Source organism: Neolamprologus brichardi, chromosome 12 (assembly GCF_056152115.1).
Source record: "Neolamprologus brichardi isolate AB-2024 chromosome 12, ASM5615211v1, whole genome shotgun sequence".
NCBI lineage: Eukaryota > Metazoa > Chordata > Actinopteri > Cichliformes > Cichlidae > Neolamprologus > Neolamprologus brichardi.
In genome coordinates, this window is record NC_142115.1 from 2,521,764 (window position 1) to 2,593,852 (window position 72,089).

The 72,089-nt window shown below is 41.6% G+C and overlaps 2 protein-coding genes and 1 long non-coding RNA gene across 3 annotated transcripts; 1 reads left to right on the forward strand and 2 right to left on the reverse strand.

Annotated features, from left to right (window-relative positions):
• Positions 1 to 1,748: 1,748 nt before the first annotated feature.
• LOC148100127 (uncharacterized) lies at positions 1,749 to 4,687 on the reverse strand. Its single transcript, XR_015719827.1, has 3 exons — positions 4,077 to 4,687; positions 3,750 to 3,826; positions 1,749 to 2,767 (listed from the first exon to the last, which is right to left on the reverse strand). It is a non-coding gene; the product is annotated as an uncharacterized LOC148100127 (long non-coding RNA).
• A 6,806-nt stretch (positions 4,688 to 11,493) lies between these two features.
• LOC102794126 (glutathione hydrolase 5 proenzyme-like) lies at positions 11,494 to 37,871 on the forward strand. The gene is made up of 12 exons (XM_087848876.1): positions 11,494 to 11,935; positions 16,659 to 16,786; positions 16,861 to 16,968; positions 29,675 to 29,852; positions 29,941 to 30,101; positions 30,329 to 30,475; positions 30,608 to 30,738; positions 31,638 to 31,813; positions 31,980 to 32,071; positions 36,226 to 36,332; positions 36,504 to 36,614; positions 36,696 to 37,871. Exons 1-12 carry the CDS (start codon positions 11,574 to 11,576, stop codon positions 36,831 to 36,833), a joined length of 1,839 nt encoding a protein of 612 aa, XP_087705002.1. The 5' UTR covers positions 11,494 to 11,573; the 3' UTR covers positions 36,834 to 37,871.
• Positions 37,872 to 51,704: 13,833 nt separating this feature from the next.
• On the reverse strand, positions 51,705 to 58,498 carry LOC148100128 (uncharacterized). Its single transcript, XM_087848877.1, has 2 exons — positions 51,952 to 58,498; positions 51,705 to 51,869 (listed from the first exon to the last, which is right to left on the reverse strand). The coding sequence occupies exon 1, from the start codon at positions 55,524 to 55,526 to the stop codon at positions 54,504 to 54,506; it is 1,023 nt and encodes a 340-aa protein (XP_087705003.1). The 5' UTR covers positions 55,527 to 58,498; the 3' UTR covers positions 51,705 to 51,869; positions 51,952 to 54,503.
• Positions 58,499 to 72,089: the final 13,591 nt, after the last annotated feature.

Here is a 72,089-nt window from a genome sequence, read left to right on the forward strand (position 1 = left end):
CAGCAGGGAACTGGATTCTATCAGTGCGCACGATGATCCTCCTTCCCTCCTAAAAGAAGACCCAACTCAACAACGGTTGTAGTCACTTAGCAACAGAATAGTTAGAGTTTATAGTGTGATAAATAGGGTAAATCGTTATAACACATCCTTGGGACCTACTGTCCAGGTCACTAAATTTTACTCAGCAAGTGCCATAGATCATTAGAGGAGAGCTGCCGTTAATAAGTGTGGCTGACAAATATGTTTCATTAAGGTTGCCAATGAGAGCATAGAGTCAGAGGGACCTTCAAGGACCTGCAGTTCAAAAAAGCTCCCTTCCGGCAGCCAAACCCATCTGTTCTCTGATTGGATTGTTACATTTGTGATTCACATGACATTGACCAATCAAATGAAAGGAAGAAAAATAGGGTCAAAATTCGTACTTGTAACTTGCACAGATTCACGCGTTTGTTTTGGCTAAGTCCACACACAAATCTTTTTATATATACAAATCCTGCTTTACAAGTACAACCACATTTTGAGCCCATAGACTACCAAATTTCCCAGAGGAACCCACCCGAGGGATTAATAAAGTTTTATCTTATCTCTAGACGAAGGCAGTTAGAGGCTGAGCGAGTCTCCTCGCCGCCGGCTTAAACTAGTCTCAACTTCACCTATCAGGGTAATACCCGTAGGGATTAAGGGACTCTGACCCGACAAATGGAGAGCCGGTCCAGACCACCTGTACAGGGGTAACTGGGAACTAACAGCTGTTTTTCTGGCTGCACTCTATTCTGAGCTCACCACTGGTGATGGTACACACAACATCTTCCCTATCGTCTGTGTAACAGACAACCATTCCCTTCTTGATGCTGTCAAGTCCACAAAATCTGTAACTGAGAAGAGGCTGTGGCTCAACATCAGTAGCAACAAAGAACTTATGCACATAGGGACTGTTCAGCACATCATATGGACATCTACCAAAGAGCAGCTTGCTAACTGCCTGACAAAAGTGCACCGTAAAATATAACTTGTTGTTTCAACTTAAAAATATCAGGTAAAGGGCTGCCTTAAAATTTTAAGTTAAGTCAAGAAATATATATAAATAAATTGTTCTTGTAACACAACCAATTGTTATCTTAATGAAAAATCACATTGTCTAAACTTTCGTCTTAGTTTAGTTGACTGAGATTTGTTAGTCAGTTCAACTCCTTTAATTGTAATTTTTACTTGGGAAAACCCTTTCAGATAAATTAAAATAATCTATTGTTTAAACTCTTGTCCTAGTTCAATTGACTTGGGTTTTTTAGTTAATGCAAATACTTTAGTACTTCTTTTAACTTAGGAATCTATTTTAGCTTAACTAACATAATCTGTTAGCTAAGTTGATTTAAGTTTATTAATTAACTGAGCTCCTTAAGGTAGCTGAGTGAGCTCGTAAATCAGTTTCATTTTAATTATCAGAGTTGATTGACTGGATGTAAAGAAAAATGTGTATTGAACATCTTACGTTTTTTTTTTGTTTTTGTTTTGTTTGTTTGTTTAGCTTTCTAACATCCATTTCAGCAAAACTACCTGTTAGGCTTATCTTAGATCTCAGGTTTAAATATCTACATTCCTTTAAATTAATTTTCTGTTGTTTACAGAAAGAAATAAAAACCCACAGATTCCATTAAAGTGTATCTGATCATTTCAGGCAGAAAGTTTGTTTTAAGAACATGAAAAGACAATTACTCATGAGCACCCAACATTCAACATTTATTGTGCCATCTTAGTTATCTGAGAAACAGAAAAATCAGTGACGTAGCTCATCAGGCTCACAATCCATCAAAACTCAAAAGTTGCTCGCTGTGAAACAATAAATTTGAACTTGGTCTTGAGCCCAGTTTGGGTGAAGATTAAATTCTGACCAATACTCTAGGAGCAGTAGTGATTCTTGTGAAGCAACAACATAAAGTCTGCATTAATGTAATGTATCAACGGGACACTTGCTATTTTAGAAAAGTTATTCTTTACATTTGCAAAATTTTTAAACTTCATTGTGCTCAGTCACACCTGTTAGCATAAAACTTGAAATATTAAAATAGTACAAAGCCTTTGATAAGAGACAGTAAAGATCAGTTTATAACAACTAAGACATCAAACTCTTGTATTTGTCTTCGTTTACAATTGCAACAAATTCCACAGAACCAACATCTCTGAAAATGAGTACATGCTTCTGAAACATTTGATAAGATGAATATTTCAGAAACATTAGTTTGAGTCTGCTCAATTGCAAAACAAAGGAAAAACTACTGACTTGCATGAGATAAGCATCTGCAGAGTCCACCATTATATTGTTGTTCACATAAGTTTCTTAAACAATGAACAAATGAGCAATTGTCTAATCTGGAATGTAAAGTGTAGTCATTTAGTGACATACAAAAGTGAGAATGAGAACTTGCAAGAATAAAAAACAAACAAACAGTAAAATAAAAACTGTCCTTAACACTAAGGCAATTGTATGCTGTGAGCAAGAGTCTGTTTCTTAGACCCTGCACTAGTGAGATGCACTGCCTTCCACCAATGTTCATTAGGACGTTCTGAATGACTTCAAAGATATCCTTAAGTTCCTTTGGATAGTCTATGTTGAGGGCAAAAAGAAGACCCATCAGCATGGAAATGGCACTTGAGACATCCCTCAGATTAGACAGGATTACTGCTGCCTCAAGGACAACCAACACATCGATGATGTCTTCTTCTTTCACCATCACAATGCCAACTTTCATCCTCTTAGAAAACGTGGTACCTGTCGGTTATAAAAGGGTTCAAAGACAAAAAAATATATAAAATTACACAATTACAATTACACAATATCCCTCGTGCTTAAGAATTCATGTCTTTCCAAAGAAGAGCCATACTGATGCCTTGGATGATGCTGATTGGCTTTGGGTAACACTTATTAGTTGTTAAAGCTTTTTCAGAATGAGATATGCACCCCCATGTTACAAATCCATTTCTTGCTTTAAACAAAGACCATGTTCATAAATAACTGAGCATGTCTACAATGTAGCTTGCCATCACCAGTGTGTGTGAATTTAAATTTACTTGTGCTAAATATTGGCTGTGCTCTAAACCAAATCTGGCTGAGAATACATGAAATGTACAAACTGCAGCTACACTACAGGATCAGATTGTGGCTCCATAGACAATGCTCCTTTAATCAGTTTATTGATTAAAGTTTATCTCCCCCCCCCCCATATTAACAGCATGAAAAAAGAGCATATAGACATGGCTGAACAGGTTGCATAATTGGCACTGAATATCAACATCCACCTTTACCCAGCTGCCCAATGACTCTGGGTCAGTGACCTTTAATTGCTTACCCAGTCTCTTTTCCAGGGTCCAGGACATTTCACCAAAGTATTGCCCCCCACAGCTGTAGCAGCCACTGCAGGCCCTTAAATATCCTAATATCTCTGCCATTACAATATACAATGTGAGAAATCAAACGAAAAGCTGAAGTGAACAGTACAGCAGCGAAATGTCAAAGACCCTGGTGAAGACATGAATAAACACAAGACACTAATAATATCAATGCTAGCTTGCCAGTTAGTTTCTCTGAAACCCAGACCATCTCCAGTGTTAAAGATCTTGTAATAATACATTTGGTGAGGAAGAAGTACACATGTTATCATGTGGCATCTACTGTTTCATAGATGCCACATGTTTAATTTAAAATCCACTGTGGTGCTGTCATTATTAAATTTACTAAAAGAAACAATGCTAACCTTCGCAGTCTTGAGAGTGTGTGAGGGATCTTCCTTTAGAAAATGAGGCCCTCTGTCCTCTTCCTTTGTGTAGGGCTCTGGTCAAAGAAGTCAAAAAGAAAACAAAAACACTTTTTAAACAGTGTTTATGAAGCATGTAGACAGCTCCAAATTCACAGCTTTTTGATACATAATTCCATCAATATGTGATTATCATTGGAGATTTTGAATCAGGCTTATCAGGACATTCAAGTAGAATATGATATCCAACCTACCACCAATATACACAGATTCTGTAAAAGTTACCACACTAAATGTCCAGTTGTAAAATATGATGACAGACTTTACTTATCAGCTTTCTTTCAATGAGTTCATCAGTTGAACTGGATAACCTAAAACTTAAACAAAGGATTAGATTTCGCAGTTGAACACTTACATCATCATCGAAGCATTTTATGAGCCTAGTTAGCCCTCCTATGCCGCTCTTGATTTTGTACAGCTCCACGAACCTCTCCATAATGGTCAAGCACAGCAAAAAGGAACCCTTTCAGGTCAACAGATGTAAGGCGGGCAAATTCTGCTTCAACCTGAGCAATAGAAGAAGAGGGGTGGGGAGTACAGGCAAAATAAAAAAAATATTCTTTGAGACCCAAATTTAAGCAAACCGTCATCTGAGGACCATTAGAGAAAGCACAAACACACAAAAGCAAACAAACAAAAAGATGCACTTTACCTGCCGTTCAGCGAACAAGGAAGTTCAGAGAACAATAAGCTCTGTCTTGATATCTTTTAAAGTAGAATGATTGTGAAAATGACTTATGTGATGTAAAACTTTAGTAAACGTGCGATTAAAAGAACACTGAGTAAAAGGACAAGTAACAGTTTCCTTATTCCTCAGATGTTTACCTTGATGAGCAACATATTGCTTTAGTCCAACTGCCTCATTAAAGTTACACAACAGGCTTTTTACATTAAAGCCAGCAAGTCCATTACATACTCCCTGTTTATATCTGAAATAATGTGCACATTCTGTGTATATGTAGTGGACAGCAATTTACCCAAAAGAGTGCAAAGTTTGCTATTAAGCTATTAAGTTACAATATAATCTGTGGTGTTTCCAGTATGGCAAAATGCACAAATTGTAACTTACCATTTGACTCCACTGACAAAAATAAATCCCCAGCATCAAGTTTGGCTTCACAGACCTAAAATAAGTAAAATAAAAATATATGTTATAATTATTTTGTTTTCGCCATTTATTCATGTTTGCTAATTTTTTGACATATAAACAATGTTAGTTTTCTTACAATACAGGGAATGCAGTTAAATTAAAAGGTAAATTATGCAAAAAAAAAACCCAAAACAAAACAAACAAACATCTGCAGTATATCATGCTAAATCTCAGTGTCTCTTATGCCAATTATTTTATCACTACAGCTCTTTTAGTATGGAAACTCACACAATCTAGTCATACTGATCTCAAGAGTTCAAAAATAAGTCAAAATAGAGCTGTTGTTAAGCATAAAGCATTTCAGGGTAACAAATAACTGCACAATATAATTAAAGCAAAAAAAATAAACACACTGAAGGACTATCTGATAAAAACTAATATAATGCTGGTTTGTAGACCATATTTTGTCTCAATCCTCAGTGCACTCTTGCAGCTTAGCATGCAGCAGTTAATAACAACTTAAGTGATTACATAGGGGTAAACAAATGACAACAAGCATAGCAGTCCTGCCAAAAAGTTATTTTTGAACCCAGTCAGTTATTGGAAATATTGCCAAAATGAACTTCCACCAAAATACAACCTGTGAACTTGAAAGAAATTTACAAGTACAGAGACAATATGAAATAAGCTTTATTAATTAGCTGAGTTAGCTTGCTAATATCACAACAGTGGTTGAGTGTACAACCTTAAAGCTAGCGGCACAATACTTGTGATTTGGTCAGTGCCACATTAAACCCATAAAAAAGGCCATATGTCATTTTATTAGGTCAAGTTTGGTCATGACACACAAGCTGGACCTTGTCGGCTAAAGTTACATTAGCTAAAGCAAACATTTCGGCAAAAGAGAAAACCCACGTCATGCCATAAATTCAAAACATGTTCCAACTTTTGTAGCTCTCTTTCCTTATAGTTATAACCAATGTTACTCACCTTGAAAGCATATTCCAAAGAAGACAATTAGAAAACGTCCAAGTAAAGTGAGCATGTCGTTAACCGCCAATTCCCCATGCACCTCGATAGCAGTCACGTGGGACAGTTTTGAATCCTGCTGTGCTCAACTTACCCACATTGTCAAGTTCACATAAGTTGCTGATTTAGCTGGACATGAGTTTTCAAGTTAGCTTTTTTTGGTGTAATTGGGACGTTTTTAACAACTTCAGTCATCTATCGTCAAACTGATATAGAATAATATGTTGAAATAACAAACATCTAGAATTACATTTTACAGTGTGGGAACATCAGCACTTGGACTGCTAAGAGCCCTGAGAGAAGTGCAATGGCAACTGAAAGACTGAAAGGACTAATGACTAAAAAAACAAAAATAACACACATAAAAAAATGATTTTTTGAAACGCTAGTGTAGAGTCTTATATTATGTTAAGCTGTTATATTGTTCAAAAAGGAAAAAAATATTGTACTAATCTGTTTTCTTTTCCTGGGAGAACGAAATGGAGAGATTGTTAAGATGTAAGTGTCCTACTGCACAAGTGTCCTGTGGGGAGGCGTGGCTACCCGCAGGCGAGAAAGGGGACGTAGAAGTTTGGAGGGTCAGTTTTTTCTGTAGTTGTATGAAAGAAGGCGATCATTAAAGTTGGAGTTACTATGCCGGTTGTGTGATTATTGTGCTGCGGCATGGTCGTAGCCCCCAAAAAGGACAAAGAGAAAGTCCGCATCTGTGTGGACATGATCATTAAATGAGTCAGTGTGTCATGAAAGATATATCCTCCCCTCTGCAGACCAAACACTAGGAATGCTCACAGGTGCACAATATTTTTCCAAGCTCGATGCTAACATTTTGGCAAATACCGCCGTCCAAAGAATCTGCTCTCCTCACCACATTCATTACGCCATTTGGTAGATACCATTTCAATCATTTGCCGTTTGGCATTTCCAGTGCATCAGAGCATTTCCAAAACATGATGGTGATGGAAGTGACAGCCTCGCGGGAGTCGTGTGCCACATGGACGACATCCTGGTCTGGGGATCCACAAAAGAGGAGCACAAAATGAGACTCCACGCTGTCTGATGTGTCATCAGAAGGTGTGAGTCCTGACCCTGACAAAACCAACGCAGTGCAGAATATGAAAGAGCCAAGCACCATGAGCGAGCTTAGGAGCTTCCTTGGAATGGTGAACTAGCTTGGGAGACTCATCCCAAACCTTTCCGAAAAAGACAAGCCACTGAGAGACTTGCTTTCAACTAAAAACGTGTGGTACTGGCGGCCTGAGCAAATAAAGCATTTAACAGTTTAAAATGACAAGTGTAATCCGTTCCGGTACTGCAGCTTTACAACCCAAACAAGCCCCAAAGGATCTCAGCAGACGCCTCTTCTCACGGGTTGGGGGCGGTTTTGCTACAGAAAGACAATGACGTGTGGTCACCAGTCGCTTATGCCTCACGATCATTGACGCCCACAGAGCAGCGCTATGCTCAGCTGGAAAAAGAAGCGCTGGCACTCACTTGGGCCTGTGAAAGATTCAATGACTTCATTCTGGGGCTACACTTTGAGCTTGAGACTGACCACAAGCCACTCGTGAGTCTACTCGGAGGGCAAGCCTTGGATTTGCTTCTACTGCGGATACAGAGATTTCGCATGCGCAAGCCTCACCACAGCCGACACGCTCTCGCGTTTACCGCTGACAAACAGTGTGATGCCCAGAGACAATGATCTTATAGAGGACACTGATATTTACGTTGACACAGTGCTGGAGGGCCTTCCTACAAGCAGCAAGTATCTTGCAGATCTCCGTGAGCAGCTACAGTCTGACAGTGTCTGTTCCCAGGTCATGAAGTTCTGTGCTGAGGGCTGGCCGGACAGGAACCAGCTGCAGGGAGTAATAAAACACTACTGGTCAGAAAGAGCAGTTTTGAGTGTACACAAAATTCTTACCTGCAAACATGCAAAATGCAGTTTTGGACCAAATACACCAGGGTCACCAAAGTGTAGTTAAGTGTCGAGAACGTGCCTGACAAGCAGTGTGGTGGCCAGGCTTAAGTAATCAGATCAGTGAACTTGTCCTTAAGTGCAGGCTGTGCATACAGGGAAGAGTCAATGTGAGGGAACCTCTTATGCCCACATGTTTCTCTGAGAGGCCATGGCAGAAGTTGGGAGTGGATTGGTTCACACTAAAGGACAAAAACTATTTGTTGGTAGTGGATTATTTCTTGAGGTATGGTGAGATTGCTCATCTTAGCCCAACTTGTTCATCCTGATGTGATTGTGCATTTAAAGTCAATATTTGCACGTCATGGAATACCTGAAACACTGATTATGGATAATGGCCCACAATTTGCATGTCAAGCCATGGAAGACTTTGCAAAGGACTACTGTTTTAAGCATGAGAGTAACAAGTAGTCCCAGATACCCTCAGAGCAACGGCGAGGCGGAGAGAGGCGTCCAGACCATCAAGAATCTCCTCAAAAAGGCCAGCGATCCATACAAAGCATCGCTGGCTTACAGAAAACAGCACTGGCGAATGGCTACAGCCCACCTCAACTTCTCATGGGGCACAGACTTCGTACTACTTTGCCAATGCTTCCTGAAACTTTAGAGCCATGTCTGCCTGATTTTCAGCAGATTTGTCATTCTGAGAGAGAGAACAGGATGAGACAAACCAAGTGTTTTAACAAAAGACATAGAACAAAGGACCTGGATAAATTGTTACCGGGGCAACCAGTCTGGATCATGGATGCAAAAGCACAAGGCACAGTGACATCAGTCCACCCAACTCCACGATCGTACATCATCAGCAGACCTCAAGGGACAATCAGAAGGAACCGCAGTCATCTCGTGCTGATCCCACAAACAGAGGCTCAAACCAAAGCAAAGCAGATCCAGTCCACTCCTACAGAGACTGTTCCTGAGCAAAGCACACCCCATACACCAGGTGTAGTTTGAACCAGGTCTGGTAGGGAAGTGATTAAACCAAAAAGACTTGATCTGTAAAGCTAATTGTTGGAAATAAAAAACAGTTCATAGTTTGAAAAGCTAAGTTTTGTTTGTGAGCATTGCATGTTTAAAAAAAAGGAAAAAAAGGAGTTTAACATGGGTTAAGTTCTAGTTCTAGGAACAGTGAAAATGCTGCGCAGGACCCTCAAGCTCTCAGGACTATAGTACAGGACGTGTTCTTGAAGGACAAAAGACCACCCACAGGGCGAGTTGGGAATATTTATATATGACATTGAAAAAAAAGATTACTTATATCCTTGTAAGTATCACTTGTCAAGAATAATTTAGCGTTGTGAAAACTACTTGAACAAAGAAAAGTTGTAAAGTCCTGCTTATTCGAGACCTGTTGAAATATGATGCTGATAAATAGTTATTTAGCCCAAATGTTTTTCCATTTTAGATAATCACACGTCCCTGATGCTATCCATTCTTTAAGTAAATTTGAGCAAACCAGTTGTCCTTTTATCAGATACATGTATATTTGTGAACAATATACATTGTATATTTTTATTCATTTGATTTATCTATACTAATATATATATATATATATGTGTGTGTGTATATATATATATGAGAGACGTCTGTCTCGCCCTAGCAGCACCTGTCCCTGTCCTCCTCTTCAGTTCGCCTCAACATACACTCGTCATATTCTGTGATATGATTTACTTTGAGGTGTTTAACAAGGTTAGTGATGTTGCCACAACCATACATGCCAACCCTCCCAATTTTTCCGGGAGAATACCGAATTTCAGTGCCCCTCCCGAAAATCTCCCGGAGCCAACATTCTCCCGAATTTCTCCCGATTTTCCAGGACAACAAAATTGAAAAACCATATCCCAGAAATCATAGCGCGGCCCAGCCAATTCCAGTTTCCAACAATGGTGGCAGCGACATAGTTTTTTTTTTGTGTCCTGTCTGGCACTGTAGCAATCAGAATTATTGTCTGAAGGCCAAGAAAAATGCCCAACAGATTTTACTTTTTTTCTATACTGGTCCACTTGATTGTCCTAGTTTATTTGATCTTTATTAGTTATTTTTATTCTAAGTTATTGTAATCAGGCCAGACTGGACTCGGGGACGGGAAAGAAAAACAAGAAGAAACGTTCAGAAGAAAGTTAACAGAAGGAGAGGGAAAGAAAAAGGAGAAAAGAGATACAGAGAAAAGACAATGAAAATCTGTTTCATCACCTTTGTCTTTTTTTTCTCTTTTCCTGGATCACCTGTTGAGAAAAAAAGAAAACAAGCAGAAGAAGACTAGAGCAATAGAATAAACAACATCATGATGATCTATGGGAATATAACAGTAAATACTAAATGTTAAACATTATTGTGCAGCAATAGTAATAATAATAATAGTAATAATAATCGACAGCGCACAGTGTGCTTTAAGGTAGGAGCCAAAAAGGGTGTAGTTTGTGTGTGTGAGCACCCGTGTGTACACCTGTGAGCATGAACGCGCGTGTTTTTAAAAGGTTCCTACATGTAATGATCTGTTAGAGGGTGTGGGGGGGCCACAGCCCCGTCCACCAGGGCATGAAGCAGGTATGGAGGAGATCAAAACTCCAGACATCTGGAGGCCCTCAGAACACAAGAGACCAACAGAGGGGCAGCTGCGCCACTATCCCAGAAAGACCTGAGGAGAGTCCCATGAGGGGTCACTCGCTGCGACTTAGTTTTAATATTACTCTGATTTCTCTTTCTGGGTCGCAAAAAAACTTTAAACATATTTTCAGGTGAGAATGTAGCTGTGTAAACTTCAAATATCTGAGCCGACCGACACATTGTCTTCAAACCCCCGCGGTCTTTCGCTACTCGGGTTAAACATGAGATATAAGTCACTTTGATAACTTAAAAATGTTATTGTTTGGCTTTTTCAGTGTTTTATTTGTTCGTGAGAAAATCGGCTTGGCTGAGATTAAAGTTATTAGATTAAATTAAATGTAACTTTATTAATCCCTCGGGAGGGTTCCTCTGGGCTTTTCACACAGCTGAATAAACATCAAACAGAAAATGATTAAACAGAAGTGTGAGACGGTCGAGTGTTTACATCAGCGCCCGGTTATATTTTAGATAGCAAGGAGCAGACGGCAGAGTTTCACTCCACCACTCCACTCCACTAAATAAACCCTGTAAAATGTATTTACCCCCCAACAGCCCTTTTTAATGTCTCCCTAGTATGGCCACAACACCTCACTCTTGGAGCACTTTTTTGCCACATGTATCGCAAAGCAGGTCTCAGCTGTTCGTGGAGGTAAAATAAGTCCGCACATGACTTCAATTACGCTCATTCATTGTTGTGAGTGCGCAAGCCAAGGGGCTGCGAGACATTGTTATAGTTTCTTTCCACTGTGTTCCTGTTAATGATAAACTACAAATTTACTCTAAATTACTAAAATATCAATATTTTAATGTGAGAATCGACTCTAGAACATAAATGATTGGTATCAGAGGAATTGATATTTCAGGATCGATCCGCACATCAGTAGTAGCAGCTACCTCTGCTTACCAATGAACAAACACACGTCTCCGCCACGCTGCGCCTATTAGTACCCACACAGAGCAGATCTGTGTGCGCAATACGTAGCTGTGCTATCTGGGGAATCAACAAGCGGTAAACTTTCAGAGGAAGTGAACTACCGACCGTTACGCAGAGAAGAAAACAGCGATGCCTGAGTCAAACGAGGACGTTGAGGCGGCAAATACTCCCGATAGCCCCCTCAACGAGAGCGCTGAGAAGTCAAGTGCGACTCCTAGTTCTTCCCCCAACGAGAAAGTTGGCTGGGCAAAGACGACTCTCAATTGCTCCACTTGTTCTCCTTGTTGCTCCAAAGTTTGGATCGTGTGGTGGTTTTGCCTTTGTGCTGTCGTAGGTATTATCGTAGGTGGTCTGGGGGCAGGTTTGGGGGCAGGGTTCGGGGTAAAGTTCTGGCTATTTCAGGTTGCCCCGTCGGACGACGAGGACCCTAATTGCACTTTCTCAAAAGCTGCAGTGGCCGCAGACTCCGAGAAGTGTTCAAAGATTGGACTGTGAGTAACATTTTAAACTTCTACGACATTTTTTCCACATTACATATACGATTATGCACTGATCCAAATGCAAACGCTAAAAGATCTCTGAGAACTGCGTAACCCGCGTCTCATCGTGTAAGTGTGCGATTATGTTTGTATTTTTTCTCTACATCTATTTACAAGATGACTACTCGTAACTAAATTCTATTTTCCCTTCTTTAGGAAACCAATATGCCATTTCATAAAATTCAGTGTGATCTGCATAATACAGCTTAATGCAAAATCTTCATGCCAAGGGCGTAGATTTGGTTTTGACATTGGTGGGGACGGATGATTCAACCACCGAGCCCTGCCCCGTTTCTTTTTCTTCCCCTTTTTGTCTTTGCTTCTTGATAAAAGGAGAAATATACTTGCCTACATATGCTATTCTACATGCTTTTAAACCATTTAAAATTACAATTCATAGTTTTATATGTTAAATTACTATTAAACAAATGACTGACTAAGTATTTTAGGCTTTAGTTTACTTCAGCCATAATCCATATAAATCAGGTATCATACAAAAATAAAAAATAGCTTCAAATACAGTCGTGACAATAAAAGAATATGACTTTAAGGACTTAACATCATTACTTCAGTTATAGTACACAAACATCTCCTACACATTAGCACTAAGGGAACAACCTGGTGGTTTTTGTCCATAAAACTACTCGTCTAAGATTACCACAGAGTAAAAGATCTCTCAGCATCATTATGCAACATTTTAGGCACTATTGCCCCAATCAGATCAGTGAGCTGGGATGTTTTATTCTCAACATGAACTACTGTTACAGCAACAGACATGGACTACTGGTGTCCCACACAACAACTCAATGTCCACTGTGTGAAGGAGCCAAACACATGCCTGCTCCCTGCAAAATCATGACTACCTCATGACATTTTGTCTCAAAAATTAACCCTATGAATACGTCAGTGCCATTAGGATGAAATTATTGTGTCACCAACATTTTAACGTTAGACATATAACTTTAACAGCCTCTGTAAACTAATATCCTGGCTGCTCGAGGCATCTGTTTTCTGACAGTTTCAATCAAAATTAGAAATGCTGCTCTGAGACTGAGAGAACTAATAGTGCTGCATGTTGTGCAGTTAGTTTCCAAAACACGTTATTCATGGTTACATACAATTTTAGACTGATGTGGGCCAAAGCCTGGCATAGCCTGTAACGTTATTATGACACATTTTATGAGTGAGCTTGACTTTAAGTGACTTACAGGTTTCTTTGAAAAATACTTTCTTATATCCAGGTTCTTCCTTTTTGCTGCCGTCCTCCTCTCCTCCTCGCAGCCAGTGTTGCCAACTCCTCAGTAAGGAAAATCGCTATTGGTTGTCCTAAAAGTCGCTAGAAGTCGCTAAATGACGTCATCGCCTAATTTGCATAATTGGTCATGCTAATGTAATTGTAATCTATGTTGTTGGAGAGAGAAATAACATAGTGGAAGAGACATAAAGTGAGTAAAAAACGTCCTAAATGCATTTAGAATTTATTTAGAACTACAAATTAAATTTATTTTTAGCAATTATTGTTTTTTTAATGTCACAATTCCAACCCTGCTTCTTTACCCGGGCTTGGACCGGCAAAAGTGACCCGAAATAGGCACTCTGGTGGAGTTACTTTGTGTGTGTGTGTTTATAAGTAGTTATAAACCTTGTGATCCACAAAACAGCATAAGAGTAAAAGAAGAAGCACCCACTGCTTGTTGAGAGTAAAAGCGATGTGTGCTTTCACGTCTTTTTGCTAGGGGGTCTGAAAACTCGCTAAATATAGCGACAAAGTCGCTAAGTTGGCAACACTGCTCGCAGCGCAGGTTTGCCGCTGCTAAAACTAAACAGAGCTCCCTGAAAGGCTCAGCCAATCACATTGGCCATATTTGTCACATGAGGTAGGACTCCAGTAGAGAAATTTAACTCTTTCTGCACCGCTGGGTGAATGAGACGCTGACAGATCGTTTTTTTTCTTCTTTCTATCGGGTTTGTTTTTCTTTACTTAAAGAGATCAAATTATTGGTGGGAACAATTCAATAATCGCTGAATATTGGTGGGGACATGTCCCTTCCGTCCATGCCAAATCTACGCCCTTGCTTCATGCTGTCGTCTAACCCTAACCGTCTTGTCTCATTTACATAGAATCACATAAAAAGTGTGAACTACATTTTTAAGCCTATGATACAGAGGATAATACATTATTATCTCCGCCAATGTTTGTGCTTCTAGCTTTAGGATGAGTGCAGCCTGCGATCATTTTGTTTGCAAACACAACAGCTCAAAAAGTTGTAATGAATTCTGTGTTGTAAGGGTGCACAGTGGAGTCATATTAATAAATAATTAATTAATCTATTAAAAATTTCCTTCATCCACCAAGGTCGACTAAATGATTTATTGGTTAAAAATGTAGAAAAAAAACCTTATAACTTAGAAACTATGATTCTTACAGGTGTGATGTGTATTGTCAACGTATAGGGTATAAATATATACCCTATATCATCATCCTACATTTGTCCTCTGACCTCTTCTTTGAGGTTAATATATTGATCTGAAGGTCACAATGATAGTAATGCCGGCTTATTTGGCTCCCAAGCGGGTCATCAAATTTTTCAGTTTCTGAAAAAGTGTGCGTGCGTGCGTGTGTGTGTGTGTGTGTATTCCATTGTTCACTTCAAAGATCTGGACATAAGACCTGTTTTGTTCCCGACTGACAAATCTGTCACGGGCTGGGTCTGTGACCCAGCATTTTGAGGTTATTATATTTGTGTTCTTAGGGATATCGTAGGGAGGTGTATGTCTTGTATTATCAGGTTGCTTTGAGTTATAGGTTTAGTTTAGGTTACTCTATGCATTCTGAGTTATGTATGTGTTCCTGTTCACTACATGTTCTCGTCCTCAGTGTCCTACTCTCAGTTATGACTGTGGTAGGTTTCCCTTGTTGTTTAGTGTGTCTACCTGTCATGTTTCATGTCTGTCGTGTGTTTTCTTGTTGTCAAGCTCATGTCATGTCTGCGTCTTACCATGGCTCTTGTTTTATTTTGAAAGAGTCTGGTGTTCTTTGCTCATTGTATTTAGTTTTACTGCCCCTAGTCTGCTGTGTCCTCATGTGTCTCCACTTCCCCTAATCACCTCACCTCATGTGTGTATTTAAGTCCTCAGTCTAATTGTGTCCAGCTTCACGTTGTCTGCACACGTACCCCCATGTTTTCCTCGTCAAGGTCATAGTTTAGTTCATAGTCAAGTCTTGTTTGTCGTTTTGTTTGTTTATTCGTTCCTTCAGCCAAATAAAGGCTCGCTTTATTTTTGAAACTTAGTTTTGGCTCCACCATGTCTGGTTCTGGGTGCACCTCATCTTCACACTGGCGCACCCCGCCGTGAAAAAAATCACTATTTTTACTGACAACGTCTGTAATGACAACATAGAGGCATATAGGGAGTAATATCCCAGTATCACGCTAAAGCATGTAATAGACATGCTGCTTTGCCTCTCCTAACCTTTAAATTTAAATGCATACTTAAGTTGCAGTAAGCTGCAGTACCAGCAGTGATATTTTATTTCAAGTCAACAAGAAAACAAATGTTTAAAGAGACATTACTAAAACATTTACATCTAAATGCATATCAGCTACCTCGCACAACCCTACCTGGAGCCTGGAATGTAATTCATACCTTCCTTGGCAGCGACTTGTTTAGGTCACAATTATAGTATCAAGTCTTTCCAGTCATGTTTCTGATTCTGTCATTTCTTTTTAAATTACTCAGCTTTTTCTCATGCAGGATTTAATTCAGTTAATTTTAACCTTGTAATCTTCTGTCTTATTTTACCTCTTTTTGCTACAACTTTCAATGTTTTTCTCAGTTTATTTGTTTGAAACAGTATGTAACCATTTTACTTCCATTTTTTTAATCTGCCAACACAATGCTGCTGTCTTTTCTGCTTCTTTGGATACAAACTTTCCTGCTGATGTACAAAAATTTGGATCAAAATAAAGTTGTTCCTCCTTGTTCGCCTAATTTCAGAGCAGGTTTAATGCAGTTACCAAAACCTAACACAGGATTAACTCCACAGAGCACTGCTTTCACTTTTAAATGGTTGTTTAAATTGCTTTTCTACTGAAACTGAGCACTCAAAGTGCTTAGGTCCATCAGAGAGCTTTGTGATCAGTTTCACAATCTCTCCAGTTATATCAAACCCTATGCAAAAAATCTTGGTGTGATTTTTGACATATTTAACTTAGTGGTTAAAAACAGCTCCATCTCTGCTCCATATTGAATCGAGGCCTTTTCTTTCTGTAAAAGATGGTGAAATTGTAATTCATGCTCTCATTTCTTCCCACTTGGATGATTGCAACTGACTTACAGTGGTCTCAGTCAGTCCTCTCTGCCCTGTCCACAGTCGTTATGCTAGGCTCCTCACAGACACCCAAAAAAGTGGATTTATTCATTTCAAGATCCTCCTGTTTCGTCTGCAAATGAGGTTAATTTCATTGTGGGATGTGATTGAGATTAAAATTCAATGAACTGTGCATCCCTAGCACATGCAATAACAAAAAGCCCAACACATCGTTGTGTTATTCAGTCATGACAATTTAATTGTGGGACATTAAAATTTTGATGAAGATTAAAATTACATTAATTGTGCACCCCTAACACACGATAACAATAACACTAAAGTGTTAACGATGAACTCTTTCAGGGACATTCTTCAGAAAGGCGGCTCTGCAGTAGATGCTGCCATTGCTGCGCTGCTGTGCACCTCCATCATCAACCCACAGTGCGCGGGGATCGGAGGCGGGGTCATATTCACTGTGATGGACAGCTCCGGTAACAAGACACCCTCGCTACTCTTAGCTCAACCCCGCTGGGGAATAACATAATAATATGTAATGTTTTCAAAGGTAAAGTGAAAATCATCAACTCCAGAGAGACTGTCCCCAGAAATGTGAACTCTGACCTGCTTAAGTCGTGTAGTAAAACCACAGAGTGGACCGTGGAGTGGAAGGAAGGTGGGCTGTTTTTCTGCCATAATGCTAATATTTATAATGTTTTAGGCTAATCTGCTGTTGGACTCACCTTTATGCCACACCTAATTTATTCTGTACAGGTGACTGCTAATGCACACTGTGAGTCATGTCATGAAACACATGCTCCTTAGTTTCAGAAAATGGAAGCGAGTTTGAAGCGAGTTTCACTGACACTCACACTCACACTCTCTCTCTCTCTCTCTCACACACACACACACACACACACACACACACACACACACACAATTGAACTAGGACAAAAGAACAAAACACTAAAACACTAAAGACAGGACACAAAGAAAATATCATCAAACTCAAAAGCAGAAGAAAATAATTTACTCAGGAAGAAAAACCTAAATGATCTTATACCTCTTCAAACAAATATATAACAAGTCAAGAGAAATTCAAATACTGGGTCAAAAAACCCACATTTTTGTTTGCTGTAGGATTCTAGCTGCTCCACAGTCCTGGGTCCTTTTTGTCATATCTTTCGTTTCATGATGCACCCGATGTGTTTTTTCTTGGTCAAAGGTTTGAACTGCAGGCAGGCCATTTTAACACCCAGGTACTTCTTCTGTGAAGAGATGCTATTGTAATAGATGCAGTATGCGGTTTAGCGTGGTCTTGCTGAAATAGATGTCAACTCGATGGGAGCATAAGCTGCTCTAAGACCTGTGTACACCTTTCAGCACTGATGGTGCATTGCCAGATGTGCAAGCAGCCAATTCCATAGGCAGTAATATAATCACCTTCAAAGGTTTTGAATTGAGTGGTGATAACAAGCTGCAAAAACAGCAGCACTTGTTAAAGCCCTTTACTGTTTATCCCAGAGGATGCAGGATCCACATTTTCTAACAAACAAACAAACAAAAAGATTTGTCTGACATTAGAACAGTTGTCCACTTTGCCTCAGTCCTTTTTAAGTGAGCTTTGGCCCACAGAAGACAGCTGATCATGTTCATGTATGACTTTCTTTTTTGCATGATAGAGAATTTAAATTTGTGGATGGCACACTGAAGCATGAAAAACTAAGTACATGCTTACTGTTGTAGAGAGGTGGTCCGCTCCCGCGGACGGCAATCACTTTCTGCCCGACGATAACTTTTTGGCACAACACCTGGAGCTAAGGGAGCAAAACAATCACATGAGTGCTGCTATTTGACCGAGGAAGAATAAAGTAGTCATGGTAAGCCAATCACATGACCACTTCAAGATGACAAAGCAACAAGGTGATATATACCAGTTTTTAAATTGTGCTGATAGGCCACATAGAACCAGAGTCACGATAAACAATATATGCGCGTTTTTTCCTGAATAATTTCCTTACGTTTACTGTCTAAGGACAACGCTAGCAAGCACTCTCTGCTTATGACCAAAAAACAAAACAAAAAACAGCTCGTTTGTGTTGGTGGAGTGTCGACCAGTCAAAAAATGATATGGCAACATGACATTTGGTTGTTCAGGAAGAGAGGGAAGTTTTAGGAGTGATGGCGAGAGAGAGAGAGAAAGAAAGACAGCAGAAAAAGAGAGAGAGCGAGTTTTGAGATGTGAGAGATTTGTGATGTTTAGCGTGTTTGGAGTGTGTAGTTAATGTGTTGTCTTGTGTAGTTAGTGTGTAGTGTTGTGGATAGTTTTGTGTTGTGTGTCAGAACAATGAGGCGATTGCTAAATGAAAACAAGAGGAGTGATGCTGTCAGACCTGCAGGTATCAGGCTGTGATGTTCTCCTTTATAGTGGACAGAAATTATTTTTTTGGAGCGGCACAAATAATTTGTGTGGCATCTTATTTAATGCAGAACAGCTGATTGTTATGTAAACAGTTTGAAATGGTTATAAAAAAGGGTAAAATGTAAATGGCTGTAAATAACTTTGTTGATTGCAAAACTTGTGCATATATATGATTTTAAAATTGACAATTTATATTTGCATTTAAAGTTATAAAATATGATGCAATAAATATGTTTGTGGTTGTTACAGTAAAAAATATAACTTTTTCTACTCAGATTTTATGGGGTTTTTTTGACTGATTTTAGATCAATTGTGTTAATACAGTCTGTCAAAATGAAAACATAACTGTAAATTCAGACTCGTGAGGTTTTGCTGAAAAGAATGATACCAAACAAAGCAAAGTAATTAGTTTTTAAAGGTGAAATGTAAAGGTCAAATCAAAAGTAGTTAAAAATGGTCAATTATACACTGGACCCCATGGTTAAACATTTTTTTAAAGTAACTCAATAGTTACTTAGTTAGTTAGTTAAGTAATTTTTACTTTTAGACTCTTGTAACTCAGTTACTAACTCAGTTACTTTTTTGAAGAAGTAACTAGTAACTATAATTTATTTATTTTTCAACGTAACTTGCCCAACACTGTACACTAGGCAAATTGGTTCCAGTATTAAAATGCCTTTATTAAATACATTTTTTAAAAGACAGAAAAGGAATAACAAGCAATTGCAGCCCAGAGGACAATGAAAGTTGACTGTGGCACAGCCTCAGTAGTGTCCTAAAGTGTCCTATTATATATATTTCCACCAAATTATGTGTGTTTTAACAGCAACAGAATTATAATATTAATGATTTCTAAATAACCCGTAACCACACGGCTTTTTACATACTTTAGAATTTAGTCTGTGCAATACTACGAATTTTGGGATTGCTCCAATTGCTCCAAAAGAAAGGATGGATCCAACTGTGTTAGGATCGATCTGATACTGATATCAGTGATGGTATCGATACTATCAATATTTGGATCAATCTGTCCATCTCTGCAGACAATGTCCACACATAAAGTCTTCATACAGTATTAGTCCTTTATTTTATCCAGGTAAAAAATCTCATTGAGATTAAAAATCTCATTTCCAAGAGAGACCTGGCATCATGGCAACAAAAGTCAAAATAGACGTACCACATTAATATATAACATTTAAAAAAATACAATATCCCGTACAAACATGTGAGAAATATACAATAACAGATCTAATTAAGAGCGACATTAAAAACAATCACACTGAGTAAAAGAGTTATTCTCTCGTTCCTTTAAGACAGACTTAAACTCCCCCAAGGTAACCAATTCTGATCATTTCAGTTCCTTCTGCAGATTATTCCAGGAAGCAGGGGCAGCATAATTAAAAGCCTTTTTCTCCAATTCTGTTCTGATTTTAGGGCCAATCAATTGTATGATATTGTGCGAACGAAGGCTGTATTGGTTGTGGTTTTTACACATATAAACACATAAATAAGATGGAACCAGCCCAAGGAGAGATTTATAGATAAACATCAACCAATGGGAGAGTCTACGAATATGCAAAGATGGACATTTAGCAGCAGCATACAAAGAACAATGATGTACACGATTTCCATAACCAGTAATAAAACATAAAGCACAATGGTACACAGTATCCAACCTCTTTAGGTAGTGAGCAGGTGCATTAAAAAAATCACCAAAATCCATTAAAGGTAAAAAAGTTGCATAAATCAAGTGTTTTCTCACTTGGAGGGAGAAACAGGATTGATTTCTAAAAATGTAACTTAATTTTAGTTTTAACTTTGACACAAGCCTTCGAATTTGAGTTTTAAATGACAAATTCTGATATATAATGATCCCTAGATACTTGTAAGATGTGATCATTTCAATTTCAGTTCCTTGAATTGTTGTAATCTTAGGAGATGTAGCTAACAACTCTTTGCCATTTGAGAATAACATGAATGTGCTGTCCTCGCCCTGAGTTTCTTAGTCTCACCAGCTAGACAGCGAGATAACTTTGCTCCAATAACCAGACTTTTTTTTCTTGTTGCGCTGATTTATTGAAAAATGGCCACTGACCATTGCCTTCTCTTTGACCATTGTAAAACTGAAAGTACAAATGTTGTATTAGCTAACTAACATCGTAACATTGTAAACTAGCTTGTTACACTCTTACTGCAAGCTAATAAGATGAATTTTTACACAAAACAAAAGATAATAATTATTGTATCGTTACTCATACTTACAGACATATCTTGTCCAAGGCAACAACATTTTAAGGTCCGTATCAGCTTAGAACAATAACATTTCGGCATCACTTTGCGCCATCTTGGATTTTTCTCACGTTCTCATTTTTCCCTTTCCCAAAGTAATCAACCCATATTACAAGCAGCCACTAGAGGGAGCTCTAGGACAGTTTACAACCGTAATATCCAGTTTAAGTTATAAAAGGCAGAACACTCCCCGCCTGGTACAATACAATTGTGCCACTACAACAAACTTTCCTAATAAACATTTTGAACAGTTTACAGCTATTACAAACACACTTATTTATCACTTGATAAAAGCAAAACCATATCAGCGATGGGTCTCAGAAACACTTCATCATTTCCATGTTTCACAGTTTTTACTTCTGCTTTTCGAACCGTATTGTCCTTGCTCTCAAATGTTCTTACAACTTTTCCCATGGACCAGTCGTTTCTGTGTGCGAGAGCAATCAATAACACAACATCACCAACTTTTATGTTTGTTTTATCATTAGTCTATTTTCTCCTTTGCTGTAGTGTTGAATGATATTCACTTTTCCACTGCTTCCAAAAAGAAACACTGTACTTGCTTTCACTGCTTTGAGTAGAGGTCTGGAGGTCCAAAGCTTCTTGTTGGTGCAGATAATGCATTGACCTTTTGTGTAAGGAGCATTGCTGGAGTGAGAAGGTTTGGTTTGTCTGGATCTGTTGAGACTGGTACAAGTGGTCTTGCATTCATTATTGCCTTTACTTCTGCCATGAATGTACTTAACACTTCATGCATTAGTTGGACATGTACAGCTTTCAACCGAATACCACCTAGAATGTGCCTTGCAACTCCAATAAGTCTCTCCCACGATCTACCCATGTGTGACAAGTGTGGGGGATCTCTTGCAGGTATGAGTTTATTTCTGTGTCCTTGTGATCAATTTGCAACTCATTGCATGCTCCAATAAAATTTGTTCCTCTATCAGAGCGGAGTATTTGAGCAGGTCCACGGATGCAGAAAAATCTCCTTAGGGCATAGGTGTCAAACTCTGGCCCGCGGGCCAAATTTGGCCCGCAGCCTAATTACATTTGGCCCGCGAAGTCATACCAAATTATTATTAGAGCTGGCCTACTGGTATTATACAGCTAATATATATATTTTGCTTGTTCCATATTCAGTTTTTCAGCAAAACTTGTTTGAGTCCATAAGAAGAGATTCATTCTTAAATCTGAAGGAAGATTTTTTTTTTCAATAAATATTAATGTTAGCCCGTGACCTTGTTCCAGTTTTGAATTTTGGCCCACTGTGTATTTGAGTTTGACACACCTGCCTTAGGGCATTGATGAAGCTGGATGTCGACATTGATTCAACGAGCTCAATGTGCACAGCTCTCGAAATGCATGTGAAGAGCACAGCACAGCGTTTACTGTCTGCACTTCCTCCTCTGGTGCGACGTGTGGTGACCGTCCAGGGTCCAAAGACATCCAGTCCTACATTAGTGAATGGTGGCATTGGTGTCAGCCTGTCCACAGGTAAATCTGCCATCTTTGGGGTCTGAAGTCGCCCTCTAAGCTTCCGACAGAGAACACTCTTGTAAATAACAGAAGTGACAAGCCGTTTACCACCAATAATCCAAAATCCAGCACCTCTGAGTGCGCCTTCTGTTATTTGACACCCTTGAGGTGCTACCTTCTCATGATGGTATCTTATAAGAAGGACGGCTATATGATGAGCATTTGGGATAATGAGTGGATGTTTCTCATCTTTTGTTAGGTTAGCAGGTGCCAATCTCCTGCTCTGAGGAACCCGTCTTCATCAATAACTGGATTTAACCTTTGAAGACAGCTTTGTTTTGGAAGTGGCTGATTTTCTTTTAAGCACCTGCACTCCTCCTTGAACGTTTCGCTTTGTACTGTGCAAATGATAAACTTTGCTGCTTCGTCTGCAATGTTAGTTTCACTGAAACACTTCCAGCCTTTACCTTCTGTGCTTGTTTTCTTGAATGATGCTGCCACACGTTTTAGTGATGCAATAGTGCGACACAATCTCATCCAATGAGAGAATCTTTCATAACAACATGGCTCTAGCTGTGTTACTGAGGCTTTGGTAACAAAGCTTTTTACATCAGGTCTGATCTCTGCATCTGTGTCAGGATCGATCAGTGTGAAACTATCACAGTGAGACGTCTTTATGTCGTGTCGTGTCAAAAATGAAGGACCACTAAACCAGTTCGTGGAAGCCAATGCAGAAGCTACAATTGGTCTAGTGGCCGTGTCTGCTGGATTGTCACTACTGGCTATGTAAAACCACTGTGCTGGATGTGTAGTCTTTCTGATTCCATTGAGTCCAAAGGTGGAGCGACTTCTGCATGGTCATTGTCCAGCATGTTTTGAATGAATTGAATATATTGTCTATTCATCTCAGGGTTCCGGTCCAGTGTCTTTCTGAGAGACTGCAGGCGCTTGAACGCTTGCTCTCTGTTACTTGGAAGCTCTGGTCTTGGAGAGTGTAGCGTTTGACCCCAATAAACATACGCTGGAGCGATTATTTTGACAGCAAAACTTTTATTTGGAGATGTGGATTCATTCACAGCCACTCCCGCTCTCTTTGTGCTGTCACGTCCGCTCCCCCTCCGACTGTCACTGTCAACATAAAAAGACACACAATCAATGTCAGAACCCAGCACACCTGTCGACCCCGCCCCTGCGCCGCCCCGGGAGCTCACTGTGTCACCCCTCCTCTGCAGCTGGCCAGAGACCACACCCACGCCACACAGAGCAAAATGGCAAAGGCACCACCCAGCTGTTACATTCGTTTTGATACACCTCCTTCTCCATGATGTCAATGAAGTCTTTGTCCTCTATTGACAGTGCTGGTTTGTCATCATCTTTGGTCAAAAACAGTTTCTCCCAGTTGATTGGTGTTTGTGTTTCCCCTGTCCTTTTTGGGGTTAAGTGTGGTGTTTAACTGGTAGTTGTTATCTGTCAAGTCTTTGATTTGAAACGTGTTAGAACATCGGCAGAGGTAAGAAGCATGGCCATTCTGAAGAATATGTGTTTTCAGAACACATATTCTTCCCCATGCAGGCTTCCCCAACTATAACCCAAATAAATCCAAATGCTGCGCATAAGATGCATTGATTCTCTCTCTGACTTTGTGTACCTGTATAATGTCTCTTCCCAAAAGAAACAGAATAGGTACTTGTTCCTCTACAGGAGGTACTTTTTTAGTTATCTTCTGTAAGTGTGGGAACTTCATGGCAACTTGTGGAGGGGGAATCTCTCTCCTGTCGTCCGGAATCATGTCACATTCAATCAGGTTTGGGAGTGGGAGTTTTACTTTACCATCCATTGACTCGATCATGAAGTTTATTGCTGTTCTGCCGATATTATCTGACAGTCCTGAGCAGAGATGGGCAGTAACGCGTTACAAGTTACTTTTTTCAAGTAACGAGTAAAGTAAGGGATTACTATTGCAAAAAAGGTAATTAGATTACTGTTACTTTCCTGTAAGCACGCTGCGTTACTGCGTTACTAAAACTGTGAGTTTTTTGCGAGAATGTCTCATGACAGTGACGTAAGCGAGTGCGACGTTCGTGACAACAGCTGTGTGCAGATCAACAATGGATCATATATCGAGTGCAGAGAGAGTATGAGCGTGCAGCGTTTAAAGCGTGGAAGTACTGACCTTACTTTGAGTTTGATTCCATAAAAAGTGACAAAACATTAGCGTCTGCTGTTCACTGCGTGGGAAGAAAACTTCTTTTTACAGCGAAATAAACCCCTAAACTTCCGAGCAAGCACCAAGTGCGCTGCCACATAATGGGAAACTCACAGAGAAACTGTGGCACACCTGCACCAGGGCAAACATCTGCCTGACCCACTCCTGCTATACAGGTGAAAATAGAGAAACAGGACCGCTAGTCTTTGATTTTATTTATTTTCTGCTGTGTTTCACTTGCATTTATTTGAAAGACTGAGTGTAAACACAAAAAATAATTTATTTTATGTGCTGGAATGTGCAGAAAATAGGTTTAAATATTAAACTAATTTCTTCCAGTCAGAGAATGTTGCATATAATTAAATTTTTGCTTTATGCATAAAGTTAAAAGATTAAAACTAATAAAACAAGTTTTAAAAAGAGACTTTTCCATTTGATTACATTGTGTATGATGGATTATGCAGAAAAAGTAGAATTGGGCTGAAAGATCTATCACTTTATCACCTATTCAGGTTGTAAATCGTGTTTTTAAAAGGTAACTAAGTAACTAATTACTTTTGAAAATAAGTAATCAGTAAAGTAATGGGATTACTTTTGGGGGGAAGTAATCAGTAATTAGTTACTGATTACTTTTTCAAGTAACTTGACCAACACTGGTCCTGAGCATGTTCTGAGCTGTCTCTGAGTGTGTCTTAATATTAAAGAGCTCAAAAAACTGAGACTTAGCTAGTGACTTGTTACTTTGTTCATCAAGCACTGCATACATCTTTCTAGCCTGTTCTCTTTTGCCTTCTGGATAGACTAACACAGGACTTATTTTTGAGCATGAATGTGGGGTATCTGCATCACCACAGACTTCTGTGCATTTGGAAACAACTGAGGCATTTGCACTATCCTGTGTCTCCCCACCATCATCTTTATCAGCTTCAGAGCTCTCAGCTGGAGCAGGGGGTGGACCTGGATGTAGCACTGCTAAATACCTGTCACTACCACAGTCCATGCATTTTATTTGAGCCCTGCAGTCCCTTGCTAAATGTTGAGTAGAGCCACAGCATTTAAAACAGATTCTGTTCTCTTTTAAAAATGACTTGCGCTCATCTATGGGTTTTGCTCTAAAACTTTTGCACTTTTTAAGAGGGTGAGGCTTCTTATGTATTTGGCATACCTTGTCAGGGCTTTCTATTGGCTTGCTGTAACTATTTTGAAGTGAACTAGTGTCTGTAGGAATGTCTGTTTTGTGTACACATTTGCCTGTTACTGCCTCTGAAGCTTTCCTCCTTTTTGAAGCTTGTGTCAGCAGGACGTGTGATGACAAAGCTCGGGTCGTTTCTTATTTTGGCTTGTTGTCTTACAAACTTTGAAAAGACACTGAAAGGGGGGAAAGCAACTTTATGTTCTTCTTTGTACTTTGCTCCTGTTGCAATCCATTTTTCATGCAGTCCATAGGGTAACTTTTCCACAATGGGGTTGACTCCACTAACTGTGTCCAAATATGAAAGGCCTGGCAGGTATCCTCCATCTTTTGCATATTCGATGAACAATGAACTTGGATTTCTCTGGATTTAACACCAACTTAAGTTGAGTTAAATGGGACTAAACAACATCAAAGGCAGACTGCAGAAATTGCAGGGTTTGTGCTACTGAAGGAGATGAACAATAGATAATATTATCATCTGCATAAAGATGAAATGCAGCATTTGACAAATTATCACAAAGGTTGTTTATGTAAAGAGAAAAGAACAATGGCCCTAATATGGAGCCCTGCGGAACTCCTTTGGATACTGGGAGGAAAGAGGAAGTTTGCAGTCCATTGAATCAATGATGTCATTAACCACTTTAATAGCAGCAGTTAGTGTGCTGTGTTGTTTTCTGAATCCTGACTGATGTTGGAAAGAACTGAATTTTTGTCAAAAAAGTCTTTCAGTTGTTCACTAATGAACAGCTAAACTCTGAATCTAGAACTTTTGCTAGAACACACAATTTAGATATGGGCCTGTAGTTATTAACATCTGAAGGATCACCTCTTTTCAGCAAAGGGAGAACACAGGCAGATTTCTGTATTACAGGGATCTCACTGTTCGAGAGGCTAAGATTAAAAATGTAAGTTATTGGTTCTGCTATAAAATCTGCAGCCAACTTAAGAAAATAAGGATCAAGTTGATCTGGTCCTGCAGATTTAATAGATCCAACAGATTTAAAGCCCTGTGGACCTCAAAAACATTTAGTGGAGAAAAACTGAAGGGTTGGACCAAAGATTCAGTTTGAGTGGTTGCAGAGAGAGCCTCCTGTTGATTAAGCTGTTTTAAATCTGGATATAAAGATTCAAATAGAGATCCTGGAGAATGAAAAAGCTCATTAAAGCAGTTTAGAATATCACATTTCTCCATTAAAGTGCATGCAAAGTCCATTTATGACAAAGGCTGGCATCTCATTTGTAGTTATGTCTCCATAAGAAGATTTTATTATTTTCCAGAATTTTTTAGGATTGTTCAGATGTTTAGTAGTTTTTGAAAGATAGAATTCTGATTTGGCTTTTTAAATTAAGGAAGTTGAACGGTTTCTGAGCTGTCTAAAAATCAGCCAGTCTGCTTCAGATTTGGTTTTTCTGGCCTTAGCCCAGGCAGCATCCCTTTTCTTGAGTAGACTGGAGAGCTGAGGAGAAAACCAAGGGTTGTTTCTGCATTTTACTCTAAATTTGCGCATGGGGGCATGTTTATTTATAATTTTGATAAAAGTGTCATAAAAATAGTTCCATGCCAGCTCAACATCAGTTATCAGGTAGATTCTATTCCAGTTATAGTCCCATAAATCATGAAAGAAAGCTTGCTCACAGAAATGCTCAAAATCCTGTTTAAAAACTATTTGTGGCCTTGATTTTGGGAGCTTCAATTGTCTGACTACAGCTACCACACAGTGGTCACTGATATCATTTGTGAAAACCCCAGTGTGAGAATATTTATACGGCATGTTAGTTAAAAATAAATCAAAAAGTGATGACTTTTCTAGGCATTTAAGATTTGGATGAGTTGTGCTGTAAATTAGTTGTGTGAGATTATATGAATCACACAGGGATTTAACACTGTCTGAGGCAGAAGACAACCAGTCCCAGTTGAAATCTCCAGCCAGCACAATTTCATTAAAATCTAAAGTAGATAGTTTTTCACTAAGTGAAACTAAAGTCTCACTACTAGCCGAGGGGGGTCTATAACAGCCCACAATGGTAATAAAAGAGCCCTTCAAAAGTTAGAGCTTGAGGGCAAGAAGTTCAAACTGTTTACAAACAGATACTGATGATTGGACAGTAACATGGAATTTGTTTTTTACGTAAATTGCAACACCGCCACCCTTTCTGGGGCGGTCGCAACGGAAAGGTTTATAGCGCGTTATTGCAATGTCTTTGTCAGTAACCGATTTTGTAAGGTTTCTGATAATGTAAGAATATCAGTATCTAACTCTTTCATCCAAATTTTCACAAAATCAAGTTTGGGAAGAAGACTTCTGACATTTAAATGAGTGATACCAAGACCCGTTCGAGCTTTAAAATCACAAGGAGTACTCAAACATTTGCAATCTGGACCGGGATTAGGTTGTATTTCCAGATAAAAGAAGCAGAAAAACAATAAAACATTTTCTTTTCACAGATTTTTTTTGTAGTTTAACAGACTGATTTCTCTTACGGCTCAATCTCTTTGGGTGGTGAGAGAATTGGGAAATAAACCAGTGAAATGGAATAAATAAATCAGTTAAATCAGATGGAATGAGATCTCTGCTGATGATCACATTTGAGAAGCTTCTAAAAGATGTAAAATCCCACCTTGTTCCCTTTTGAGAAGAGTAAGAAGTATGATTTCCCTTGTTCTGCAGACTGTTCCTGGACCTCATGTAGACAAAAAGCTGTCAATAAAATCAATAAAGGAAAAAAAGGCTACTGAGGATCCTGACTGACAGGAAAAAAAAAGGTAGACCCAGTAGACCTGTGGTAGAGCCTGGTTGTGGCCTGCTGGCTGGACCTGCTAGCAGTAAAAGATATAATCGTCGCATTAAACAGCTTCCAAGAGCAAGATCAGTTTCTGAATGGACTATTCAACAATAGACAGCTTGCCAGAATGCTGTCCCATCTTTCCCATTTTCTGGTCTTCAATTAATGTAAATTGCTCCCCAGGACGAATCTTAACTTTCCTCACAAGTCCATCTTTATCAGTCATTGTTTCTAATTTGGCTAATCTCCACTCGTTCTGTGGCAGATTATCTGTCTGTGGAGGTGAAGCTGGAAATGTTGTGAGATGCTGAAGTGGGGCCAGAGACACAGGCTGCTGTGGATGCACATGTCCCTGTCTCTTATGTTGCTGTCAGCAGAGTACAAATGACCTTCCTGCATTACTTCCTGATCGTCTATAGTGTGTTTACTTTGAAGCGAAGCTGTGGATCCATATGTAGAATCAGCATAGTCTCTGTTAAGAAGCGTCTTTTAACAGCATTTGAGTATGGGATGGACAGCAATAAGAACTGGGAATAGTTATTGGAGCAGTTCACTTGTGGCAGATATAAAAAAATAAAGAAATTAGACATTAGAATATGTGTGAGAAAGATGGATCAAGGAAAGAAAGGGGGCTACAGACACCATTTATTTATGGGGCCAAGAGTTCTGTGCTACACCCCTGCACACAGGCTGCATAAACAGTAAGAAAAGTAAATATAAGATATACTAAATGCTTCTTCAAGCCAGAAATAGTGTAAATATGTAAATATAGTGAAATAAACTTAAAATAACTGTGAGATGCAAAATGTTATCTCTAACATAATCAGTTACAAACAGACACACATTTCCCTCTGAAATGGAGCAGAATAAAATAGAGTATTTACAAAGCACCAAATTATAACAAATGTCATCTCAGATCATTAAAGGTCAGGACCTTACAGTTTACCCAAAACACAAGTAAATGTATGTGTGACTTTCCAGCCCTGACTACCCATTATCTATCTAACCAGATAGCAGATGGATTGGGGTTCCTGGGGAAATTCGAGGTTATGAAGCAGCACACCGGCTTTATGGGAAGTTGCCGTGGGCCGACCTCTTTCAACCTGCCATCAAATTAGCCAGAGAAGGATTCCCTATTCCTTACTACCAAGGTCAACACATCCCACGCATTAATAATACGTCAATAAGGTATGAAATACACCCACAATGTGATTTCAAAAATACGAAGAGCAAACAATGAATGTTTCAGCTTTATTTCACTGTCTTTGTCTTTTAGGAAGTTATATTTAGATAAAAATAGGAACCTGCTTAAGACCGGTGATACTGTGAAATTTGAGAAACTGGCTGACACTTTGGAGATGATCGCAAACGAGGGACCAGATGTGTTTTACAAAGGAACAATAGCAAAGAATTTAATCAGTGACATACAGAAAGCAGGTATTATCAGACGGGATTCATCCTGCTCTCTTTTCTGAACATTTTCTATGTTTGCCAGGCACAATGATCTAATTACAAATTAAAAAATCTATTGGTTTTGGAAAACTCTAACATGATCCCTCACAGGCCACACTGGGATCTGTCTGGATCCATTCAAACTCTTGATTATGAAATTCATTGTGTTCATTTTTGCTCAGCAGAATATTTGTTTCACTGATTTTGCTCAGGAGGAAACCTCAAAAAGGAGGACTTGGCTTCGTATCAAGCTAATGTGACTGATGCGTGGAATATTTCTTTGGGAGAGTACCGGATGTACTTCCCTCCTCCCCCCGCAGGAGGAGCCATCCTCAGCCTCATCCTCAACATCATGAAAGGTTCCTGATTGTTGCTTCTAGCATGTAGAGTTTGATTCATATAGGACAATGATCCTTATCAATCGTTACAAATGTGATACACTAAGAAATGATGTTTTAAATAAAATAAATAAAAATAATTTATATTTTCAGGATACAAAATGAATTCAGAACCTAAGACGACTGATGAAAAGATTTTGTTTTATCACCGTTATATTGAAGCTTTAAAATTTGCCAATGAATTAAAGACAAATATCAGCGGTCCAAACTTCAGCTCAGATAAAGTAAGTATCTTAAAATCCTACAGATTTGCACCTGCTTTGTTGCATATAGTATGATTATATTTAAGTGACTAAACAATTTAAAGTAACAATACCACATCACAAAACACAAAACAAACCCCCCCTTGCCTGCAGCTCATCCACAAACTACACCCCACCACAGTCAGTTTATGCACACTGATAATGAGTTGAGGTGTGAACAGATCTGAAGTTTTTTTGTAATATCTCTGAGTTTCACACAGTTGGACTTTGGGTTAATTTGCTGGGGTGAGATTGTGACTTTGTGTTAACAAAGTACTTTTACAGAGGTGCTCACCTTTGTTAATGATCAATCAGGGGCATTTGATTATCAGTACCTGGCTGCTACTTACAATTAAAGTTCTTATAGAAGCACTAAGGGTGTAGAGAACCAGTAGAGTGCTGTAAAAATTTCTTTGAGTCTCAGCATTTTCATTTCAGCATCATTCTGAGCAGTGATGTAGCTTTTAAAACATATACATATAAATACAAGTTTTAAAAGCACATAAACCTAAATTGGCTTAATATTTGTCTTTAATTTAGTATGTATTATTATTATTATTATTTTAGTATTTAAATATAAGTATAATTTTGTGTAATGTGATGTTTTCAGATGCTCTGTAGTTCACACAGATGACAAAGAATTTCAGAGACTATATCTTTGCCAGTCATATGTTGAGCTTGATCACTAACTAATATTATAACCTCTGGTATTAATTCATTCATTCAGTCATTCATCTTGCATCAGTGATGGATCAATGATCAAAATTCTGTTAACATTTGGCTGTAATTTGATAATTTTCTTGACAGCATGTATTTTCTGTAATGTGCATATTTATTTAGTTTTATTAATTCATTTTATTAATTCTCTGTATTTCACACAGATGGCAAAGAAACTGACAGAGGATAGCTTTGCAGACAGCAAACGAAGCTTGATCAGCAGCGACAAGACTCGTGATCCTGGCATCAACTTGTATCTGGACAGCATCGGCACCACACATGTATCTGTGCTGGCTGAAGATGGATCTGCTGTGTCTGTCACCAGCAGCATCAACGACGAGTCAGTACCTGCATCATTCTGTTTCACTGCCAGAAACCAGCTATCAGATATTTTTCTTTCTTGAAACTGAAGATTTAAGAGATTATGGAGGAACTTATTTTTAGAGTATTTCTATACTACAAAGAGTGTCTTGGTGTTGTAGTTAATTAAATTTTTTTGTTTACAGATTTGGCTCCAAGGTCCTCTCTCCAAAAACTGGAATCATTCTCAACAACCAGCTGTCTGACTTCTGTGGTAGAGCTAATCGCTCCTCTCCTGGTAAGAGATCAGTAGGATGCTTTTTACATTTATTATTTATGAAATACAAGTAATCAGACGAGGAAGGTGGATTATTTCAAAACTAATACCACAAAGAGTTTAATCTTTTTTCCTGAAATTATTTTCCTGACAGGACATATTTCTTTAAGTAATTTCTAATAATGACAAAATAGTACCATTGAGGAAATGAGAGGAGAAAATGGCATTTCATAATTCATTGTGACGCATCATGTTTTGTTGATCATGGAAAAACTAAACTTGTTGATCATTTCCACGATGTTTTGTTCATCATGGAAATCATGAACAAAACTGCCAAACTGAAACACATCATGTGAATTTGGACTAAAATTGTATTTTCTGTTTAATACCATAGCCTGCTAAAATGTTTTGAATGTTCAAGAACAGGCACAGTTGAACACACTGCTGTAGTAAAATCTGTTTCCATGTCAACGTGTTGTTGTGTGAAGTTTTTCCTTCACCCTGTCACCAAGTACTTGCTCATAAGGGGCTCTTCTTATTGTTGGGGTTTACTCTCTATTGAAGTGATTTAACCATATGGATATTTATATTCATTTAAATATATACATAGGACAGCACACTGGCACAGTGTTGCCTTATAGCAAGAAGGCCCTGAGTTTGATCCCACTTGAGTGGAGCTTGCATGTTCTCCCCATGTTTGTGTGAGTTCTCTCTGAGTACTCTGGCTTCCTCCCACAGTCCAAAGACATGCAGTTAGTAGGGTTAGGCTAATTGGTGAATCTAAATTGCCCATCGGTGTGAATGCGAGTGTCTCTCTGTGTTAGCGCTGCATCAGGCTAGTGACCTGACCTCGGTTTACCCTGCCTCTCGCCCTATGATAGCTAGGATTGGCTCCACCGCCCCTGCAACCCTGAGAAGGATAAGCTGAAGATAATCGATGGATGAATCTATATATAGATCTATAATATTGATTCAAGTGTGTTCAAGGTTCTGTATAATTCAGTTTGGACATAGCATCATTTAAACATTAATCTAACGCACTGACAGAGTCTCAGTAATAGCTGCACTTTGAAAGACATTTCACTTTAGTTTGATACAGATTCAGTAGAGATAACTCACTTGTTGTGTGTGCACTTTCATCATTTGTTGATAAGCATGGGCGGATGCAATTCTAAACTTGTTCGTAGAGCACAGGTGTCGAACTCCAGGCTTTGAGGGCCAGTGTCCTGCAGATTTTACATGTGTCCTTGATCCAACACAGCTAAATTACCTCCTCAACGGCTGTATCCCAATTCAGGGTCTGCAGCCTTAACGGTCCTCAAGGGCCGCGTACTTAAAGACCGCTAAGGCCGGAAGTGCGAGGCTTGTGAAATGGGACGGTCTAGCCGCGCTGCCCAGGTTGCCTAGCAACCATGATACTAACAGCTGGAAACGTTTCATACAGCTTTGTTTGACAGAAATGAAGGAGAAAATCTTTTGTTCATTTGTTTGTTTGTTTCTACATGAGCTTTGATCATTCTCTGATTAAGCTCAGCTATTGAACGGCGTATATTTTAAAGTAAAGGCTGTAAAACCAAGTTAGTACAAACGTCACTAATGTCACATAACTTTGCCGACATGTGGCCAACAGTAATGTTTTAATGTTTAATGTTCTTCATTATTAAACATTTGCACATAAATAAGTGACATAATATTCAGTACTTACTAGAGATGGCACGATACCACTTTTTTATGTCCGATACCGATATCATAAATTTGGATATCTGCCGATACCGATATGAATCCGATATAGTTTGTTTTTTAATCAATAAAATGTTTTTTTAATATCTTGCTGCGTTTTGTATAAGTTTATACTCAAGTTTAAATAAATAACAACACTAAAGCTATTCTGTTATACCTGCATGTAAAAAATACACTGTGCCCAAAATATTTCATAGTTCAGCAAAACTGATCAATCTAATAAACGTAAACCTGCTCCATCCTCCCTATTCTGGTATTTTAAAGAGTACTTAGCAGAAATATTAAGCAACCTAACTAATAGGGTTGCAAACTCCCAGCAAAAAAAAAAGTAGGGAACCCCCCCCCCCCCCCCCCCACCACCACCACCCCCCCCACCCTCCAGGTCATGATGCTTAATCGATGTAATCAACTTTAATTTGATGCAGGGGGAAAAATGCACAGAAAGAAATTATTTTTCAAGAATAATTAAATAGATTCAACATCTTTCTTCAACAGAACTGCAGACTGCACAGATGGTATCTTCCCAAAGGAAAAAGTAGTATAGCTTACTAGGGTATATTAGACTTAACAGTTACTATATACAGTAATGGACTTCTATACATTTTACATCAGATTAAAACTTTGGGTGTAAGAGTCAGATAATTATTTATTAAAAGCTAGATATTTTAAATGAGAACAAGAAAGAAAAGTATGTCTTTGTGCCCCCTTTTCCCTGTTCATGCCCTATCGGCCCCCCTGGCTAAACTTTGCTAGATCCGCCCCTGCACAGTTACCAGCCGTCAGCTACGTAGAAAAAGATCCTGGAGTAGAAAGTTATATTAAATAAATTCTAACTACAGCTTATCAAGCTGAATAGTGCTGCTGTTGTTCAGCCGCTGGTTTCCTCTTTCTGGTGAGAAGTGAGCCAAAAACTAAGAAGAGAGACGGACTCACGACAGAAAAGCCGATCAGCTGATCTTTAAGCAGTTTCACGATTGAAGTAGCAGCAGGAGAGAGAGGGAAAGAGGCAGTCGCTCCATATATCTGTTGTTAAGCTTAAGGTGGGAATGCTTTACAAACATTCAGAGATGAACTTACACACTTGCTTTACTTCTCTCTGGGAAAACTTCCTCGGAGATGAAATGCTGGTTTGCTAGAAAGGCTACAAATACACACAGCCGCTCTATCACGTGATGCATACTGCTGCGACGTGCTACGGTTATGAGCCGAGTTACGCCATGTAGCAAGTTTTGTGAGGTGCTTTTTTGATATTTAATGGATCGGATTACATTTTTTATTTCTCGCCGATATCCGATCCAGTAATTTGGGTCAGTATCGGACCGATACCAATACGTAATATCGGATCGGTCCATCTCTAGTACTTAAAGTTTACTGTTTGGACGCCCCTCATCCGCCGTTTTTTTTCCGGCAAAATTATCCCCACCCACCGCCGCGCTATGCATTCTGGGATATGTTGGGCCACAAAGTCTACACCGCCACATCCTTAAAATTCAGAGAAATGAAGGACGCATTTGAGGGCCGCATTTCGAGCAGCCTTCGAATTGGGACAGTCTTCGTCGCGTCGCTGTGACGTAATCTGTTGGGTCTAAACTCAGACCCTGCTGTATCCAGGACAGAGAAAAACAAGGCAACAGCGATCGATCGATTTACTTGTAAGGGAGGCCTCGTCGGTATCTCAGAAACGCACTTCAAATCTCCTTACGAATGATCCCGACGATGGCCTCCTCTCGCTGCCTTTTATTGAAAACATTCACACAATAAACAATAGTTTACAAACACCTGTGTGTGTGTGTGTGTGTGTGTGTGTGTGTGTTCTCCTGCTGACCAAAAAGGGTCATAAAAGCAGGAGCAACATCCTTGGTCATAAAGAGGGTAGTCTCCTCCACACCCAATTTATGGTTCACCCTAGATAACAAAGTGAAGCCATACAAAGGGGAGGAAGTTTACCAACATCAGACAGACCTTCACAAGGATGTGCCTGTGATAAAACACTACAGCCCCCACCCAGAACCTCGAGAATCTGGGGAGGGGGGACAGAAAAATTCTTTCATCACAGAGTTAAAACAATGTAGAGATGGTAAGCATAAAAATGACAAACATTTAACAATTCACTTTAACATAATCGGCCTTAAAATGCGGCCTTTAAGGCTGCAGACCCTGAATTGGGATACAGCCAACATGTCTTGGAGTTCTCCAGAAGCCTGGTAATGAACTAATCATTTGATTCAGGTGTGTTCACCCAGAGTCTTATTTAAAACCTGCAGGACACCGGCCCTCGAGGCCTGGAGTTTGACACCCCTGTTGTAGAGCATGAATATACAGTAACTGATTCGTGTATGAAACATTTGTGTAAATGATTTATGCACAAATATGTGTGTACAGACTGATTTCTGCTTTCTAGTTTTGTCATTCAAGGTCTTTGTTGTATTTCTCAGGGGAGCGGCCTCCCTCCAATATGGCCCCATCTGTGGTGAAGTCTCAGTCGAAGACGCTGGTGATTGGAGGGTCTGGTGCTGAAATGATTCCACCAGCTGTGGCCTCGGTACGTATGCACGGTAAACATACAAAAGTGCCATTACATATTAAATAAAATAAATTGATGTGGACTGATGCCTGTCTTTGCTGTTAAAGCTTGCATCATAGTAACAAGGTTCTTCACCCTAATTGATCCTGTAATCATCACATTCTCACCTCATTTTTTTTTCTCTCCAAGGTGCTCATGAACCACCTTTGGTTTGGAAAGAGTCTTAAGGAGGCAATTATTACGCCTGTTGTTCTTGTAGACTCTCAAAGTGAAGTAAAACTTGAATCCAAGCTTGAAAAGGTAATTTATTCAGTGTATTTAAATGATAAATTAATAGTTTCTACAGGTTTTGTTCCATCTGAGTCTCTCTCCTCTTTGCAGGATGTAGTTGATGGTCTTGAAGCTCTGGGACATAAAATAGCAAAATTCTACAACACAGTCAACGCTGTGGAAAAGGCGGGCAGCTGTATCTCTGCATGGTCTGATAAAAGGAAAAAAGGCAAAGCAGCTGGTTACTGAGACCAAGAGTCAGTGATGTCAGTTATACAGCATGGCTTTAAGGTTATGGACACTGCTGTAGCTACAACATTGGTAAATCTATATTCATCTGTTACCTGATAGTACATTCATGCTTTGCTCATGTGTCTAAAAAGTTTGTAATATTGAAAACATAATGCAATGATCAGATCAATTAAATCCCAAATTTCATGCAAAAATGTGCAAAGATAGCACTGTAAAAACTAGAAATGTAATTTTTAAAAAATTTAGGGATTGCTGTTGATATCCGCCTCAATTTTTTACAATCAATATGACCTTCTAAATATTTGTTTATTTTGGGTTTTGATACATATAGAATTGACTAAACAAGGAAACAGCTTTCAGGTCAAAATGTGAAGCCCATGCCTATGTTTCTTTGACCTGCATTCTTTCTAAAAGGCAGGCCAGCAGGTTGAGACTGACTGCAGAAATCTTTGGTTATAGTAAACAATTCATATTTTCAAGTCTCATCAAATTCATGTTTACTTTGTAGATTTTAGCCCACTGGATAGTCGAGAAGGGAGATAAAGTAGGGTACACTTTAGGGCAGACCTAAGTTATCTATCAATTGATTTGTAGTTTAAACCCCCAGCCCCCACCCAATGCTTTTTATTATTATGTTTTTATATTTAGTTTTCATATTAAGATTTTGTGCTTCATTAATTCATCCTGCTATTGTTTTGCTGTTATAAAGTGTGGGTAATTCTGCTGATGTGCTCAGGGTAAAAGTTAATCTGACAAGCAGTTTGTGAGGCAACAGTTTTCTTTTTACCTCGGTATCTGTCTGAGCTCCTTTCTGTTTATGATTAATAAAGTATTCTGATTCTGATTGTTTCAGGATGACCTGCCATTATCCAATCACACATCTGTTTACCTGCATCTTTGGCTCGTTTCTCTTGCTCTTCTTTTCTCTTTTTTCTAAACTGAGGACCTGATGGCTTTGAACATTTCTTGTCCATCTTCCATTGGTTTTAATTTTGCACTCCAGTATGAACACCCTTCCCCCAACCCAAGGATCACCACAACTTAACCTAACAGACCTACACCTTAGTTCACAGATTCACTTTGTCTAGGGTTTATTTCTGAGATTTCACACAACCCAGGATTCAAATCATGAATACATGCTGGGCTTGGATTTACAACATTATAAATGAAATGCGCTCTATTTGGAAGCAGCAGACCCCCCCCCCCCCCCCCCCTTTCGACGGCTTGTCTGTGAGACTTTAAATCATCAAACTGTAAATTTTAAATTGTTATTGATCCCTTTACCCCGAGTCCTAAAGTGTATATTTATTTTCTTACTCTTCTTGGGGCGATATGGGCGATAGAAAACCGATCGGTGCCTGTACCATTCCCAATATGCGCTGGCTGACGTCGGGGCAGCATGAGTACGAGCATTTTTTTTTTTTTTTGCCGATGCCCGTGATGCCGCCCCCCACCACGATGCCGCCCCGGGCAACCGCCCGTGTCGCTCGTATCTAAAACCGCTACTGATTGTAACTGACTGTAAAAAGTCAGCACAACGAAAATAAACAACATCTAAACTTGGTTTACATCTGACCCAGATAGACTGCAGTTCATAACTTCTTACCTGAAGTTCAGTTCACCGCCTTGGGTCTCTCTTCCTCCTGTATATCCTGAGTTATTTTTACACATCGACCAGCATCTGGCCAATCCACCACCTTTCATTGTTTATACCGTTCCAAAAAAAAAAATCATCGGCCCATAAAAATGAAATATCACATCGGCCCACCCGGCAAATAAATGCCTGCTGGCCAGTCCAGCTATGGTCGTGCCATCAGTTAACCCTTCACGCGTGCCCCGGGCTGCCGACCCCTGTAGTAGAGCAATCTCAAGATGATGGGCCGAGGAGGATCACTTTGTTTGGGACGTTGGCGATTCACTCTATGTGCTCGATCGATAAGTAGCTTCTCCTCGAGAAGTAGCGCCTCCGCCAAAAGTTGTGAAACAAACTCAGTTTCAGAGCAGTTTAAGACCATTCTATTTTTGCCATTGCGCTGGACCATGTGATGAAGTATTTACCATCTCTCTTTGCTCTTGGGAGGTAACATCCGGTTGCAGTTTGGCTACAACACCACAGCTTACCAGTTTTTCAATTTCTGCATTGTTTGCAGCACCCATTGCTTAGATGTTTCTCTATACTCTTGTAGTTTGGCAATATTGCCTCTTGGGTTGCTTGGAAAAATGGCATATCCTTTCTCCTCAACAAGGATTTGGCATACCGGAACAGTATCTAAAGGGCTTTCTGATCCTCCTTTGACATTGTTACCTCCTTTTCACTTTTTTATGGTAGAATGTCAACTTGCCACCGTTTTTCAACACGCCTCTGAAGCTCAACAGATAGGGGCCTGCAGGAGGCACAGTTGCAGCTCTAGCTGTGACTCAAGAGTCTTTGCTGTGTCTTGCAGTGTCCAACCCTTGCAGCTGTCCCCCCTAGTGATTCAAAGTGCACAGGTTCTGCAGGGTTTATAAGGCGCAGCTGTGAAACTTGGCTGAAGGTTTGTAGGGGTAAATACTCGAGATGTCTGTAGATTGCTTGAGGAAAGTAGCTGGATATGAATGTTGAGCTAAATCAAAACGCTAAGTAGTGAAGGCATGAAATATTTGCTAGTTCTCATGGAAAGGTCCTCAGGAGTGCCTGTCAATCCTAGCTGCTAAGCTGAAGATGAACGTAGCATGGTGCAGTCAGAGCCATCATGCAAGACAGCATAAGTGTCCAGGGTCATGTCTCCATGTCTCAGTAGGACTTTGATCACTTTAAGCAGAACACAGGAGAGGTCTGAAGGTTTGTCTAGTTGGAGGACTTTGGTGACAGAGCTCACCAGGAAAGTACCTTCCTTCACACTCTTGATGTTGACCTCATGTAGGATCCAGAGATGTTTGACTTGACGTATGGTGCACACTTTCTTGTACTGCTAGATGTGATCTTTCACATCACCAGCAATGTTGGTTTGTCTTAACCCAGTCTATGATTCGAACCTTATCAAAGGATTTGAATGTTGGGCATTGACTGAGATAATAGTCCTCTGTATTGCAGTATGGACTGTAGGCTTTCAGTGGGCCTTTCTTGCTCTGAGCAGACAATTTGCAGTTCAGTAGCTCAATAGACTGCTTTGCCAGCAGATTCTCTGTGCCATGGAGTATAGTGGCTGTGCGTGTTACTGGCTTTGACTCTTTCAGGTGCTGATTTCTGGATGGTCCTCTCTCTATCCTTTTGCTATAAACTTACCAACTATCTAAATGTTTCCATGTTTTCAGCTTCAACCAGTCACATGTGTCTCCAGAACTCAAACCTCATTTCAGCTGGCAGCTTACTAAGGAGTCATGACAGTTTCACTTAACCATCCAGACCAAGGGTCTTCAGCATACCAACAAGAGCACAAATCTGCAGCACAAAATTCTGAAAAGTCCCCACATCCTCACGACGGATATCTGGTGCATCCATGACACTTACAATCTTTCTGTGAGTTTAACTGGTGGGGCTGACCGAATTTCTCAGATAGAGCTTCCACAGTGTCATGATAAGGGGGTTGGAGAATTAAGCTATCAGCTACGAGGAGAGTTTCACTCAGTTTCAAATGATCCATCCTTGAATAAATCTGTTCTATGTGGTGGCAGCAGATTGTCAAGAGGATTATTCAGCTGTGCAAACTCACTGGGGTCCTTCTTAATTAGATCAGAAATAGAAGGAGTTTTACACTCTCTTTTGTGCAGTTATGTATGATGGCTGGTATGCAAGGGAGGAATGAGGTTTATACTTGTTTTGTTTTGTTCTTTTGTTTGTTTGTTTTGTTTTACTCTTTTGCTTCGAGCTCCATCTACATGAGCTGCATGCTAAATGATCTTTTGTTAAAAGGCTTGGCATAATAAGCATGTGCTTCAGCCAGTACCTTTTTGATTAGCCTTATCTCGTGCATTCTTACTTTGTGGTAGATCTTTATTCTGTATTCACTGAGAGATTTGAATGCTAATCAAATAAATACATTAAAAAAAAATACTGGAATGCTGTTATGATGGGTCTTTGTGCTGCTAAAGAATGGTGCTGGTCCCAGATGGTTGGTGGGTGCTTGAGTCTGGTAATTGGGATGGACACTGGCAGCTAACTGCCCATACAGGCGCGACTTCTAACTCTACTGGATGATAGGTGGATGGATGGATGCTCACACTGTTGGGCATCACCTCGAATCTCTTGGAACCCTGACGGAGTTGGTACTAAAAAAGTACCAGGTATCAGGTACTATCACCTGGCTGGTGGCTGGTGTTTTTAGAGACACGGCTGCAGCCTTTCAGCTCGCAGCCAAACATACACACTACTAACAACAACACTCAAGACCCAATACAGCCTTTTAATACAGATGTGGCTTGATCACTGATGCTGCTCAGGTGTGTCCACCTCGCCGCAGCTGCACCAATGACCACGTCCCGCCACATAAATATTAATGGGAGTGACTTGAGCCACATGCCTCTATGTCAAAGTTGCTAATGGTAGCATTACGTTCAGCAGCGAGTCCTCCGGCAGGCCAGGCAGCGAATCCTCCGGCGGAGGTGGCAGGTGAGTGGTTGCAGTTGGTGAGTGAAGATGCAAAGTGTTAAGGAGAAAATCCTGTATAAGCGGATGAAGGGAACTCAGTAGCCAGGGGAGACCGGAAACCAAGCAATACTTCTCCTCAGGATTATCCAGCCACTGTTGGGTCCATTGTGTGGTTGCATTGTTCTGTCATGATACGGCTGTGTGGCAGGCAGGATGTAGACCCAAATGCAGGACTCGAACTCAAAGTGTTAACCGAAGGAGGCTGCCTTATTGCACTTGCAAAACACCATGAAAAAACACTTGCAAAAAACAAACCAAAACTCGAAACTAAATGCTAACAGAGCTAGAGAGCACGGAAGTAAAAACGCATACACATAGGAGTGGTGAGGGGATGACGCGACACTGATAGAGAGAAACCCAGGGCTAGGAGCACAGCTGGGAGTAATAAGACATAACATTCAAGGGAAAACAAAACTAGACACGCTGACATGAGACACGGGACCGTCAAAGTAAAATGAGATGAACACAAGAAACACAAAGGAAGCACAGAGAACACCTAAACACTGGAAAAAACAACAACAAACCTGAAAACTCTAAATATTAATAAACACAAAACACGAACATGGAGTCACCAGACTCCAGACCATGACACTTTGAGCTCTACTTTCTACTGTCCTCTACTGTCATTTCATCATTGTTCATTAGCATGTCTTTGAAATTACCAGGTTTTATATCATGACAGCCCTCACAATTTCGGCATCATTAAACTGTTCTTTGAGACCCTCTTCAATCTGGTGACGGATGTTGTTATAACTGATGTCTGATCCCTGGTGTCCAATCTGGTCCACGTGAATCTGAAGAAGAAACACTCAGTGCATCATGGGAATCCCTTAGCAGCCTACACCTATTGCAGCATAACTAAGGGAGGATTCAGGGTCACCTGATCCAGCTCTAACTATATGCTTCAGAAAGGAAAGTTTTAAGACTAATCTTAAAAAAGAGATAGTGTCTGTCTCCCAAATCCAAACTGGAAGCTGGTTCCATGGAAGAGGGCCCTGAAAACTGAAGGCTCTGCCTCCCATTCTACTTTTAAATACTCTAGGAATAAAAAGTAAGGTTGCAATGCGAGAGGGAAGTGTTCTAATGGGGTGATTCGGTACTATAAGGCCATTAAGATAAGATGGGGCCTTATTATTTAAGACCTTGTATGCAAAAAGCAGGATTTTGAATTCAATTCTGGATTTAACAGGAAGCCAATGGAGGGAAGCCAATATTGGAGGAATCTGCTCTCTCTTTCTAGTCCCTGTCAGTACTCTTGCTGCAGCATTTTGGATTAACTGAAGGCTTGTCAGGGAGTTTTTAGGACATCCTGATAATAATGAATTACAGTAGTCCAGCCTAGAAGTAATAAATGCATGAACTATGTAACCCACCTAAAATTGCATCATGAAATTAACTGCGGTTCCCAAAGAATGTCAGTAGGTGGCACTCTGAGATTGTGTAGTGCTTGTGAACTTGAACGTTATAGCGAATGAGAACAACGTTAAGGCTACAAATGCTGGTCGGAGCAACTCACCAGGAATTTTTCCCTAGTTCTTGTAAAAAAAAAAGGGGGTTTTACTCTTCCGCTTGTTGGGAAATGCGGACATTTTTGGTTGATGCCGATGTACCTTTTTTATGATTCCTGTTCATTTCCAGTGAGCTGACTAACTGCGTTAGCATAGCAAGCTAATCGTTAGTTAAGTGTAGTGTAAATTCTGTGTTTTTTGAGTGCTGTATTATCTTTGATACTCTAAGCCAATGATGTCGGAAATGTTTTTTTCTGAAAGCTAGGAAGTAAGTTTTATTTCCTGTAAGGAGATGATAATCAATCAATGATAATTAATGATATAGGTGACCATTTACCAGTCTTTGCATCTTATAATTGCCATTATAAAGTTAACAGAGATGAGCACAAGATTATTTACAAAAGAATTAGAACAGAGAAGACATTTAACTGTCTTAAAAATGAACTTTTAAAGCAAGGAACTTCTTCATGTTCATGTTTATGAACATGAAGAAGTTAATAAACCTTACGAAGCATTTTTAAGAATACATTAAACACACATTAGTAACACATTACTTGGTAAAAACTGCCAGGTGATTGAAATCAACAGGAAACACAACTATGCAGGAAGACCATGGATGACTAAAGGACTACAAAATGCCAGCAAAAAAAAGAACACCCTATATCGAGAATTCATAAAAAAAACAGCACCTGAAACTGAAAGGAAATATAAAACTTACAAAAACAAACTATCTAATATAATGAGAACCTGTAAAAGATAATATTTTATTAAAAGGTTAGAACACAATAAAGAAAACACAAAAGGTATATGGAATGTCATAAACAGTACAATCAAAAATGAATCAAGGAACAATGATTACCCTGGGTACTTTATAGAAGGGACAAAAAGCATTAACAAAATGAAAGAGGTAGTAAATGGTTTTAATGAATTCTTCGTAAATATGGGCCAAAACTGGCAGAGGAAATAAAGGTCGATGGAATAGAAAGGGACACTGGTGAAAATATTGAACGGAATAGAAGCTCAGAGCAGTGGAAGAGAATGAAATATATGACATCATTAGAGGACTTAAGAACAAAACCAGTACAGATTGCAATGACATTGATGTTGTAACAGTAAGAGAGTTGCTGATTATTTATGGTATTGGAAAACCGTTAAAATACGTTTTCAACTTGTCTTTTTAAAAAGGTTTTTTTCCTCAAAAAATGAAAGTTGCTCAAGTTATTCCAATTTACAAAACAGGTAAAAAGCATCACTTTGCAAATTATAGACCAGTGACTGTTTATAAAAAGTTTATAAAAATTGATAAAAAGATTTGACAGTTTTGTGGAAAAATGTGAATTGCCTACATAATAAGAAGTACACACTTGGAGTTTTTTTAAATAAAAAAAAAACTGTTTGATACTAGGGCTGCCACGATTAGTCGACTAGTCACGAATACGTCGACTATCAAAATCGTCGAAGACTAATTTAATAGTCGATGCGTCGTTTGAAGCTTTGTAAGATCACAAAAGACGCAGGAATAAGTAGTAGGATTTAAGAGTGTAATAACGGACTGAAACAGAAGATGGCAGCACTGCATGTACAAGGATGCCAGCTGCCGTTAAACCCCGAAGAAGAAGAAGCTGTGTCCCAGAATTCATAGCGCAGCCCAGCTCAGTTTACAACAATGGCGGCAGCTAGTTAGTTTTAATATTACTCTTATTATTCTTTCTGGGTCACAAAATAAATGTTTAACACATTTCCAGGCGAGAATGTAGCTGTGTAAACCTCAAATATCTGCTCAGTTTATCAAGACACCACATATTTTCAAAAGCGCTCTGATGTTTTCGGAGACGTCTGTTACCCACTAGCTCGATAGCTAGCCGGGGGCTAGGTTCACTAGAGCCGTGAGAACACCGGACTTCCGGCAAATCGTTTTCAAACCCACCGCCGTCTTTCGCTACTCAGGTTAAACATGATATATAAGTCACTTAGATAACTTCAAAATGTTATTGTTTGGCTTTTTTCAGTATTTTATTTGTTCCTGAGTAAATCGGTTTGGCTGAGATTAAAGTTATAGTTTTTACACAGCTGAATAAACGTCAAGCAGACAGCTGATTATCAGAAGTGTGAGATGCTCGAGAATTTACTCCGGTGTCCTGTTATATTTTAGATAGCAAGGAGTTTATTAAACTTCACCGAAACAATCTGCAAATTTAATTAAAATTTAATAAACTATCATCTTGTCTTTATTTTTAGTTAGCACATACCTTAAACACTTAAAGCTGTAAGCTAATGATAGTTATATAAGAGCAGATGCTGCTGGTGCAATAAGCTGTACGTTGTACGTCCAATGGACTCATGATCTGATTAGTGGACTAATCGCAAAAATAATCAGTGACTAGTCGACTATCAAAATAATTGTTTGTGGCAGCCCTATTCGATACTGTCAATCATGAAATTCTAATTTAAAAAAAGGAAAGTATGGGTTTAGGGGAGTGGTTTTGGACTGATAAAAAGCTATGTAGTGAATATGCAACAATATGTACAAATAAATGAATAGGAATCTAAATTGATGAATGTTGCTCGTGACATACCTCAAAGATCAGTATTAGGTCCAAAAGAATTCATGGATTCTTTATTGTCATTGGCATCACATGTTTATGTGAGGTGGAACGAAATTACGTGCACGTGGTCCCGGAAACAGAATAAAAAGAAAACAGAATAACAAGTAATAAGTATTACAAATAAATTAAGTGCAGCAACCTGAGTATTATAAATGCAATTATTAAAGTAATACAAATAAAAATAAATAGAGTGCAACAACCTGAGTACCAGTATGGAGTATAGATATAGAAATGTAGGTATAAATACTTTAGCAGCAAATGGCATGATGTCTAGCATTGATAAAGTGACGATGTCAGTAGTGATTAGGTGCTACAATAACAGTTCTTGTCCATTATTGACTGAGAAGTCTCACAGTTTCTGGAATGAAGCTGTTTCTCAGTCTGGTGGTTTTGCATTTAATGCTCCCCAGCCTCCTGCCTGAGGGGCAGGAGGTTTATTATGTATATAAATGATATTTGCCAAGTAGATTCTAAAGTTCATAATATTTCCAGATGAAACAAATATATTTTGTTCAGGTGTGGAATTGCCACAGGTTTTGGAGGTGATCACACAGGAATTAAAGAAATTAAAGAAGTGGTTTGATATAAATAAATTATCATTAAATTTAGATAAAACCAAATTTATGTTATTTGGAAGCCATAAGAAAAATATTGAAGTAGAAATATGTGTTGACAATGTCCACAATGACCACACCATCATTGTTAGGGGGAAATTGGAAAGGGGGCATTGCCGTTCTGGGGAAAACAAAGCAAATCTTGGATCAGAAAGCACTGCACATATTATACTGTGCTTCACTACTACCATATATGAGCTATTGTGTAGAGGTCTGGGGAAACACATACAGAAGTAATACACAAACAATAACTATAATGCAGAAAAGGGCCATTAGAATAATAAATAATGCAGGGTGCAAATGCACTCTTTATCAAAATGCATGAAATTCCAAGACTTGGTGAAGGTTAAAACAGCGTAAATATTATATAAAGCAAGAAATAAAATGCTTCCAAAAGACATCTGTAAATTGTTTAAAGAAAGAGAAGGGGGGTATAACTTAAGAGGGAAATGGAATTTAAAAATACAAAGTGCTAGAACAACTTTAAGAACTATGTCTATCTCAATAGCAGGAGTTAAATTACGGAACAGTCTAACAGAAGAAATAAAAGAAAGTAACAACATAAACCAGTTTAAAATAAAATATAAAAAACATATTTTAAACAAATATAAGAATGAAGAAAACGGGGTTAACCCAGGACGGTAATTGAAGTGATGTTTTGGTTTGTTTGTTTTATTATTTGTGAATCAAATTTACATATTCTGTCTTTATTTATATGAAAGAAATGATATTGTGAATATTTTTTTTTGTTTGCTTTGCTGTTGTTTCATTTGTTTGTTTAATTTAAGACTAAAAGAAAATTAAATGAATGACATGTAAAATTTGAGGGGGTAGGGGCAAATAAGTGTATACTTCTGCCTACTCCTTTTCAAACAAAAGAATTGAATGATATTATGTAATGATGGTGAATGTACATGTTTGAAATAAAAATGAACTGAAGTGAAATAAATATGACCAGTCTTTGGATAAATAGTACTGCGACCACATTTTGTGCTTCTCTCGTGCATCGATGAGGTGCATTCTCACAATTCAGTAAGTGCTGGATTATTGTTACTGCTGTTCACAAAAGAGGAGATGTGAGTTAATTTTGTGTGATAAGTGCCTTTGGAAACTGTTTTAAGGTTCTTTAATTCTGTTATTATCGATTGCATTAAGTTGTTATATACAAAGAGTGAGAAGTGTATGGCCACTAGTGTTGATTAAGTTGTTTTATAATATTAATGCAAAATGTGTTCACTGCCCTGTGCAGGTTGGTCTTTTTGTTGGAGTCTGAAATTGTGCGAGTGAGACCAGTAAATTCACCTGCAGCCAGGATTCAGGATCCCAGCTGCGATGCAGGAAGGTTTGCAGCCTACTAAGAAGTGACAGACGCGTTACTTCCTGACAGATAAGCTTATGAGATCTCAAAACAATACACTACCTGGGTAGTACTACTAACATTAACACTATCCACACACACTTCACACACCTGAACTGAAGAGACTGAAAAGAACTCTGAACTGAGTACACAGACTGACAAACATGGACTATTGGAATTATCTCATTGTGAATTGTTGAATGACTACTTATGGTTTTGTTTAAATAAATGTTAACTGTTCTTTTAGCTGTGTCACTTGCTCCTTAGTCGATTTCTAGAGAACATAAACCCAAGATCCTAACTTCCTCTACATTCTGTAGTGGTAAAGTATCATGTGTTACAACTAGGTTTTTAACGTCACGCTGAGACAGGATATTCCTCATTTCAGAGATATTGCACAAATGGAAAAAAGCAGTCCTACATATTTGTTTAATATGTGCATTGAAGGACATATCCTGGTCAAAAATTACTCCAAAATTACTTTCCTGCAACTAGGAAAGAAATTACTAGCCAGGGAGACGTGGCTAGTCGTTGCTCCATTATTTATTCCAATTCAAACTCATGCAGTCTTTTGTTACTTTATAGTATTACAACTGCGTATTTACTTTTTCCAAAAATAGCTCACATGATGATGATGATGATGATGATGAAGCTTTATTTGTCACTTGCAGTTGCCTGCAGGAAAATTGGACCCCTTCCGACCATACATACGTTACACAAACATCACATTGGGGAGACGGGTCAGAACAGGGTGTCAAGTTCCTGGGTCTGTTGACCCAGTGTTTTAAGTTTTAGTTTATTTGGATGTTGTTTATGTTTAAGTTCATTAGATTAGCGAAGTTCATTTGGTTATTAGACTCCTTGTGTTTTCTTCCCCTGTATTTAAGTTTCCCTCACCCTTTGTGTTTCATGCTGCGTGTCTCATGTTTCCTGTTTTATTTTGAAGGAGGCGTGTGTTCTTTGTTCATTGTATTTAGTTTCACTTCCCTTGTCCTGTCATTAGGCTCATGTCAGTCAGCTGTTCCTCCATGTGTTCCCACTTCCCCTAATCACCTCCTGTGTATTTAAGTCCTCTGTTTTCAGTGTGTCATTGTCAGGTCGTCTGTTGTCCACACCATCTTTCCTATGCCATGCTTCCAAGTTTCTTGTCTAGGTTTTTCTTGTTGTTTGTTTAGATTTCCCAGTTTAGGTTTGTGTTAATTTTACTTCAGTTTGCCTTACCCTTTGTTTGTACCATTTTTACCAGCCATATTAAACGGCTCGCTTTTTGTTAACATTTCAAGTTCTGTTCCCTGTTCCTTGGAGTCTGCGTTTTGGGTCCTTTTGTCAACCCCTACAGTCTGCCCTCGCCAGATTGTGACACAGGGAGCTTACAGAAAAACAGTGAAATGTACAACACAATAGGGGAGTGGAGGAGGAAAAAGAGAACTCTACTCAGACTGAGCTCCTGGTAGGGGATCAGTATGAGAACAGAAAACAAAAATTCCTCAGCACAAAAAGCACATGAATCTTCACACTGTAACACAATGAAAACACATGACAAGCAACAGGGATGGGTAAATGGGGTGAGAGGTCGCCGGTGTAGACAGCAGCATTATTCCACGCTGGCCCGGTCAATCGGAGGGGGGGGGGGGTGTACATCTGCATCAGTGTACGTGTGTGTGTGTGTGTGTCCTGTTCAACTTGAGAGAGAGTGTCTTTTTACCTGGTTAAGCAAAGTCAACAGTCCTGATCCGACGCAGGTGTCCTTGAAGGATAGGATCAGAGAGAACTTCTTGTTCAGGAGCCAAATGAGTGAAGGACATGATTGTTTGGGTTAATGTGAACAACTGCATGTAATTTCACAGTTGGTCTAATGTCCATCACTGGTCACTTGGTCTGTCAATTTCCCATTGCAGAGCCGTGAACTTCTCTAAGATCTTATCCATATTGCGTTCAATAAACACAGTGTGAGTACTCAGAGATTGCCCATCATCAATCACGTCAGCCAGCCTTGTGGGACCGCTTTCTTTGTTCTTCGATAAGCCAGGTTCAAGCCAGCTCCGATCAGCCAGAACTCTGTTATCATGGTTCCGAATGGGTAGATCTCGTTCAATGTCCTCTATTGAGAGTGTCGCCAGACACACGACGCAACCGACCATCGAGTATCCGGCAGCAAGGGGCTCCGCAGGACAATCAGGCTCTCCCGAGCCCAGGCTTCTCATCAAAAATAGGGTGTCAATTTTGTTAAGGGACCAGTTGATCAAATTCATAATTCTTTAGGTCTTAGAGAACAAGACTGAGAGACTCTCTGAGGGTTAGAAAGTTACACGAGAATACACAAGGACATGAGAAGCCAAGCAGGAAAGATAAGAGAAGGGAGAGGGAAAAGATGCAACTGCTTCCGTCAAGAGCGAGATAGGATTTCACATATTCTCAATACGTGTTCCGTTATCAGATAGACAGAATCAACATATTCCACTGTCATAGACAAAGCCAATTTTCTTATGAAACTCGCTTCAAAATGAATGCTAAAAAGATAATCCATGAATTTCGAAAGATTCCGAAAGAATGGTGTAATCACTACCATCTTGATATGTGCACTGAATTTAAGTAAATACTTTATGGCAGAAAACAAGCAACTAAAACAACACACTATAAAGGTGGAGCCGATCAGTAACATTACAGAACGTTGAATTTACTAGACTAAACAATGTTTCTGTGCTTTCAGTTTCTGACCTTAATAACTAATCTATGCAATATATCGGGTGTGACTGCTTTTATTTTCTATTTCTGGTACAATACTAGCCTGCAAGCAGGAAAGAAATGATAAGGCAGGGAGTACATGTAACATTATGAGAAAACTGTGCTGAGCATGCTTCTGACTACTAACAACAGGCCAAACCATGGTCTCACACTGCCACCTACTGGTACAAAAATGGAGCATCAGCTACAAATATCCCAGACTAGTTACCAGGTCTATAGTTAAAACTAGTTAATTTAGAGGATTTTCAAAAGAAGATATCACTTACATTTAAAAATGTAAAATGGCTTAAATATAAGTTAATTCACATAAATGGGTTAGTGACTATCACACATACACATTCATACTGTTGCTCTTTGATTAGATAACTCTATGGCTGCTGTATCAACCATTTTATCTGATCCTATGGGTCCTTGTATTATTGTGGTTGGCCAACATTATGGACTTTATGGACAACTTTATGAACTGATTTAAATGGTAAATGGCCTGTATTTATATAGCGCTTTACTAGTCCCTAAGGACCCCAAAGCGCTTTACATATCCAGTCATCCACCCATTCACACACACATTCACACACTGGTGATGGCAGCTACGTTGTAGCCACAGCCACCCTGGGGCGCACTGACAGAGGCGAGGCTGCCGGACACTGGCGCCACCGGGCCCTCTGACCACCACCAGTAGGCAACGGGTGAAGTGTCTTGCCCAAGGACACAACGTCCGAGACTGTCCGAGCCGGGGCTCGAACCGGCAACCTTCCGATTACAAGGCGAACTCCCAACTCTTGAGCCACGATCGATTTAAGCCAACATTTACGCCCCAAATGGGATGATGAAACCTTAATTGTCTATTTATTCTCGTGAATTCTGGATATGACAACACACAATCTCATTTTAGCTGGAGGTGCAAGCTGTGTGCTCTCTAACCTAGAAAGAAGCTCTAATAAGGATACTCATCCAGGGCATGCTCCGACTATATTCCTGTCCACAAAATGTTCTATTGGATAAATTCATTTGTCACTGATAAATGTCCTCTTCCACTTATTGAAACTTGTAATTATCAATCTATTGTTATTTCAGATCATACCCCCCTATTGATGAGATGGGGGTTGGATGCCTCACTGCCCTCCGCCTCTACTAAGGAGGCAAGAGTTCTGCATGTCCTGGTGACCCTCCACCTGTTTCACAGGTGGGTGCAGCCTGATCTATCTAGTGAAAGTCTAGAGTCTAGACAGACCAGACCAGCTCAACCACACAGACACTTCCTACCCGATTTGAGGACAAAAGTAGAGTATGCAATATGTGGGAGAAACACACACACAAATGGCAAATGTGAGATCACGGGAATCTAAGCAGCTTGAACCAAAAGTGACTACAATTTGTCAAGGCTGAGAAGGACTCAAGCGCAGACTACGAATCACAATAAACAGTTTTTTTTATTTACATGACACAGAGTGCACTATATACAAGTGGGGAGAAGGGGTCCAGCGAATCCAGAGGTCCATGGAGGGTGGGGGGTCTCCACAGGCTCACTGCAACTGCCACACTCACGAACAGGGTCTCAAGGCAGGGCACAGAAAATCTATATACAAGGACAAAATGTTAAATGCCAAGCAAAGCACAAAGAGAAATCAAAATATTTCCAAAGCTAGAATTGCACTAACGAATGTTACACAACAGTCCACTGCCGTCAGAAGTGGCTGGTAAACAGGATGATGAACCTCAGGTGAGAAATTGTTTGCAGGTGTGAGGACAGCAACCGGAGATCATGATTAGCTCAGCCCAGGCATCACGTTGTGAGCAGGGAAGCGAGAAAGAAAGAGAGAAACAAAAACAAATAAATATACATGTAGCATCACTGGACCATGACAGTAATATTTCCGTTTGATCAACCATCTCGACAAGTTCAATTACTTTCTTTTCAAGCTGCTTACACTACATTGACTTATGTTTTTACACAATCTCAGAAGAGGAGAGCCACTGAGGGAACGCCTTCCGCCCTCCGACGCCTCCACCGTGACCTCCACTTCTGAGAGGAATTGCCTACAGATCAAGTATGGAGTGTGCCTCACACGTTCTTTCTCAATGCTCAGCTTGTCTCTTTCCATTTGTAAGAGTAACAACTCCTTTTGCTGCTCAAAAGACAAAGCAACTGTAGTCGAGACCACAGACTGATCAACATCAGCCACTAAAGTCTTCATTTTACCTGGCAACACGCCTTTCTTTACTAATGCAGCCTGTAACACTCCTTAAACCTCATCTTTCAACTCTTTATCCCCAACATCGACATCATAATGTTCAACAAGTTTCAACAGCTCTTCTTTAGTACAACTATTCAAGAGTTCCTCCGATGGAGACTGAACAAAAGCATCAACTGTAGCCATAACAAAGTATTGATCCTTGACATGCAATTGAAAACAGCACTTTCCCACTAACTGCCTAACCAAAATCTACTTAACTGAAGCCTAGTCTTCATGCAGTTACTTACAGTGGGTACTTATGCACTAAAAACCGCCAGAAAGACAAAGGCAACTGATCAAACAGCGACCCCCTCAATTCTGGGGACGTGCTCCCGAGACAACTGCTCTAACCGTGTTCACCGCAACAAAAATTCCATCAATGTTTCTCAAGAGAGAAACACTCCTTCAACCTAACAGGGAAAACACTGATTTTAACCCATGCATATTCAATAATCAACACAGCGCATGCTGTAGGACACACAAAGTTCACACAAGACAGCACACCAACAGTAAACTTAAGTCTATAGCAAAACATCAGTGATTTCCCCAACTTGTGCCTTAAGTGCTCTTGTCAGCTTAAGTGGATCTATTTTCTTCACACCCTCTTCCTCAAACCTGACAATTACATTCATACTCGCATTTGTTCCTTCTTCATTACCTTCACTGTCAGTCCCTTCCGTACTACCCTCACTTCTCTTTTTCCTCTTCCTTTCACTAGCTCTGCGCCTATTCCCCCCCTTTCCCACTTTTTCCCACTCATTCTCGTCACCCTGACCGCCAATCTCTTCCTCTTCACTACCATCCATACTATTCCACTCACTCCTCCCGCTCTCCATTGGTGCCAACCGCGGTCTACGAGAAGAAGTCTGCAGGAGACCGTTACCGGACCTGTACAGGCCTTCGGCCGACTCTCCTACTTACCTCAATCACACACCAAACCACCAACCAAACACACCTTATACCCAATCCATATCCATATCCGTATGGGATATCACTTTAATCACGCCTTTAAGGTAGATGACGTGTGATGACACGTGCACGGCCCCGCCTGCACATATAGCCGCTGTCATCACAGTCATCCCTCTGTTCGATAGCCGCTCTTCACCGAGCCAAACTGCTCAGTGGGGCCACCTTGTGTTGTACCTCGTTCCTCTCCTTCAGGGAACAGAAGTTATAGACATAACTATTCGTTCCCTTTCAGTCGATTCACTCGGTACAACACATAAGTATGGGACATATATACACGCCCCGTAGAGCAACCACTGAACCAGAATCGGACCACCACATCCTAGTGAGTGGTAGACCCAGCAGAAAGGACAGCATGAGCCACCGAAGGGGCTGTAACGTCAAACCGATAAAACCTCACAAAAGTGTGCGGTGATGCCCAACTAGCTGCCGCACAAATATCAGCTACAGGCACCCCTTTAAAAAGAGCCCATGAGGTTGCCATCCCCCTGGTGGAATGAGCTCTCACCCCATGGGGCAAAGCAAGACCACTGGTGGCGTATGCCAGTGAGATAGCTTCTATAATCCAGTGGGACAGCCTCTGTTTCGACAGAGCTCTACCTCTATTTGGATTAGCAAAGCAGACAAACAGCTGGTCACATAAACGCACATTCTGAGTGCGCTCAATGTAGGTGCGTAGCACACGCACTGGACAAAGAGAATGCATCCTCCTCTGCTCCTCAGATGCAAAAGGAGGGGAGCAAAAACTCAGCAACTCAAACTCCATTGAGCTAGAAGATGCAGGCATGATCTTGGGAAAATAGGCAGCATTTGGACGCAATACGACCTTGTGGCCATCAGAAGAAAACTGTGTGCAGGAGGGATGCTGGGGGCCCGAGGGTGGGCCTTTGCTCCAGGCCGACTGGTGTGGAGCTCGGGCCGGAGGATGTGCTCTCGCTGGCGGCACACCCACTTCAGCAGTGGGCGCCGGTCTCTTGCCAGTTGGCAGAGGAGTGGCGGGCCTGTGAGAGCTAGCTGCGGGCTTGGGCTTGGGCTGACAATCTGGGGATGATGTCGCGCAGAGCTTCCGTCTGCTTCTCCCTCAGATTGAATCTAGCCTGAATGGCTTCAAGTGAATGTCCAAATAACCCAGCCGCAGACACTGCTGCGTCCAGATATACAGCCCTGTCCCTATCCGGGACGTCAGAGAGGGTCAGCCACAGGTGCCTCTGCGCCACTACTGTCGAAGCCATCCCTCTGCGCAGGGAGAGCGCTGCACAGCGAGACGCACGGAGGATGTAATCTGTGGCGACTCTGACCTCGTTAAGAAGAGGTGCCAGCGGGCTGTCATCAGGAACCTGCGATCCGAACTCCGTCAGGCACATTGCCTGGTACGTCTGGAGCATGGTGACAGAGCTCATGGCACGAGCAGTGCCGGCCTGAGCTCTATAAATCTTCTTCAGCTGTGAAACAGAGAATCTGCAGTGCTTGGACGGCAGAGTTGCGGGGCCGCCGACACCATGGTTATGGGACGGGGCCAGAGAAGCAGCCAGAGACGGCTCCATAGGGGGTGGGTTAGCTAAGCCAGCCCCCTTGGCGCCGTCCAATTCCATGTACTGTCCATAGCCGTGCACAGTGATGCGGGTAGACAGAGGTTTGTCACATGATGCTGTTAGCTCACAGAGAAAGTCTGGGAACATGGGAAGGCAGTTTTTGGCCACTGAGGGCTCCGGTGGGAGGAAAAACCCCGCGAACCGCGACGGCTTCTGAGCTGGCGGAGGAGAGGGCCAGTCCACCTGCAGCTTCTCAGCAGCACGGCGAAACAGGGAGAAAAGAGAGGTGTCATCGTGGCCGACTGGCGCAGCAGCGGCGGTACATTGGGCCGACAATGAGCTCTCCTGCTCATCCTCCGACAAACCATGGATGTCCAGGCCGATGTCCAGCACGTCATCATCGTCCTGGGGAGCGCTGGCGGGCTTCAACCCAGGCTGAAGCCCGTCAGCGCTCCTGCATGGTTCTGGCTTGTCATCGGCTAACCCGTCAACATATTCCATGTGGTCAGCCCAGCTAATTGCGGGGACATCGACCGGAAAATCCTCGTCTTCAGACTCGGACGAAGCCGGGGCTCCAGACCCAGAAAGGAGAGGGTGATGCCGTGCGACAGCCGAGCGTCCCAGCACTTTTTCCACAAACGTCACCGGTCTTTCCAGGGTCGAGCGCCGGAGCTGGCGACAAAACGCACAAGCTTCGGGCTCCGTCAATGCTCACCTAGCATGGACAATAACCAGGCAGACAGGGCAGGCATCGTGCTGGTCGCTGTCGTGCAAAGAGAAACCGCATCCCTGAGGACAGGGGCGAACAGAAGATTTCTGCTTTGCTCGCTTCGGTTTGGAGTCCATTCCAAAAAACAAAGCAAAACGCTGCACGGGAAAATTTGAAATTAGCGCTCCGCGGGCAGCCTACACACCAACTGCGCGGTGAAACCTAACACCAACAGGGGCAGTTAAGCTAAGTTCAAGTCGGCAGACAACGGAGGTAACTAGCAGCAGCAAGCTAGCCCAACTCAGCAGAGGTGTTCTCAGCGAGGTGAAGAGCGTAAGAACTGAGGGATGACTGTGATGACAGCGGCTATATGTACAGGCGGGGCCGTGCACGTGTCATCACACGTCATCAGCCTTAAAGGCGTGATTAAAGGTTTCTTCAGCCAGGACATGCGAGGGCGTGATATCCCATACTTATGTGTTGTACCGAGTGAATCAACTGAAAGGGAACAGCAGTTTCCACCTAACTGCCTAACCAAAATCTACTTAACTGAAGCCTAGTCTTCATGCAGTTACTTACAGTGGGTACTTATGCACTAAAAACCGCCAGAAAGACAAAGGCAACTGCACAAACAGCGACCCCCTCAATTCTGGGGACGTGCTCCCGAGACAACTGCTCTAACCGTGTTCACCGCAACAACAATTCCATCAATGTTTCTCAAGAGAGAAACACTCCTTCAACCTAACAGGGAAAGCACTGATTTTAACCCATGCATATTCAATAATCAACACAGCGCATGCTGTAGGACACACAAAGTTCACACAAGACAGCACACCAACAGTAAACTTAAGTCTATAGCAAAACATCAGTGATTTCCCCAACTTGTGCCTTAAGTGCTCTCGTCAGCTTAAGTGGATCTATTTTCTTCACACCCTCTTCCTCAAACCTGACAATTACATTCATACTCGCATTTGTTCCTTCTTCATTACCTTCACTGTCAGTCCCTTCCGTACTACCCTCACTTCTCTTTTTCCTCTTCCTTTCACCAGCTCTGCGCCTCTTCCCCCCCTTTCCCACTTTTTCCCACTCAGTCTCGTCACCCTGACCGCCAATCTCTTCCTCTTCACTACCATCCATACTATTCCACTCACTCCTCCCGCTCTCCATTGGTGCCAACCCCGGTCTATGAGAAGAAGTCTGCAGGAGACCGTTACCGGACCTGTACAGGCCTTCGGCCGACTCTCCTACTTACCTCACTCACACACCAAACCACCAACCAAACACACCTTATACCCAATCCACACTAACTACAACAGCTATGCTGCAACCCCAGCAGCGTCCCGGCATGAAGGCTCAGCTCGTTTCCCTCCTGAGGGACTCTCTGCTGACTGGTAAACAAAAGATGCTCTCTGGGCGTCCTCTCTCAAACCTCAGCTGGTTTAACACAGAAAACCATTCGCACCTGTCGGTAATTTAGACTCTTCCATTACCTATTGCCACTAACTGCAGGTCGTTGGACTGTGGCAGGAAGCCGGAGTACAAGGAAAGAACCCACGCAAAAACAGGAAGAACATGCAAACTCCACACAGAGCGACGGTAGAGCTGAACTCAAGACCTTCTTCCTGGGCGGTAACGGTGCTAACCACTGTGCCGCCCGCGTGTCAGCAACCGTCTCCCAAAAATTTATACAAGTTCAATGACTTTCTTTTCAAGCTGCTTACACTACATTGACTTATGTTTTTACACAATCTCAGAAGAAGAGAGCCACTGAGGGAACGCCTTCCACCCTCCGACGCCTCCACCGTGACCTCCACTTCTGAGAGGAATTGCCTACAGATCAAGTATGGAGTGTGCCTCACACGTTCTTTCTCAATGCTCAGCTTGTCTCTTTCCATTTGTAAGAGTAACAACTCCTTTTGCTGCTCAAAAGACAAAGCAACTGTAGTCGAGACCACAGACTGATCAACATCAGCCACTAAAGTCTTCATTTTACCTGGCAACACGCCTTTCTTTACTAATGCAGCCTGTAACACTCCTTTAACCTCATCTTTCAACTCTTTATCCCCAACATCGACATCATAATGTTCAACAAGTTTCAACAGCTCTTCTTTAGTACAACTATTCAAGAGTTCCTCCGATGGAGACTGAACAAAAGCATCAACTGTAGCCATAACAAAGTATTGATCCTTGACATGCAATTGAAAACAGCACTTTCCCACTAACTACCTAACCAAACTCTACTTAACTGAAGCCTAGTCTTCATGCAGTTACTTACAGTGGGTACTTATGCACTAAAAACCGCCAGAAAGACAAAGGCAACTGCACAAACAGCGACCCCCTCAATTCTGGGGACGTGCTCCCGAGACAACTGCTCTAACCGTGTTCACCGCAACAAAAATTCCATCAATGTTTCTCAAGAGAGAAACACTCCTTCAACCTAACAGGGAAAGCACTGATTTTAACCCATGCATATTCAATAATCAACACAGCGCATGCTGTAGGACACACAAAGTTCACACAAGACAGCACACCAACAGTAAACTTAAGTCTATAGCAAAACATCAGTGATTTCCCCAACTTGTGCCTTAAGTGCTCTTGTCAGCTTAAGTGGATCTATTTTCTTCACACCCTCTTCCTCAAACCTGACAATTACATTCATACTCGCATTTGTTCCTTCTTCATTACCTTCACTGTCAGTCCCTTCCGTACTACCCTCACTTCTCTTTTTCCTCTTCCTTTCACTAGCTCTGCGCCTCTTCCCCCCCTTTCCCACTTTTTCCCATTCATTCTCGTCACCCTGACCGCCAATCTCTTCCTCTTCACTACCATCCATACTATTCCACTAACTCCTCCCGCTCTCCATTGGTGCCAACCACGGTCTATGAGAAGAAGTCTGCAGGAGACCGTTACCGGACCTGTACAGGGCCTTCGGCCGACTCTCCTACTTACCTCACTCACACACCAAACCACCAACCAAACACACCTTATACCCAATCCACACTAACTACAACAGCTATGCTGCAACCCCAGCAGCGTCCCGGCATGAAGGCTCAGCTCGTTTCTCTCCTGAGGGACTCTCTGCTGACTGGTAAACAAAAGATGCTCTCTGGCCGACCTCTCGCAAACCTCAGCTGGTTTAGTCAAGGTGTCTTTATATACACTGGGACTGGCCTTCTCAGGTGTGCTGCATCTATAATTGGGTCAGCTCCACCTACCTGCAAGAAACAGGTAACAGAAAAAGGAAAACACAAGGCCAGCCCACTGGCCGTCACAACACAGAAAACCATTCGCACCTGTCGGCAATTTAGACTCTTCCATTACCTATTGCCACTAACTGCAGGTCGTCTGACTGTGGCAGGAAGCCGGAGTACAAGGAAAGAACCCACGCAAAAACAGGAAGAACATGCAAACTCCACACAGAGAGACGGTAGAGCTGAACTCAAGACCTTCTTCCTGTGCGGTAACGGTGCTAACCACTGTGCCGCCCGCGTTTGAGCAACCGTCTCCCAGAAATTTATACAGGTTCAATGACTTTCTTTTCAAGCTGCTTACACTACATTGACTTATGTTTTTACACAATCTCAGAAGAGGAGAGCCACTGAGGGAACGCCTTCCGCCCTCCGACGCCTCCACCGTGACCTCCACTTTTGAGAGGAATTGCCTACAGATCAAGTATGGAGTGTGCCTCACACGTTCTTTCTCAATGCTCAGCTTGTCTCTTTCCATTTGTAAGAGTAACAACTCCTTTTGCTGCTCAAAAGACAAAGCAACTGTAGTCCAGACCACAGACTGATCAACATCAGCCACTAAAGTCTTCATTTTACCTGGCAACACGCCTTTCTTTACTAATGCAGCCTGTAACACTCCTTTAACCTCATCTTTCAACTCTTTATCCCCAACATCGACATCATAATGTTCAACAAGTTTCAACAGCTCTTCTTTAGTACAACTATTCAAGAGTTCCTCCGATGGAGACTGAACAAAAGCATCAACTGTAGCCATAACAAAGTATTGATCCTTGACATGCAATTGAAAACAGCACTTTCCCACTAACTACCTAACCAAAATCTACTTAACTGAAGCCTAGTCTTCATGCAGTTACTTACAGTGGGTACTTATGCACTAAAAAACGCCAGAAAGACAAAGGCAACTGATCAAACAGCGACCCCCTCAATTCTGGGGACGTGCTCCCGAGACAACTGCTCTAACCGTGTTCACCGCAATAAAAATTCCATCAATGTTTCTCAAGAGAGAAACACTCCTTCAACCTAACAGGGAAAGCACTGATTTTAACCCATGCATATTCAATAATCAACACAGCGCATGCTGTAGGACACACAAAGTTCACACAAGACAGCACACCAACAGTAAACTTAAGTCTATAGCAAAACATCAGTGATTTCCCCAACTTGTGCCTTAAGTGCTCTTGTCAGCTTAAGTGGATCTATTTTCTTCACACCCTCTTCCTCAAACCTGACAATTACATTCATACTCGCATTTGTTCCTTCTTCATTACCTTCACTGTCAGTCCCTTCCGTACTACCCTCACTTATCTTTTTCCTCTTCCTTTCACTAGCTCTGCGCCTCTTCCCCCCCTTTCCCACTTTTTCCCACTCATTCTCGTCACCCTGACCGCCAATCTCTTCCTCTTCACTACCATCCATACTATTCCACTCACTCCTCCCGCTCTCCATTGGTGCCAACCCCGGTCTATGAGAAGTAGTCTGCAGGAGACCGTTACCGGACCTGTACAGGCCTTCGGCCGACTCTCCTACTTACCTCACTCACACACCAAACCACCAACCAAACACACCTTATACCCAATCCACACTAACTACAACAGCTATGCTGCAACCCCAGCAGCGTCCCGGCATGAAGGCTCAGCTCGTTTCCCTCCTGAGGGACTCTCTGCTGACTGGTAAACAAAAGATGCTCTCTGGCCGTCCTCTCTCAAACCTCAGCTGGTTTAACACAGAAAACCATTCGCACCTGTCGGCAATTTAGACTCTTCCATTACCTATTGCCACTAACTGCAGGTCGTTGGACTGTGGCAGGAAGCCGGAGTACAAGGAAAGAACCCACGCAAAAACAGGAAGAACATGCAAACTCCACACAGAGCGACGGTAGAGCTGAACTCAAGACCTTCTTCCTGTGCGGTAACGGTGCTAACCACTGTGCCGCCCGCGTGTCAGCAACCGTCTCCCAAAAATTTATACAAGTTAAATTACTTTCTTTTCAAGCTGCTTACACTACATTGACTTATGTTTTTACACAATCTCAGAAGAGGAGAGCCACTGAGGGAACGCCTTCCGCCCTCCGACGCCTCCACCGTGACCTCCACTTCTGAGAGGAATTGCCTACAGATCAAGTATGGAGTGTGCCTCACACGTTCTTTCTCAATGCTCAGCTTGTCTCTTTCCATTTGTAAGAGTAACAACTCCTTTTGCTGCTCAAAAGACAAAGCAACTGTAGTCCAGACCACAGACTGATCAACATCAGCCACTAAAGTCTTCATTTTACCTGGCAACACGCCTTTCTTTACTAATGCAGCCTGTAACACTCCTTTAACCTCATCTTTCAACTCTTTATCCCCAACATCCACATCATAATGTTCAACAAGTTTCAACAGCTCTTCTTTAGTACAACTATTCAAGAGTTCCTCCGATGGAGACTGAACAAAAGCATCAACTGTAGCCATAACAAAGTATTGATCCTTGACATGCAATTGAAAACAGCACTTTCCCACTAACTGCCTAACCAAAATCTACTTAACTGAAGCCTAGTCTTCATGCAGTTACTTACAGTGGGTACTTATGCACTAAAAACCGCCAGAAAGACAAAGGCAACTGCACAAACAGCGACCCCCTCAATTCTGGGGACGTGCTCCCGAGACAACTGCTCTAACCGTGTTCACCGCAACTAAAATTCCATCAATGTTTCTCAAGAGAGAAACACTCCTTCAACCTAACAGGGAAAGCACTGATTTTAACCCATGCATATTCAATAATCAACACAGCGCATGCTGTAGGACACACAAAGTTCACACAAGACAGCACACCAACAGTAAACTTAAGTCTATAGCAAAACATCAGTGATTTCCCCAACTTGTGCCTTAAGTGCTCTTGTCAGCTTAAGTGGATCTATTTTCTTCACACCCTCTTCCTCAAACCTGACAATTACATTCATACTCGCATTTGTTCCTTCTTCATTACCTTCACTGTCAGTCCCTTCCGTACTACCCTCACTTCTCTTTTTCCTCTTCCTTTCACTAGCTCTGCGCCTCTTCCCCCCCTTTCCCACTTTTTCCCACTCATTCTCGTCACCCTGACCGCCAATCTCTTCCTCTTCACTACCATCCATACTATTCCACTCACTCCTCCCGCTCTCCATTGATGCCAACCCCGGTCTATGAGAAGAAGTCTGCAGGAGACCGTTACCGGACCTGTACAGGCCTTCGGCCGACTCTCCTACTTACCTCACTCACACACCAAACCACCAACCAAACACACCTTATACCCAATCCACACTAACTACAACAGCTATGCTGCAACCCCGGCATGAAGGCTCAGCTCGTTTCCCTCCTGAGGGACTCTCTGCTGACTGGTAAACAAAAGATGCTCTCTGGCCGTCCTCTCTCAAACCTCAGCTGGTTTAACACAGAAAACCATTCGCACCTGTCGAGAATTTAGACTCTTCCATTACCTATTGCCACTAACTGCAGGTCGTTGGACTGTGGCAGGAAGCCGGAGTACAAGGAAAGAACCCACGCAAAAACAGGAAGAACATGCAAACTCCACACAGAGCGACGGTAGAGCTGAACTCAAGACCTTCTTCCTGTGCGGTAACGGTGCTAACCACTGTGCCGCCCGCGTGTGAGCAACCGTCTCCCAAAAATTTATACAAGTTCAATGACTTTCTTTTCAAGCTGCTTACACTACATTGACTTATGTTTTTACACAATCTCAGAAGAGGAGAGCCACTGAGGGAACGCCTTCCGCCCTCCGACGCCTCCACCGTGACCTCCACTTCTGAGAGGAATTGCCTACAGATCAAGTATGGAGTGTGCCTCACACGTTCTTTCTCAATGCTCAGCTTGTCTCTTTCCATTTGTAAGAGTAACAACTCCTTTTGCTGCTCAAAAGACAAAGCAACTGTAGTCGAGACCACAGACTGATCAACATCAGCCATTAAAGTCTTCTTTTTACCTGGCAACACGCCTTTCTTTACTAATGCAGCCTGTAACACTCCTTTAACCTCATCTTTCAACTCTTTATCCCCAACATCGACATCATAATGTTCAACAAGTTTCAACAGCTCTTCTTTAGTACAACTATTCAAGAGTTCCTCCGATGGAGACTGAACAAAAGCATCAACTGTAGCCATAACAAAGTATTGATCCTTGACATGCAATTGAAAACAGCACTTTCCCACTAACTGCCTAACCAAAATCTACTTAACTGAAGCCTAGTCTTCATGCAGTTACTTACAGTGGGTACTTATGCACTAAAAACCGCCAGAAAGACAAAGGCAACTGCACAAACAGCGACCCCCTCAATTCTGGGGACGTGCTCCCGAGACAACTGCTCTAACCGTGTTCACCGCAACAAAAATTCCATCAATGTTTCTCAAGAGAGAAACACTCCTTCAACCTAACAGGGAAAGCACTGATTTTAACCCATGCATATTCAATAATCAACACAGCGCATGCTGTAGCACACACAAAGTTCACACAAGACAGCACACCAACAGTAAACTTAAGTCTATAGCAAAACATCGGTAATTTCCCCAACTTGTGCCTTAAGTGCTCTTGTCAGCTTAAGTGGATCTATTTTCTTCACACCCTCTTCCTCAAACCTGACAATTACATTCATACTCGCATTTGTTCCTTCTTCATTACCTTCACTGTCAGTCCCTTCCGTACTACCCTCACTTCTCTTTTTCCTCTTCCTTTCATAAGCTCTGCGCCTCTTCCCCCCCTTTCCCACTTTTTCCCACTCATTCTCGTCACCCTGACCGCCAATCTCTTCCTCTTCACTACCATCCATACTATTCCACTCACTCCTCCCGCTCTCCATTGCTGAGAAGAAGTCTGCAGGAGACCGTTACCGGACCTGTACAGGCCTTCGGCCGACTCTCCTACTCACCTCACTCACACACCAAACCACCAACCAAACACACCTTATACCCAATCCACACTAACTACAACAGCTATGCTGCAACCCCAGCAGCGTCCCGGCATGAAGGCTCAGCTCGTTTCCCTCCTGAGGGACTCTCTGCTGACTGGTAAACAAAAGATGCTCTCTGGCCGTCCTCTCTCAAACCTCAGCTGGTTTAACACAGAAAACCATTCGCACCTGTCGGCAATTTAGACTCTTCCATTACCTATTGCCACTAACTGCAGGTCGTTGGACTGTGGCAGGAAGCCGGAGTACAAGGAAAGAACCCACGCAAAAACAGGAAGAACATGCAAACTCCACACAGAGCGACGGTAGAGCTGAACTCAAGACCTTCTTCCTGTGCGGTAACAGTGCTAACCACTGTGCCGCCCGCGTGTGAGCAACCGTCTCCCAAAAATTTATACAAGTTCAATGACTTTCTTTTCAAGCTGCTTACACTACATTGACTTATGTTTTTACACAATCTCAGAAGAGGAGAGCCACTGAGGGAACGCCTTCCGCCCTCCGACGCCTCCACCGTGACCTCCACTTCTGAGAGGAATTGCCTACAGATCAAGTATGGAGTGTGCCTCACACGTTCTTTCTCAATGCTCAGCTTGTCTCTTTCCATTTGTAAGAGTAACAACTCCTTTTGCTGCTCAAAAGACAAAGCAACTGTAGTCCAGACCACAGACTGATCAACATCAGCCACTAAAGTCTTCATTTTACCTGGCAACACGCCTTTCTTTACTAATGCAGCCTGTAACACTCCTTTAACCTCATCTTTCAACTCTTTATCCCCAACATCGACATCATAATGTTCAACAAGTTTCAACAGCTCTTCTTTAGTACAACTATTCAAGAGTTCCTCCGATGGAGACTGAACAAAAGCATCAACTGTAGCCATAACAAAGTATTGATCCTTGACATGCAATTGAAAACAGCACTTTCCCACTAACTGCCTAACCAAAATCTACTTAACTGAAGCCTAGTCTTCATGCAGTTACTTACAGTGGGTACTTATGCACTAAAAACCGCCAGAAAGACAAAGGCAACTGCACAAACAGCGACCCCCTCAATTCTGGGGACGTGCTCCCGAGACAACTGCTCTAACCGTGTTCACCGCAACTAAAATTCCATCAATGTTTCTCAAGAGAGAAACACTCCTTCAACCTAACAGGGAAAGCACTGATTTTAACCCATGCATATTCAATAATCAACACAGCGCATGCTGTAGGACACACAAAGTTCACACAAGACAGCACACCAACAGTAAACTTAAGTCTATAGCAAAACATCAGTGATTTCCCCAACTTGTGCCTTAAGTGCTCTTGTCAGCTTAAGTGGATCTATTTTCTTCACACCCTCTTCCTCAAACCTGACAATTACATTCATACTCGCATTTGTTCCTTCTTCATTACCTTCACTGTCAGTCCCTTCCGTACTACCCTCACTTCTCTTTTTCCTCTTCCTTTCACTAGCTCTGCGCCTCTTCCCCCCCTTTCCCACTTTTTCCCACTCATTCTGGTCACCCTGACCGCCAATCTCTTCCTCTTCACTACCATCCATACTATTCCACTCACTCCTCCCGCTCTCCGTTGGTGCCAACCCCGGTCTATGAGAAGAAGTCTGCAGGAGACCGTTACCGGACCTGTACAGGCCTTCGGCCGACTCTCCTACTTACCTCACTCACACACCAAACCACCAACCAAACACACCTTATACCCAATCCACACTAACTACAACAGCTATGCTGCAACCCCAGCAGCGTCCCGGCATGAAGGCTCAGCTCGTTTCCCTCCTGAGGGACTCTCTGCTGACTGGTAAACAAAAGATGCTCTCTGGCCGTCCTCTCTCAAACCTCAGCTGGTTTAACACAGAAAACCATTCGCACCTGTCGGCAATTTAGACTCTTCCATTACCTATTGCCACTAACTGCAGGTCGTTGGACTGTGGCAGGAAGCCGGAGTACAAGGAAAGAACCCACGCAAAAACAGGAAGAACATGCAAACTCCACACAGAGCGACGGTAGAGCTGAACTCAAGACCTTCTTCCTGTGCGGTAACGGTGCTAACCACTGTGCCGCTCGCGTGTGAGCAACCGTCTCCCAAAAATTTATACAAGTTCAATGACTTTCTTTTCAAGCTGCTTACACTACATTGACTTATGTTTTTACACAATCTCAGAAGAGGAGAGCCACTGAGGGAACGCCTTCCGCCCTCCGACGCCTCCACCGTGACCTCCACCGTGACCTCCACTTCTGAGAGGAATTGCCTACAGATCAAGTATGGAGTGTGCCTCACACGTTCTTTCTCAATGCTCAGCTTGTCTCTTTCCATTTGTAAGAGTAACAACTCCTTTGGCTGCTCAAAAGACAAAGCAACTGTAGTCCAGACCACAGACTGATCAACATCAGCCACTAAAGTCTTCATTTTACCTGGCAACACGCCTTTCTTTACTAATGCAGCCTGTAACACTCCTTTAACCTCATCTTTCAACTCTTTATCCCCAACATCGACATCATAATGTTCAACAAGTTTCAACAGCTCTTCTTTAGTACAACTATTCAAGAGTTCCTCTGATGGAGACTGAACAAATGCATCAACTGTAGCCATAACAAAGTATTGATCCTTGACATGCAATTGAAAACAGCACTTTCCCACTAACTGCCTAACCAAAATCTACTTAACTGAAGCCTAGTCTTCATGCAGTTACTTACAGTGGGTACTTATGCACTAAAAACCGCCAGAAAGACAAAGGCAACTGCACAAACAGCGACCCCCTCAATTCTGGGGACGTGCTCCCGAGACAACTGCTCTAACCATGTTCACCGCAACTAAAATTCCATCAATGTTTCTCAAGAGAGAAACACTCCTTCAACCTAACAGGGAAAGCACTGATTTTAACCCATGCATATTCAATAATCAACACAGCGCATGCTGTAGGACACACAAAGTTCACACAAGACAGCACACCAACAGTAAACTTAAGTCTATAGCAAAACATCAGTGATTTCCCCAACTTGTGCCTTAAGTGCTCTTGTCAGCTTAAGTGGATCTATTTTCTTCACACCCTCTTCCTCAAACCTGACAATTATATTCATACTCGCATTTGTTCCTTCTTCATTACCTTCACTGTCAGTCCCTTCCGTACTACCCTCACTTCTCTTTTTCCTCTTCCTTTCATAAGCTCTGGGCCTCTTCCCCCCCTTTCCCACTTTTTCCCACTCATTCTCGTCACCCTGACCGCCAATCTCTTCCTCTTCACTACCATCCATACTATTCCACTCACTCCTCCCGCTCTCCATTGGTGCCAACCCCGGTCTATGAGAAGAAGTCTGCAGGAGACCGTTACCGGACCTGTACAGGCCTTCGGCCGACTCTCCTACTTACCTCACTCACACACCAAACCACCAACCAAACACACCTTATACCCAATCCACACTAACTACAACAGCTATGCTGCAACCCCAGCAGCGTCCCGGCATGAAGGCTCAGCTCGTTTCCCTCCTGAGGGACTCTCTGCTGACTGGTAAACAAAAGATGCTCTCTGGCCGTCCTCTCTCAAACCTCAGCTGGTTTAACACAGAAAACCATTCGCACCTGTCGGCAATTTAGACTCTTCCATTACCTATTGCCACTAACTGCAGGTCGTTGGACTGTGGCACGAAGCCGGAGTACAAGTAAAGAACCCACGCAAAAACAGGAAGAACATGCAAACTCCACACAGAGCGACGGTAGAGCTGAACTCAAGACCTTCTTCCTGTGCGGTAACGGTGCTAACCACTGTGCCGCTCGCGTGTGAGCAACCGTCTCCCAAAAATTTATACAAGTTCAATGACTTTCTTTTCAAGCTGCTTACACTACATTGACTTATGTTTTTACACAATCTCAGAAGAGGAGAGCCACTGAGGGAACGCCTTCCGCCCTCCGACGCCTCCACCGTGACCTCCACCGTGACCTCCACTTCTGAGAGGAATTGCCTACAGATCAAGTATGGAGTGTGCCTCACACGTTCTTTCTCAATGCTCAGCTTGTCTCTTTCCATTTGTAAGAGTAACAACTCCTTTTGCTGCTCAAAAGACAAAGCAACTGTAGTCCAGACCACAGACTGATCAACATCAGCCACTAAAGTCTTCATTTTACCTGGCAACACGCCTTTCTTTACTAATGCAGCCTGTAACACTCCTTTAACCTCATCTTTCAACTCTTTATCCCCAACATCGACATCATAATGTTCAACAAGTTTCAACAGCTCTTCTTTAGTACAACTATTCAAGAGTTCCTCCGATGGAGACTGAACAAAAGCATCAACTGTAGCCATAACAAAGTATTGATCCTTGACATGCAATTGAAAACAGCACTTTCCCACTAACTGCCTAACCAAAATCTACTTAACTGAAGCCTAGTCTTCATGCAGTTACTTACAGTGGGTACTTATGCACTAAAAACCGCCAGAAAGACAAAGGCAACTGCACAAACAGCGACCCCCTCAATTCTGGGGACGTGCTCCCGAGACAACTGCTCTAACCGTGTTCACCGCAACTAAAATTCATTCAATGTTTCTCAAGAGAGAAACACTCCTTCAACCTAACAGGGAAAGCACTGATTTTAACCCATGCATATTCAATAATCAACACAGCGCATGCTGTAGGACACACAAAGTTCACACAAGACAGCACACCAACAGTAAACTTAAGTCTATAGCAAAACATCAGTGATTTCCCCAACTTGTGCCTTAAGTGCTCTTGTCAGCTTAAGTGGATCTATTTTCTTCACACCCTCTTCCTCAAACCTGACAATTACATTCATACTCGCATTTGTTCCTTCTTCATTACCTTCACTGTCAGTCCCTTCCGTACTACCCTCACTTCTCTTTTTCCTCTTCCTTTCACTAGCTCTGCGCCTCTTCCCCCCCTTTCCCACTTTTTCCCACTCATTCTCGTCACCCTGACCGCCAATCTCTTCCTCTTCACTACCATCCATACTATTCCACTCACTCCTCCCGCTCTCCATTGCTGAGAAGAAGTCTGCAGGAGACCGTTACCGGACCTGTACAGGCCTTCGGCCGACTCTCCTACTTACCTCACTCACACACCAAACCACCAACCAAACACACCTTATACCCAATCCACACTAACTACAACAGCTATGCTGCAACCCCAGCAGCGTCCCGGCATGAAGGCTCAGCTCGTTTCCCTCCTGAGGGACTCTCTGCTGACTGGTAAACAAAAGATGCTCTCTGGCCGTCCTCTCTCAAACCTCAGCTGGTTTAACACAGAAAACCATTCGCACCTGTCGGCAATTTAGACTCTTCCATTACCTATTGCCACTAACTGCAGGTCGTTGGACTGTGGCAGGAAGCCGGAGTACAAGGAAAGAACCCACGCAAAAACAGGAAGAACATGCAAACTCCACACACAGCGACGGTAGAGCTGAACTCAAGACCTTCTTCCTGTGCGGTAACGGTGCTAACCACTGTGCCGCCCGCGTGTCAGCAACCGTCTCCCAAAAATTTATACAAGTTCAATGACTTTCTTTTCAAGCTGCTTACACTACATTGACTTATGTTTTTACACAATCTCAGAAGAGGAGAGCCACCGAGGGAACGCCTTCCGCCCTCCGACGCCTCCACCGTGACCTCCACTTCTGAGAGGAATTGCCTACAGATCAAGTATGGAGTGTGCCTCACACGTTCTTTCTCAATGCTCAGCTTGTCTCTTTCCATTTGTAAGAGTAACAACTCCTTTTGCTGCTCAAAAGACAAAGCAACTGTAGTCCAGACCACAGACTGATCAACATCAGCCACTAAAGTCTTCATTTTACCTGGCAACACGCCTTTCTTTACTAATGCAGCCTGTAACACTCCTTTAACCTCATCTTTCACACTCTTTATCCCCAACATCGACATCATAATGTTCAACAAGTTTCAACAGCTCTTCTTTAGTACAACTATTCAAGAGTTCCTCCGATGGAGACTGAACAAAAGCATCAACTGTAGCCATAACAAAGTATTGATCCTTGACATGCAATTGAAAACAGCACTTTCCCACTAACTGCCTAACCAAAATCTACTTAACTGAAGCCTAGTCTTCATGCAGTTACTTACAGTGGGTACTTATGCACTAAAAACCGCCAGAAAGACAAAGGCAACTGCACAAACAGCGACCCCCTCAATTCTGGGGACGTGCTCCCGAGACAACTGCTCTAACCGTGTTCACCGCAACTAAAATTCCATCAATGTTTCTCAAGAGAGAAACACTCCTTCAACCTAACAGGGAAAGCACTGATTTTAACCCATGCATATTCAATAATCAACACAGCGCATGCTATAGGACACACAAAGTTCACACAAGACAGCACACCAACAGTAAACTTAAGTCTATAGCAAAACATCAGTGATTTCCCCAACTTGGGCCTTAAGTGCTCTTGTCAGCTTAAGTGGATCTATTTTCTTCACACCCTCTTCCTCAAACCTGACAATTACATTCATACTCGCATTTGTTCCTTCTTCATTACCTTCACTGTCAGTCCCTTCCGTACTACCCTCACTTCTCTTTTTCCTCTTCCTTTCACTAGCTCTGCGCCTCTTCCCCCCCTTTCCCACTTTTTCCCACTCATTCTCGTCACCCTGACCACCAATCTCTTCCTCTTCACTACCATCCATACTATTCCACTCACTCCTCCCGCTCTCCATTGCTGAGAAGAAGTTTGCAGGAGACCGTTACCGGACCTGTACAGGCCTTCGGCCGACTCTCCTACTTACCTCACTCACACACCAAACCACCAACCAAACACACCTTATACCCAATCCACACTAACTACAACAGCTATGCTGCAACCCCAGCAGCGTCCCGGCATGAAGGCTCAGCTCGTTTCCCTCCTGAGGGACTCTCTGCTGACTGGTAAACAAAAGATGCTCTCTGGCCGTCCTCTCTCAAACCTCAGCTGGTTTAACACAGAAAACCATTCGCACCTGTCGGCAATTTAGACTCTTCCATTACCTATTGCCACTAACTGCAGGTTGTTGGACTGTGGCAGGAAGCCGGAGTACGAGGAAAGAACCCACGCAAAAACAGGAAGAACATGCAAACTCCACACAGAGCGACGGTAGAGCTGAACTCAAGACCTTCTTCCTGTGCGGTAACGGTGCTAACCACTGTGCCGCCCGCGTGTGAGCAACCGTCTCCCAAAAATTTATACAAGTTCAATGACTTTCTTTTCAAGCTGCTTACACTACATTGACTTATGTTTTTACACAATCTCAGAAGAGGAGAGCCACTGAGGGAACGCCTTCCGCCCTCCGACGCCTCCACCGTGACCTCCACTTCTGAGAGGAATTGCCTACAGATCAAGTATGGAGTGTGCCTCACACGTTCTTTCTCAATGCTCAGCTTGTCTCTTTCCATTTGTAAGAGTAACAACTCCTTTTGCTGCTCAAAAGACAAAGCAACTGTAGTCCAGACCACAGACTGATCAACATCAGCCACTAAAGTCTTCATTTTACCTGGCAACACGCCTTTCTTTACTAATGCAGCCTGTAACACTCCTTTAACCTCATCTTTCAACTCTTTATCCCCAACATCGACATCATAATGTTCAACAAGTTTCAACAGCTCTTCTTTAGTACAACTATTCAAGAGTTCCTCCGATGGAGACTGAACAAAAGCATCAACTGTAGCCATAACAAAGTATTGATCCTTGACATGCAATTGAAAACAGCACTTTCCCACTAACTGCCTAACCAAAATCTACTTAACTGAAGCCTAGTCTTCATGCAGTTACTTACAGTGGGTACTTATGCACTAAAAACCGCCAGAAAGACAAAGGCAACTGCACAAACAGCGACCCCCTCAATTCTGGGGACGTGCTCCCGAGACAACTGCTCTAACCGTGTTCACCGCAACTAAAATTCCATCAATGTTTCTCAAGAGAGAAACACTCCTTCAACCTAACAGGGAAAGCACTGATTTTAACCCATGCATATTCAATAATCAACACAGCGCATGCTGTAGGACACACAAAGTTCACACAAGACAGCACACCAATAGTAAACTTAAGTCTATAGCAAAACATCAGTTATTTCCCCAACTTGTGCCTTAAGTGCTCTTGTCAGCTTAAGTGGATCTATTTTCTTCACACCCTCTTCCTCAAACCTGACAATTACATTCATACTCGCATTTGTTCCTTCTTCATTACC

Excerpts from the sequence above, each read along its gene's own strand:
- LOC102794126 (XM_087848876.1), top strand. The coding sequence starts at position 11,574 with ATGCCTGAGTCAAACGAGGACGTTGAGGCGGCAAATACTCCCGATAGC. Across the intron at positions 11,936-16,658 it reads AAGTGTTCAAAGATTGGACT|GGACATTCTTCAGAAAGGCG; the intron begins GTGAGTAACATT and ends GAACTCTTTCAG. Across the intron at positions 29,853-29,940 it reads ATTAATAATACGTCAATAAG|GAAGTTATATTTAGATAAAA; the intron begins GTATGAAATACA and ends TTTGTCTTTTAG.
- LOC148100128 (XM_087848877.1), bottom strand. The coding sequence starts at position 55,526 with ATGGAATATGTTGACGGGTTAGCCGATGACAAGCCAGAACCATGCAGG.